General features: G+C 39.1%; 1 protein-coding gene across 3 annotated transcripts; it reads left to right on the top strand.

Annotated features, from left to right (window-relative positions):
• The first annotated feature begins 4,330 nt into the window (after positions 1–4,330).
• On the top strand, positions 4,331–60,166 carry GNPTAB (N-acetylglucosamine-1-phosphate transferase subunits alpha and beta). Of its 3 annotated transcripts, XM_086611168.1 has the most exons (22): positions 4,331–4,453; positions 9,415–9,500; positions 24,239–24,358; positions 26,334–26,375; positions 27,078–27,283; positions 27,976–28,040; positions 28,309–28,443; positions 36,559–36,720; positions 38,462–38,641; positions 39,711–39,881; positions 41,576–41,699; positions 42,443–42,646; positions 43,797–44,905; positions 45,951–46,150; positions 46,416–46,635; positions 47,681–47,794; positions 49,268–49,353; positions 50,851–50,949; positions 56,555–56,722; positions 58,040–58,130; positions 58,736–58,793; positions 59,293–59,327. In XM_086611168.1, the coding sequence occupies exons 1-21, from the start codon at positions 4,337–4,339 to the stop codon at positions 58,781–58,783; spliced, it is 3,747 nt and encodes a 1,248-aa protein (XP_086467294.1). In that variant the 5' UTR covers positions 4,331–4,336; the 3' UTR covers positions 58,784–58,793; positions 59,293–59,327. The 3 variants fall into 3 exon arrangements, with proteins under 3 accessions (XP_086467294.1, XP_086467293.1, XP_086467295.1); XM_086611167.1 differs by lacking the exon at positions 58,736–58,793 and having other exon boundaries at positions 59,293–60,166; XM_086611169.1 differs by lacking the exons at positions 56,555–56,722; positions 58,736–58,793 and having other exon boundaries at positions 59,293–60,166.
• Positions 60,167–60,948: the final 782 nt, after the last annotated feature.

Consider the following 60,948-nt stretch of genomic DNA (forward strand, 5'->3'; position numbering starts at 1 on the left):
AACTCTTCGATAATGATGGCCAAGTTGCTTCAAACAAACTTTCCACAAGTAAGTCATTACCTCTGTGCTCTTTACTTTTGCTTGCCTGACTTGAGACACCTCTGAATGCTCAGAAGTTCTGAGCATTCACAAATGCAACCAAAGTTCCTAACAGCGAACTGCTGAGCCTTCAGAGTACTACCAGTTAGCTCCTGTGCTGTGAAGAATCTTTCCTAAAGTGGAAGCAGGCATCAAACTTGCTAAATTTTGTCTTTGCCTTTGTGCTTGGTAATATTTGCTTCACAGAAGTGCTACAAGATTAATCCATGTTTGTGAAACAGACGGTACAGTGATGAACACTGGAAGCCTATGAGGACATTAATTCTCTTTGCTTTAGAGCAAGATTCAACGAGTACGCAGTGAATATTATTCTTGGCTAACAGCGAATCCGGAAATGCTAGGTTGATCATTTCTGGTCGTCTGCCTCAACAAAGACAATTACATTATTACCTTGGATATTTAGCTCTTATTCTTCTCCCTTCTCAGTAAATTAGAATGTGAAAGATTTGGAAAGAGTATTCCACAATACGTCAGGTTTTCTAAGGAAGCAACAGTGTGAGTGATCGCTGTTTTCCCAGGGTAGACATGAAGAAAAGTAGCAGCAACTCCTGCCTTCCTGAAGCCTTTGAACATTACAGGATATGTCGAGTCCTGTTTAAAAGAATTAGCTATTACTTTCCTATTGAAAGTAGCTTCTACTCCCTCTTAGAAAGAAAGTCTAACTGTAGTAAGAACAAAAATCTCAAATTCAAAGATCTTTCTGAGATCTAAGAGATAGAAAATGTTGTGAGGGCAAAGTGCAGAAATTCAGGATCGAGATAAAATGTGTTTATAATTATTTGATTGCTTATTTAGATTACTTAATGTTCCACAGAAGGCACACCTTTGCTTCAAGTGCTGCTATGTGCATCCTCAAGTTAATACAAATACAAGTGCAGTTAAGCAGATTATTCCAAGAGCCCAACAGTTTACATTGATAGTGATTTGGCAATGCCCTTAAGTACGTGTTTGATCGTAATGGCAGTGTCTAATTTTTAGATATCCTGACACCTAGTGGAATTTATTGCTACAAGCAGAATATCTGGGTTCATCTGCTTGTACAGTGAGGGGGGAACATGAAGAAAGTTAAGTATCCCATTCTCAGATACGATAGTACGATACTCATCCGGACAGCTGCCTAAGCAATGAGCTAGATAAAACTGCAAAAAAGAGAATTTGGCCTGAGCCATGCTCACAAAGCCAGTTGCAAAGTGACACAAGGTCCCTGATCTGGTTTTGGGTTTGGAGGTTGGAAAGAATTTTTAGTGACAGATGTGGAAGGATCCAAGCAACTTGGATTCAGATGGTCTCAAAAGGGATTTGAACCTGTATCTGTTATGTGTACCCTATAACTCGCAAAAAATTAGTGAGTTGAGAGTGGCCTTGTTTTCACCCATTTTCCATTATACCTTTCTGTGTTGCATGGAATAATTAAGCCTTTGATGGACTGAAGATGGCAACAGTGTACAAACCCATGCCAAAATGGGAATATAGGGAACTATTTGGAGTATAGACTCCTGTCTCCTGTCACAAGCTGGCTAAGCTGTCTCTGAAGGCTTGATAGGTATTCCTGCTATTCGTATTTCAAATATATTCCAGAACCTGTTTTTCTCTCCTTTTTTTTTTTTTTTTGTTTGTCATGCTTTTGTTTTGTTGTGTTTTGGTTTTTTTTTCGTGTGTTTTTTTTTCAGTTGTTGTTGTTTTAACCTGGTGTCAATATTGAATTTAGTTTAAATAAACTTCTGATCTTCATTCCTGTGATGCGAACAAGCCACAATCTTTTAGTCTTCTCAGAAGTCAGGATCCGGTTGTTCCATTTTGTGCATCTGTTTCAGTTTAAATATATATTCCTGGAACATGAGTATTCTACAAGGAAGGACAGATATAGTCCCATCATGATTTGTACAGTAGCTTTTTACATCTCTATATCTACTGGAATACTTTGGCTGATACCTTATAAACTCATAAAAAGATTTTGTGAATTTTGGTGGATTTATCACGTTGTTATTATATGGAAGTATTTATTAGTCTGTATAGATGTATCATCCCACACTTTGCACTAATTGTCAATCCAGTGCCTCAAGTAATTTGTTTTTCCCTGACTGATTTGCTGCTTTACTTCGGTGTTATGTGTCTCAGCTTCATACCTTTAGCACATTTTAGTCCATTTCTATATTTATGCTATATTGTTGACCAGAACCAATGTTTTTGATTTCACAATCTGCATACATGCTATACCTCAGTTCTCAATGAAAACTTGTGTGCTGACTTAGAATTTCACTAGTATTGCAGCCACAGTGCTGTAGGCAGTGGTAAAGAGATGCTGCCGTTCAGTGCTAATAACACAGTGCTCGAACAGGAGGTGCAGGTGAGGGAAGTACCAACAAGTATCTGAAGATCATATTCCCCCAGGGTAGTACCTTGCCGTGTTGGTGAGAACATGTGAAGGAAGAAGACTGCATATGTTAGCAGAAAGTGCTGGCTAACACACACACAAGTGATAAAAGCTTAGCTAGAGGCTTCTGTGTACCAAGGCTGGAGGGCTGGGTTATCATGAAGGGCCAAATAAGTGCTGATAACACATGATAGGGAGGTGGAACACAGCACTGTGTGTTGGGTTCTGGGACTCTGAAGGTAGCCTCTAGTGAATTTGCCATCCTATCCCATGGCCCATAAAGAAAGGAAAAACACTGTGGCACGGAAAAGGTAAATAGGAGTAGGGCTCCGTGGATTGGGAAAGCTGTGCCAAAGAGCCATGCACTCTTGGACACTTCTTAAAGAAGTACAGCCAAGTGCAGTCCTCTCACACCACAACTGTGTAAATACACTAGGACAAACTTCTGGAAGTGGTCAGGCATTGTTATTTTACACAGTGAAAAATAAGAACACGTGGGTGATGTTTGTTACTCAGAGAAGTCACTGCATCGATTTGTAATACTTAGAAGACGACCTTTTGATGCAGGGATAAAGGACGACAGAGACAGGTGCTACCATCCCTGGCCTCTTGAGGGCCTATGAGACCACTTTATGTTGCTTTGGTAACCAGAAGCGCCTTTGCCTGGAGAAACTTTTGACACTGGTGAAACCAGCAGTGTCCTATGCAGATGGCTGAACTTCACGGCAGAAACCAAACTGATGCAGATTATAGTCTTGCAGAGTCCGCTATCAGCTAGCGACCTCTAACTAGCTTCTTGTTATCATGTTTTTGCCTCAAGAGCTGTTCTTGAAGAACTCCATGAATAACCTCCTTTTACCCTGGTGGTTTCTCTTTTGTGAACCTATCCCTGCACTTTCTGTGCTGAAAAATACATGGAAGCGCTTAAATGAAATCTCAGCATGTAGCTCTACTGTATCCCTATGATATCCAAGAGTCTTCCTGATCCCTCTTAAACAGGGAAAGCAAATTTGCTTTGCAGTGTATCTAGAAGCATGACAAGATGGTGCAGCTCTGCTGGCCACAGCTGGAGTGTTTAATCGTGCAGAAAAATTGTCTTGCAGGTAAGTAATATCAAGATCGCCCAGGACATTACAGATCAAAACGTTTAAATTTTATTCTGCAGTCAGTAGGTAACAAGGGAAGAGCCAGAAGTACGATCATGACAACGAAATGAAACTGGTGTGATTTTTCTTTCCTGGGCGCCTATTTTCACGTGCATCAATTCACTTATCAAACATCTGGGGGAGCGTTGTTGTCAGCAAAGCACCGCAGATGCAGAGGACTCGCCACGTTTTGTGGCCCACCTGCTGCCAACACGGTGCTGGATCCGGATTTCTTTCACCCAGCCGACTTCTTAAAAAAACCGCAGGGACAATCCGCCACCTCCGACAGGTCCAGACCATCGACGTGCCTCGAAGCCTTCAGCACTCAGTGACGTGAGCGAGAAGCCAAAGAAGGAAAAAAATCCTACAGCCTGACCCCTTATGGCATTCTGGAGTCGGGCCCTTTGGGAAGACCGAGGAAAACTCCGAAGAAGCGGGAGGGGGGGGAGGGGGGGGGGAGCACGGCGGAGGCGGCCACCCTCCCGAGCCGCGCAGGCAGAAGCACCTCTCCGGGAAGCGGGAAGCGGATCGCACCGGGATTCGCTGAGGCCCGCCCCGCTTCCGGCGGTGCCGCGGCGCCAGGCGGCGCCGCGGCACCGCCGGAAGCGGGGCGGGCGCTGAGAGCGGCGGGACCCGCCCGCCCGCCCCGGCGCACGGCGAGGCGGGCCGGGCCGGGCCGCGCCGCGCAGGGCGAGGCGGTGGCGGCCGCCGGCGGGCCATGCTGCTAAAGCTCCTGCAGCGCCAGACCTATACGTGCCTGTCGCACAGGTACGGGCCCTGCCTCTGCCTCGGGGGCCTCGTCCTCATGATCGTCTCCGCCCTGCAGTTCGGGGAGGTCAGTACGGCGCCGCGCCGGCTTGGCGTGGCTGTTTTCCCCCACCCGCCCCATCTTCCTGTCCCCTTTTCCCGGGCTGCCCCCCCTTCCCCACCGAGCGGTGCCGGCGGGGAGAGGCGATGGCGCAGGCGGCTCCCGGCGCAGCGCCGCGGCTGCACGGCACGGGGAGGGGCGCGGGTGCCTTTCGGTTCGGGGCTTTTCTTTAACCTTTCGGGAGCCGGGGGGTTGTCATGTCCCGTGAGCCGCCAGTTCCTTCAGCGAGCGGCTTGGGCGTGAACGCTCGTTTTGTTAATTAATTGATTAATTAATTAAAGGTGTAAGGGAGAAAACGTGCGTTACGGTGACAGCGCTCCCGTTTTGTTTTGGGAGATGAACCGTCGCGGCTGAGGAAGGACACGGAGCCCCTCGCCCCCTCCCCATGCCGTGTGTGCGGGGTGCCGGGGATCGAGGTCTCGCATCCTGGGAAGCAGCTGCGTGGCCGCTCCCTCTCGCCGGGCGACCGGCTCCGCGCTCGTCGGTGCGGCCGGCGCGTAAAGCGCGCCCGTGGGGACCGGCGCGGCTCCCCTGCCGACGCCAGGTGTGACGCGAGCGTTACGTTGCCCCCCCAGGGGGTGGTGAGGTGGGTTCTGACAGCCCCTGCGGGCCCTGGCAGGGGGGAGCTGAGAAAAGTCTGCATGATCCAGGAGCTCGTGTTTTTGTTTTGGTGTTGTGTTTTGGTTTTGTCTTGTGCAATTTTTTCCCCTTCCCTTATCAGGTGATTTATTAGTGCTGTATTTATTTATTTTTTTAATTTGACTCTTCTAAAGCCTGCGTGGGATGTAACCTTCAATTGGCGTCCAGAAGTGACAGAATCTTTCTGTCTTCTGGAGTTTAAGGGGTTAAATGTAGCCTCCAAGCTGCCTGCAGCTCAGCAGTCTGTTTTGCTCAGTTTGCAAGCTATTTTGTAAGTGATGCAATATAACTTTTACTTTTTCTGTACATAATTTCGTACCGATATATATTTTAAAGCTTCGCTTCATATTACCCTACCTATTTTGAAAGTCATCAGTGAAAGAATCTGGAGCAGGGAAAAAACAATCCTGCTTCAGTGTAGTGTTTGAGAATATAGTAAGTATTCAGGGAACTAAAGAATGTATTTTTGTCAGTGTAAAAGGATGACAGTGTTAAATGCAAACAGACTGGAATTTCCTGATTCCTAAATTGTTCCTTCCCCCCCCCCTCCTTTTTTTTCCTTCTCTTTTTTATTTTGATGGGCTCTTTCAGATACAGAAAAAAAAAAAAAGAACTAGGAAGAGTAATACCTGAAACTCCTGATCAAGCATAACATAATCAGAACTCTATTTTGTGTATCTGTATGTCTTCTTTGCATAACGTACTTCATCCCTGCTGTCTTTCAGGGTTCACGGGTTCTCAGGTTCCTGAAACACTTGAAAGCCATCAGCAAATTATTTAGTTGTGTAGTACTCTTAGGTAGCTGTTTGTACACGATTATCAACTTGGGTTGGTGTATATACCTAGCAGTGAAACTTTTGAGTGTACTTTTGCCTTTCTTCAGAATGGGGACTTAAAGCCAACTTTAGGATTCCTTAGAACTTCGAAGTGTTTTTTTTTTTTTTTTTAAACGCTTCAGTGGGTGTCAAGGTTATGGCTGATTTTGCTGAGAATCTGTCAAAATCACTGCTCAGAATTATTTTCCTTCCAAATCTTAGTTTGCTCCTTCCAGCCCTTTTAGAGCTATTTGGAAAGCTTAGATACTATTTAGACAGTGAGCAAAGAACTGGCAGATTCATGTAAGAGTAAACTTTCAAAATTATACGTTAAGAAAAAAGAAAAGTGACCAGAAATGTTTTAAAAAAACCCAAACAAAACAAAACACCAAAAAACCCTCCACCCTTTATGAAATGACTGTACAGAAATACAGAAAAAAGTGTGGTGGTGTGTTTTTTTTTTACAAATATGGTAGATGAGCATGGTAAAAGATGTTTGCATGCATTTGCTCGTTACTTTTGTGATTTAAAGTGATGTGTTTTGGTAAACGATGGTAGCTTAAGGATTTAGATGTGACTAGGCTTGTGAGAGAACACTGTTAGACCTCTTCTGACAACTGTAGTGGGAACGGAAAACACTTCTCTTCTTGAGTGCAGAGTCTGCAAGGCAGCAACTAGTAAAAATATATAAGGCTGTTTCGAAAATCAAACCAGAAATCTTTCTAGTAATTATCAGGTCAACCGTTTTTAGCAATCTACAGGGAACTGTCAAACAATAAAAAGCAGTGTGAGGCAATGCTTATCAGACCCTGGTGTCTCAGCAGTGTTTGCAGTTCTGCTTTTCCCCACCCCCAGAGCCAGCTTTTTCGTCCTAGTAGGCAAAGTTAGGTCTGCTTGCTTAGGGTCGTGCTAATATCAATATTAATGCTGGCATAAAAAATGAATGGCTAGGGCAAATAATTTGAGATTGGTAATGATGTCCTCACAGCCTCAAGGTGAAAATGATTTCAAGAAAAAACCTGAGCTGAATGACGTGACAGTGCATTAAGAAAGATTCAGGAGCATTTCTGCAAAAACATACAGGGTAGCTGGGTCTAAGCCAATGCTGTAACCTAGTTGAGTTTTCGGACAGTTTGGTGTTAAACCTTTCTTGGCTGTCCTTCTGTAGGTTGCTCAGCCTTGTAAAATGTTTTATGACTGGAACATACTAGAGCCACTGTTGTCACCTGTCTGATACAGTATCTCCTAATAGAGGGTGTCTTTCCCCTTTTCTTTAATGTTGTTCCCTTAATGATTTTATAATATCAGTATGTAAAGTTGAAGCAAAGTGTCCTCCAGGCATTATTGCAACATAAATAATGGGACAGGAAGAAACAGTTACAGAAAAAAAAAAAAAGTATCAGGTGGGAAGAGCTTCACTTTTGTCATAAATGTGTTTCTAAAGAGAGCTGTCCTGGGTCTTTTTGGTTATAGCTGCACCAAGGCTAAGGTGAAATGCTTGAATGGTTAATGTTTTTCTTCCAGAGACCCATACTATTCATACAATAAATTACATTCTTATTCAAATACTTCTGTATTTCTTCTAGAAGCAGATCAGTGTGTGGCAATTCATCATTATCAGTAGCAGTGGGTATCTTTCAGAGTGTGCAGTATTAGCCTAGTGTATTTGGCAGAAGGACGTAATGACTTGCACATGAAAAAGTGTAGTAGTGTGTTTTTAAGATGCTTCCTGGGTTTGGTATTTAAAGGAGAAGATTTTATGCTTACCTGGGAAATCATGTGTCCTTTGTGTAAGGGGAATGAACCTGTATGAATGTGATCTTGGTTACGGAAAGACTCGTTCCAGCTTTGACAGACGTATGTGTGCGTGCTTGTCATCCAGCCACACGATGGGGCTTCCCTGCTCTCTAGGCTGTAATTTGCTTTAGCAGGCATGAGGGTATAGAGATGTGTAACCCCTTAAAAGGGAGGGAGGTAGTCTTTATGTGATGGCTTTGAATGCTATCTTAGAGAAATGGTATATTTCATAGCTCCCATAATACCAGAAATAAGCAATAGTAAAATTTAAATCTAGGAAGAACAGTGTAAAGTAAGTACTATCCTTTCCTGGTATTTTTTTTTTTCTTCCCCAGTACATATAAATACTTGCTAATCCAGGTAAAATAAGTCACTACGCCTTCATCTCTAAAGCAGCACAAGACACTCCTGTAGTTTTTAAGGCTGGAGTTTTGCTGTAAAAGGTACCGTACAAGTTTATCTCAGAGTAGAACCTGAATGTTTTATATTATTTTTATCTCAAATTACTTATGGGGTTTTTTGCTATATCAAAGCATATTAAGCATGTTTAGTGTTGAAAAGTCTGATTTTTTTTTTTTTCTATTTAGAACCATGATGTCAGATACTTTATTAGTACTGGAAACATAACTATGTGCCTTTGTTTTGTGTGTGTGTATATACATTTAAGAATGGAAATAGAATGTAGAGTTGCAGCTTACCAAAGTAAGAATGGGCTTGTGATTGGTTTCCGGTAAGGCTAATTTATGAAAATGCCTGGGAATGGGGACAGCTGGCAAAGGGCATTTAAGTGGTGTGCAGGTGACATTTAAGCTAAGCAACCTTGATGGCTGGGTCATCAAGCCCTGCCTTCAGCTGTGCTTTCCCACCATTTCTCATCTATTATTCCAACAACCAAGTAGAGGAAGATCAGGTGCTCTGCTTTTTGAAGGTTCATCTTGATGGTGAACCTCTTTTGAAGGTTTACCTTTGTGACTTGGCTCACGGCAGGATGTGATGAACTCGTGTCAAGCTAAAGTGGGGTGGCAGAAAACGCAGGGGGATGGAAGTGAGGCTGCAGCCTGCAGGAATACTTTGCTGTTGGCTTAGTCTGGCTGCAATGTCAGACATCACCTGGATTGGGAAAGAGCTATTGTGTTCTAAGTTTGTGGCCAGGTAAATTTGCATAATTTGATATGCCTTGGCCTGGCTGGTTGTTGGCAAAGCTCAGATTTCAGAGGTGTGTATACTTCAATTTGTCCTATATGAGAATAGAAAGGAAGACGAGCAAAATTATGCTGAGGGGTTGGTGTTTCCTGCTTGTATTGAAATATATTTGGTATAGATCTTAGTTTCGGGAAAACATTCCTGAATTTTTAAAGGCTAAGAGAGAAGGAGGATGTAATCTAAATGAATAGTAGCTTAAAAGGTGTGTCTGTAAAAACGTGAAATCCTTTCTTGCAGAGGAAAAAAAATGAAGTTTGTTTAAATCAAGTGTGCTCTTAAGTTCTGGGTCTGATTGCTGGCTCAGTGTAAGAACTTAGTTTGGATTAAGGTCTGATCAGTTGTGCATTAATGCATAGATCAATTTGAATGAAATTGATTGTGATTAAACATTTCGAAAAGAGAAATTTGAGTGTCTAATTTTAGAAGGTGATCACATCAAGTGTTTTCAGTTTTTTAATATTTTTTATTTTGCAGGTTGTCTTGGAGTGGAGTAGAGACCAGTATCATGTTATGTTTGATTCGTACAGAGACAACGTTGCTGGCAAATCATTTCAGAATCGGTGAGCTTTACTTGCAGTTGACAGTATTGCACGTTTTATTGTTCAATGAATTTTTAAATATTTAAATCATGTGTTCTAGATGAAGTAACATACTGTTAAGTAGGACCTTATTGCATGGGCTCTAAATCTGTAGCAAATTTTAAACTTGGTGGTTTTAAAATTGTGAGTTAGTGCTTAACGCCTCAGCTTGGAAAATGTTTGGCATTTGAAAGCTCTAGTCATATGAGACGGTTTACATTTTAAAAGCATTTAGTTCATCCAGTCTCTAATGAAACATCAAAATGGTGATAATTTTACCAATAAAGGGAGAACATGACATGTTTTCCATATTAAGATAGGAAAATAGAAGTACTGTTCCTGTGTGCTTAAAATTCTAATGTTCAGTGTTTTGAAAAGTTATTTTTATTTACCTTACGTTTTCTGTGACATTTCACGAGGGACATTATTTAGTACAGAAATCACAAAGCTAGTAAGAAGCTTTTTAAAGCTGAGTGCATGGGAGAAGTCACTCACAGTGAGTTGGAAACAGTCATATGGGTCATTTATTTCAGCTGTGTTAACTCCTACATGACTTCTTGTGGTTTCATCGTTTGTGTGTGAATAGTCGTGAGGTCTGTTGCTCAGGAAGTCAGTGGACTGTGAATTGGTAGGTGGAAGAAGCTACTAAGGAGATATCGTGTGACTTTTAAGTGTTGATACACTCAACTGGAAAAAAAATTTAAAAAACCAACCCAAACCAAAAAAACAACCCTGAAAGCGGATGCTTAATCTTGAGGTTTATTGAATCATGGGACAGCAGAAATGATCAGATCACTTTGTCATGCTTTAGCTGGTGCGAGAAAACTCTGTAAAAGTACGTTGCGTGGTGTCAGTGAATCCTATGCACTTTTTATAGTCTCATCTCTTACTCCCCTTCCCCGTTTTCCAAAGGATGGCAGATGAAAGCAGAGTGATACAGCTCATGTGGAAGATTAGCTTAATGTTTACATGTTTCTGCAGTGCTGAAGTGAAAGCGTGGTAATTTGTTCTTGTCAGTATCAAATGTCTGACTTTGTGGTAATTAAGTACAGTGCTTTTATAAAATGGTTGAGTTTGTCTGAGACAAAATTGCAAGTCTTACTGTTGTGATGTAGGTATAGTCAGTTCCCATTTCTGCGTTATCTTTTCATACTTCATTTTGATTGTGTAAAGCACTCCTTTAGTTAGTGTTGATTTCTGTGAATTGTGAGCAAAAAAAAATCGAGTGCTTGAAGAGGAACTATTGACTGCCTGAGCAGAAGCTTAAGGTTTTCATGATGGGTGCTTAAGTTATTCCAGTTCACCCATATGCCTTTAATATTCTTATATCAGGCCTGACAGAGAGGTTTGTTGTGATATTTGTGTGCAGATACCAAGAGCCCATAAAAATTCATATCAACAAAAAGTCTTTCTGGAAATATCCTTTTAGGCATGTGTTAACTTTTGGAAGACCCTTGTCAGAGGTTCAATTTGTTTTTATTATCTAACTTTACAAATGCGGTAATGGGCCTCTTCCTGCAGTATTGCACTGTATCAGTGGTGGTTTGATGGAGTTTTTCAGGCTGATATTGTTACCGAAAATCCGGAATAAGAAACTTATCAACACCAATGGGATGTAGATAAGCAGACACTTCTTTATTGCGGCGCCGGGTGCACGGGGGATATCTCCTCCTAACGTGCGCACCTTGCACTGAAATCAAACTTCTTATATAGAGCTGACATATGCAAATCCATTAGTAAATCATACATAAACATATAAATTCCTGAAAATCATTAGCATATTCTCCTCCCATTTCTGATTCTGTGCCATCAAAGTTAGAATCATCGAGAAATGAGTCTGGGGTGCAATATAGGTAGGTGGTCTGTGAGTTGGTGGTCGCGATCTCCCCCTGCCGGAATTACCTTTTGCTTAAGTTCACACTTTCTGGCAGGTACCCATAGACCATTATGAAACCGTTACGGTTGGCTTTCCTCATCTTCATTAATCTAGATCTCGATAGCTACATGCATTCTTCTAGTTCTATGTAGGTATCATAAATCAGTTTACAAATCAACTTGTGCTTTGTACTACATGTCCTTACTGGATGATTCTGACCGATCCCTTTGGTCCTGGTACAGGGCTATAGAAGTCTCATAGCAGCAGTTTCATAGCAGCATGTGTTTACTATATGAGCACACTTTTCATTAAAAGATTTCTTATAATTCTATATTATTAAAATCAACTACTAACTAGTTTATAATTAAAACTATTGATTAAACTTTAATTACCAAAAATTCTAAGTATCAGTAACATTTCCCCCCTTTGAAAGTGTTGAAATTGCTATTTCAATACTTTCACCACTTTTACTTTTATTGTTTGATACTCACTTATCATCATGTTCAAAGCTGAGATTCGTTTCAGCATACCTTGGCGATAAACCCTGGTCTGGTGGAATAGTAGGTAACTGTCTCATGATTCTGCGATTAATTGCAAGTCTATTAGCAAACTGTTTCTTTAAACAATTGTATATTAGCATGATCATGAGGAAGACAATTAGCAACAGAAACAGAGTTTTAATCAAAGATTGGATCCAAGAGCTTAGATTCCAGCCTAGTCCTTTGAAAATTTTCCCTATCCAATCTTCTGACATGTCCTCTCGGATTGATTCTGTTTCTTTCTCAACTTTTTCTAGCAAATCCAAGTCATGCTTCACATCCTGTGTAACGTTTGGGATGTGTATACAACAGTGGTCTAGTTTATCTTTGAGATATCCACATACTCCGTGTTCTTTGAGTAAAAGCGTGTCTAAGGCCATTCTATTTTGAAGTACCATTCGAGATGTTGCCTGCAACTGAATGTTCAATTCTTTGAATCCTTTCTTTGTAACATTCGCTAACTTTTCTACTTGACTTGTTAAATGATACAGCCATTCTCTGTTTCTATATGAGGCTATAGGATTTAAAAGAGACTCAAGAGCCCAGCTGATTTTTAATCCTGTTGATGGCTCGTTCCAAATATCATCTGTCTCGGACCTTTTAGTTCGTTTTAAATTTAGATTTTCTAAGGGTCCTTTAAATGGTGATTTTTTCCAAATTGGACACAATGTTGGCATGCCTAAGGTAATCTGTTTAACTTTACCATCTAATGGTAAGTGTGTTGTCCAGGTTCCATCACTTAGTGCCCAGACCAGGTGTCCAGGACTCTGGATTGTACTTTTCTTACAGCTTATAAATGTTCCCCTTTTAATTTGATAATCTGCAGTCACTTGAAGATCGTTTTTGAGTCCTCGACAGAAACACCCATATCTCACTGCAGCTGCTAAAGGGGGAATTTCTTGTATTGTTTTACTTACTGTACTACAATTGTAAACTTTGTCACATTTCCACCAAGATACTGGACTTTCCTCTTCTAGTGATGTAGTTCCTCTATCTGTTATTGTTGGCCAATATCCAGAAACTGACCCCACCCACGCAAAACACCAAGGGGTTTTTGCCATGTATTGAAATTGGGAGAATATAGTCATGGACCAAATTGATTCCCAAGTAAGTTGTTCTTTTTGTGAAGTTTGAACGCTTTCTTTGCATTTCCATTCCATTACCATACGGCTCACGTTTTTCTTTATTGGTTCATCATAAGAACACCATCCATAACCATATCCTGTATCTAGTCCTGTCCAGCCTCCACTGATGTCTACGAAATTTGAATTCAGTAATTTTGTACATTCATCTTTACTTCCCGGGGACTTCCATTGTTTTCTAATATATCTCACTTGTTCATACCATTGTGTCACTGGCTGTTGTTTACAATGAGCGGTCTCATTTTTATGTTCCTGATTTGTCAAATTCATAGTTAAGATTCCCCATGGAATGGATTCACCTACTGCTCTTGATATTGGTAAACAAGCAGTAATCTGTGTAACATTCTGCAAATTGGCAAATCCTTTGATTAATCCTAACATAAAATTTTCCTCAGAGGTTTGTTTGGGAATTTCAACCACTTGTTCTGTTTCTAATTGTCTTTTGTTCCTACTCACCAAGTCAGTCCATGGTTTTACCAGTACCATCCTCCAGCATAAAATCCAAAGAACAATTAAGAACAGATATGAGAAATTAGACATGTCTCAGAGTCAGTTCCAAAGTCTCTGGATCACGATTCACAATTTTCCAGGGTGCTGGTGCTTTCTTCACTCGGGTGTAATGTATCCAGGCTGTAGATTTTGCAATCTTGACTGCTGTGAAAGTTGTCAACAGTATCTGGAAAGGTCCCTTCCAGCGCTCTTGCCGAGGTTCAGAAGTCCACGTCTTTACGTAGACATAATCTCCTGGTTGGAAATCATGCACTGGAGTGTCTAAAGATAAAGGTCGATTCCAAATCACAGCACTCCGAATTGCAGCTAAGGTTTTCCCTAGAGAAAGCAAATAGTTATATACATCTTGTTTTCCTTTTACATGCATATTTGGATTTGGTTCCGGGGACTCATAAGGTTTTCCATACAACAATTCATAAGGACTGATAGAGGTTCCACTCTTTGGCTGTACTTTGACTCGAAGTAATGCCAAAGGTAATGCTTGAGGCCATTTTAAATTTGTTTTTTTTTAACAAATTTTACTTATTTGTCTTTTTAGAGTCTGATTCATTCGTTCTACTTTTCCACTGGATTGTGGCCTCCAAGATGCATGTAAATCCCAGGCAATGCCTAATACTTTGCTAATGCTTTGGACTACTTCAGTAACAAAGTGTGGACCTCTGTCAGATGAAATTCCAATTGGAACTCCAAATCTTGGAATTATTTCTTGTAGTAACCATTTTACTACTTCTTTTGCTTGTGTGGTGCTACAGGGAAGAGCTTCAGGCCATCCTGTAAAAGTATCAACCCCCACCATGATGTACCGGTACCCATTCTGTCTAGGTAATTCTGAGAAATCTACTTGCCAATAATCTCCAGGTTCTGTGCCAGATTTTAATTTACCCATTTGGACTTTTTCTTGAATACTGGATTATTTTTCAAACATATTTCACATTTTCAGTTATCATTTTAGCTAATCCTAGCATTTTAACCGATACTACTTGTTTCTGTAAGGAAGTTACCAAAGCTTCTACTCCCCAGTGACATTCCTGATGTTTTGTTTGAATTATTTCTCTCATCAGAATGGGCGGGACCACTACTTGTCCACTAGGGGTTACCCACCATCCAGCTAAGTTTTTCTTAGCATTTAATAACTGGCTTAATTTATCATCTTCCTCTGAATATTTTGGCTTTTCCCTAGGGAGGGTTACTGTTTTGGAGGGAATTAATGCCATTTGGAACGCTTGGTTCTTTGCTACTTTCTTTGCTGTCCTATCAGCTAAATTATTTCCAACAATTTCTTTTGTGTTTCCAATTTGGTGTGCTTTACAGTGCATGATTGCTACTTGTTCTGGTTTCTGAACTGCTTGCAGCAATTGTAAAATTTCATTTTGGTGCTTAATGTTTGATCCTTGAGAGGACAATAATCCTCTTTCTTTCCACAGAACCCCATGGACATGCACTACTCCAAAGGCATACTTGGAATCAGTCCAAATATTCACTTTCTTCTTTTCACTTAATTCTAGGGCTCGAATTAAGGCAATAAGTTCTGCCTTTTGGGCAGATGTGGTGCTTGCCAATGCTCTGGCTTCTATAACTGTGGTGTCTGTTGTTACCGCATATCCAGCGTATCGGACCCCTTGCTCCATAAAGCTGCTGCCATCTGTATACAATTCCCAGTCTGGTTGCTCCAGTGGTACATCTTTCAAATTTTCACGACTGGAATAAACATACTCGATAGTAGCCAAGCAATCATGTTCCAGTTGTCCTTCTTCCTGTGCAGAGCTTAAAAACACTGCAGGATTTACCAGGTTAGTTGTTTTTAGAATCACATCATCCTGTTCAGTTAGTACCACTTGGTATTTTATCATCCGGCTTGGGGATAACCAATGACCCCCCTTTTGTTCTAAAACAGTTATTAACCATGTGTGGGACATAGACCGTTATTGTCTTTCCCAAAGTCAATTTGCGAGCTTCCTGTATCAGCAGCACTGTTGCTGCCACCGCTCGCAGGCAACTTGGCCATCCTTTACTCACTGTGTCCAGTTGTTTGGAGAAGTATCCGACAGGTCGCTTCCAGCTGCCCATCTTCTGGGTCAACACTCCCAATGCAAGGTGTTGCCTCTCATGGACAAACAACTGAAAGTTCTTAGTTAAGTCTGGGAGTCCTAAAGCAGGTGCTGACATCAAAGCACGTTTTAATTCAATAAAAGCTTTTCGTTGATCTGGTCCCCACACAAAAGGAGAAATCTTCTGGGCTTCATACAAAGGTTTAGCAATCAGCCCGTAATTCATAATCCAAAGACGACACCACCCGGCCATTCCCAAAAATGCTCTGAGTTCATGAATATTTTCTGGTTCAGGTATATTGCAAATAGCTTCTTTTCGACCTTTTCCCAACTGTCGCTGCCCTTTAGAAATTTCAAAGCCCAGATATATCACAGTCTGGCAAGCTATCTGGGCCTTTTTCCTGGATACCTTGTACCCATTTAGTCCCAGAAAGTTCAAAAGGTCTATTGTTACCTGGATACAGGTCGACTTTTCCTCTGCAGCAATCAGTATATCATCCACATATTGTAGCAGTAGATGCCCAGGCCTTGGTTTCTCTTGTTTCCATATCTCGAGTTCTCTCGCCAACTGATTCCCGAAGATCGTTGGACTGTTTTTGAATCCTTGGGGTAGTCTTGTCCACGTTAACTGCATTTTTCGTCCAGTCTGTGGATTTTCCCACTCAAAAGCAAACAGTTTTCTACTTTCCTTTTCCAAGGGTATACAAAAGAAAGCATCTTTCAAATCAAGCACTGTAAACCACTGATAGGTCTCTCTTAACGAGGTCAGTAATGTATACGGGTTAGCTACTACTGGGTAAATATCTTTGACTATTTGATTCACTGCTCTTAAATCCTGTACCAGCCGGTATTCTCCGGGCGGTTTTCTGACTGGCAAGATAGGAGTATTGTATTCGGATTCACACTCCTCTAAAATCTTATACTTTAAGAATTTGTCAATTAATTTCTTCAATTCCTGTCTGATTTCTGGTTTAATTGGATATTGTTTCAATTTGACTGGTTTTGCTCCTTCTTTTAATTCTACTTTAACAGGCTCTGCCAGTTTTGATTTGCCAGGGATATCCGTTTCCCATACTGTGGGAATCACAGCCAAATCTACATCCGAAGGAATTTCTTGTCCCTCGGTTGTTTCTTGGATCATCAGAATTTCACTTGTTTTTGATTCTGGTATTTTTAAGAGAATCTCTCCTTCTTCAAAACTGATCTGAGCATTTAATTTAGACAATAAATCTCTTCCCAATAAGGGTACCGGACATTCAGGTACATACAAAAATTCATGAGTGATTACCTTTTTCCCAAATTTTAAATCCAGGGGTTTTAGGAATGGTCTGCTTTCCTCTTTCCCAGTGGCCCCTATAATATTTGCCGTTTTTGTTCCAATTTTTCCCTTACAGGTGTTTAATACCAAAAACGTTGCTCCAGTGTCCACTAAAAATTTAACTTCCTTTTCTCCCAGCTTAATTACAACCAGAGGCTCAGCTGGGTTCCCCTCCGGTCCCCTTCAATCATCCAGCATCATGATTTTAGCTATTTCTTGCTGAGCATTTCCCTTTCTGGGGCAGTCTCTTTTCCAATGTCCCTCTTCCTTGCACAAAGCACACTGATTGATTCCTAGGGGAGTGTTAAAATTCCTGCCACCACCGTTCACAAATCCTCCTCTTCCACCGAATCCTGAACCTCTTCCCCTGCCTCGTCCTCTATTCACTGTTCCTGTCATGACTGCTAGCAGCCTGTTTTCCTGAGATTTTCTTTCCTCCTGTTCTCTATTGTTATACACCTTCCAGGCTGCTTCCATCATTTTATTTAAACTCCTAGAGTCTTCTCCCTCTAATTTCTGAAGTTTCTTCCTATGTCTGGTGCTGATTGTCCCATAAAAATCAAAGCCAATTGTATTTGTGCTGCCTCAGTTTCCACCTTTAAATCAGTATATTTTCTGGCAGCTTCCTTCAGTCTTTCTAGAAACACTGAGGGAGATTCATTTTTGTCCTGCCTTACTTCATATAATTTAGACCAATTCAAAGACTTAGGCATGGCATGTTTAATTCCATACAAAATCCATTTTTGATACCGTCTCAATCTCTGTCTGTGCTCCACATGATTTGGATCCCACTGCGGATCCCCAGATGGAAAATTCTGTTCCAAAGTTCCAGTCATATTTTCATTCAGAACTGCCGCTTCAGCCTGTGCTCTACCTGCTTCCAACACCATTTGCTTTTCTGTATCATCCAGTAAATTATCTAAGACCACCTGCAAATCACTCCAGTCTGGGTCCTGTGTTCTAATTATAGTATCCACCACTCTTCCTACTCTTTCAGGATCCTCTCTGTAAAGCCCGGCTGCCTGTTCCCAAGCCATCAAATCGGTAACTGAAAAAGGCACCTTTCCATACACCGGCCCATCGCTGCCAGCTCCCTGCCGCAGGGGAGCTGCTGTGTGTGTCTGCTGCTGAGTTCTCTGAGAAACAGGGGTGTGAATTACAATCTCAGAGGGACCCTCCTCGGCACCCTCAGTCCCACTGCTTTCTGCTTCTTGCATCTGTTCCTGATATTCTCGACCCTGATTTCTTTCTCTCCTAGGAGGAGATATGTCTAATTCTGGTCCCTCATCAACTTCAGAAGTAATCCTCTTTTTCAAACAATCCTTCCCAATTTCACACACTGTACAACACTTTTTCTCCTTTTTATTCCCTGTAGCAACAGCCATTATCAAACCTTTTCCATCTGCTAGTTTACACTCTTTCTGCCAATCTTTTCTTTGTCTCAAATAGAAAAACAAATCTACATAAGGTAAATTCATCCCATTTCTCTTCCCTTCTACAAAACAGCATTAATTGAAAAATAGTATTATAATTCAAAGTACCATTCACAGGCCATACTTCTTGATCTTCTAACGTATACAACGGCCACCACTGATTACAATATTCAATCATTTTGTTCTTTCGCAAATCATCTCCTATGTCCCCCCAATGTACTAATAAGCATCCTAACGGAGAAGTTTTCGGAATTTTGTCATTTGCAGCTAAATTACTCATACTTTTACTTTTAAACAAATGAGTTAACTTAGATGCCATGATATAACTGTTAATACAATATATAATCACTCAAATCTGTCACACTGTTTTTCTTCAACTGCACCCCTTACGGGATAGCAGAGCCACAAATCCGGACCCCGCACTCACTTCGTGCTTAACTGCACGTCTCTCTCTCACGGTCACACTCACACAGTTCTGTAATTTATTACCTTGAGCACAAGTATGTAACACAATAAACACAAACTCGGCACCTTAGTACTCGGTCAAGATAAACGGTTCCACGATATAACACACAAGAAAACTTCTAACTTACGTTAGAGGCACAACTTATAGAACACTATAGCTGGCATATAGGTTCCAAGTCTCCGCTATGTCCAACCCTGCAATAGCTTTCGCTTATGGCTCACGGGCAGACGCCCAGGCTTCCACTCCACGAGGATCCTCTGCCCAACCCTGCGCAGCTTTCGCCGCGACTGACAGGCAGGTACAGCGAGGGGACTCGAACCCACTCGCAGTGGGACTCGAACCCACTTTCCAGAGGCGGGACTCGAACCCCCTCTATGTGGTGGGACTCAAACCCACTCACAACGGTGGGACTCAAACCCACTCGTTTGAAACAAAAGAAAGAAGTGTCTTACCCAAAATCCAGGGGACGTCGCGAAGAACCTTACGGATCGGGGATCGATGGGTGTCCCCGAGAAATCCTCGGTGCCGGCTGGAACCGATCAGGTCCCCGACTCCTCCGGTCTCCTTCAGCGAGGTCCCATCTGGGTCGCCAAAACTGTTACCGAAAATCCGGAATAAGAAACTTATCAACACCAATGGGATGTAGATAAGCAGACACTTCTTTATTGCGGCGCCGGGTGCACGGGGGATATCTCCTCCTAACGTGCGCACCTTGCACTGAAATCAAACTTCTTATATAGAGCTGACATATGCAAATCCATTAGTAAATCATACATAAACATATAAATTCCTGAAAATCATTAGCATATTCTCCTCCCATTTCTGATTCTGTGCCATCAAAGTTAGAATCATCGAGAAATGAGTCTGGGGTGCAATATAGGTAGGTGGTCTGTGAGTTGGTGGTCGCGATCTCCCCCTGCCGGAATTACCTTTTGCTTAAGTTCACACTTTCTGGCAGGTACCCATAGACCATTATGAAACCGTTACGGTTGGCTTTCCTCATCTTCATTAATCTAGATCTCGATAGCTACATGCATTCTTCTAGTTCTATGTAGGTATCATAAATCAGTTTACAAATCAACTTGTGCTTTGTACTACATGTCCTTACTGGATGATTCTGACCGATCCCTTTGGTCCTGGTACAGGGCTATAGAAGTCTCATAGCAGCAGTTTCATAGCAGCATGTGTTTACTATATGAGCACACTTTTCATTAAAAGATTTCTTATAATTCTATATTATTAAAATCAACTACTAACTAGTTTATAATTAAAACTATTGATTAAACTTTAATTACCAAAAATTCTAAGTATCAGTAACAATATCAATGCAACATGTAGGGTGTCACATGCTTTTTACATAAACTGAGGATTGTGGACTTCCGGTTTTGATCTTAGCTTATCGATTGATTTTGATCAGTTCTTATTTTAGTGTTAGAGAAAAATATTCAGAATTGGAGAACAGGAAGCTTGTTGGTTTGGAAGATCCACTGCTTATTGGAAATTAAAAGCTGCGCGGCCTTTAAGAAATATTAATGGGCCTTCAACTGAATTTAGCGTTATCTTCTAGGAGCTTTGCAGGAAAACATCTCTTTTCTTGTCGAACAGTTGTGTTATGAACTTCTATAAAGAAAATCTCAGTGTTCAGAATGTAGGCGAATTTGTGCATGTGGGCAAGCTCCCTCTGATTATAAACTCAAAAAGCTCTTCTTCCTGAGCAACTTAAAAACAGTGATGTTGCTAGCTTCGTTAGTTCCTGCTACTAATGCTGTTCTCTGACAGACCAAGGAAGTCGTCTTGTTTTACCTTGGAGTTTAGCAGTTGCTTTGACTTGCTTTTTCCCTCCTGTCTGTGTCCTTTGGCATCCTAGCTGTTGCACTTTCCCGGTTGGCACATCAACTGCTAAACTTCCTTCTTACATTGCCCAGGCTCTTACACAGCTTGAGACAGCAGAGTAGAAATTCCAGGGCTTTTTACCAAGCCACCTCATCCAAACCCATTTTTGAAGACTTAATTTTGGTATGAAAATAAAAGGGAAGGAAGGAAACTAAATAATGGAGTTGCATGCATGAGAGTCTTGGACAAGAACTCTCTTTCATTACTCTCCACCAGCAAATTCTACGTTTTGGCGAATGCCGAAGTGTAGTTTTGCTATTCCAGGACATGGCCAAGTCATGTTTAAAATTCCACAATATGTATGGATACAAAATGTGACGAAACAATCCTCAGCTTTTAAAGGGTACAGACTGATTTCAGTATGGTACAGGAAGCGAGAGCCACCAGTGGTTGCGGAGCCATTGATGAGCAGATTGAGGCTGGAGAGCAGAAAAGATGCACAAATTAGGGAGCCAGGAGGTACTGCGCTGGGAATAGCAATGGAACAGCTGAGTTGCAGTTGTTGGGTAATTACAGAGATGCAACAGGCAGGAGGGCTGGTAGGTTAACAGCAGGGAGCTTAAGGGCGTAATAGATTTATGCTCATTCCTAAAGAGGCTCAGCAAGGTTGAAGATCACCGTATGGTAGCTTGGGAGAGATCCAGAGGCTGCTGTACTCCTTCAGCAACTGTGGATGCTGAAACAATGAGGCTTTGTCTTCTGGCTGCAGTGCAGTCTTGGCTGTGAGCGCGGCTCTCATATGTAAACAAATGTCACAGGTACAGAAAATGCTTCCCAACTGGTGCATAGAAGAGGCAGCATGTGACAGGTCTCCTGTCCTGTCTGGGAGAGCTGGTGGCCCTGATTTTGTCTTCTAGCAGGATCCTATTGATGTTTTTAGGTTTGCAAGTAAAAAATGGGTAAGTTTTTGAAAGAGGAAAATGTAAAGGAGTATCTAAAACAAGCTTCAACTTATTTGTTGTCTGGGAGTCTCCAAGAAAGTTTCCAAAGTCCATGTTTGCTGATATTAAAATCAGTAGCAAATGGGAAAATAATTTTCTGTAGAAAGGTGTTACCTAATTCCCATTTAGGCAGCTTATCTTGGGCTTAATCTGTTTGCCAGGCTGGTATTTGTGATGAACACCAAAGGCATAAATCCATATGAAGGAGAAACACAGCTACAGAATTTGAGGGAGGAAGTTTTTGATCTTTTCTGTCCTTCAACAATTTGCAAAACAGCACTCTGCATATTAAAAATAGTGTTTGAGAAGGATAATGCAGAAATGACACTTCTGTTCCTTTCTAATTTTAAAGCAAAATGCCACTACATGCTTTTCAAAATATAAACTCTCAGTACTTTTTAAGAAGCTGTGAAACCAACCAGAAAGCTTTGACAAAGACCAAAAAAGGGATACCTTAACAGTGTTACTGATCCTAATTGGGAGCAACAAATTAATTTGTGTAAGATACCTGTTTTTTGTTACGATGTTTGATAATCACTACTTTCTCAATCAATGTGTGCTGTAAAAATGAGTTAAGAAAATTTATCCAAGTTATTTGGATAATTTTTAAGCAATTAGATTAGTGAATCTGCAAACAGTTTACTTGCTTTAATAGCCTTTTTTCTTGGTCTCTGTTGCCACTGGTAGTGACGAAAGAGCTTGCCATGCCAGGGTTAGTTCAGAGTTGACATACCCGCATCTGACCTAAAATGTTTTTCCTCTATGGAGTTTATTAGTGTTTGGCTGTATGTGACATAATTTCAATGCTAAAAATTAAGCGTGGCAAATCGCAGTTATATGTGCTATTACATGGAAACACACTTTTAGCAAATGAGAAACTGGGGAGAGGCTTCAAAGAAGTCAAAATTGCCTCTTACCCAAGAAAGAGCTGGATCTGAGGCTTTTTTTGTTTTGATATTTTATGTTGTCCAATGAAGCCTGGGCAAAGAAACTATGCTTTGCCCAGAAGACTGAGGGTTGGGCATTTTTGAAATCACCTAGCTTGAGTCAGATGGTTCCTCCTAAAACACTCTTGTACTAACTGATGACAACAAACGTGGAAAAGCTGGAAGAACTGCCATTGAATTTCTACTCCTGTGGAGGAGTTTTTAGTTCAAAACATGCCTTGAGTCGCACCTGTTAATGAACCAGAAGCCAGTGTCATCTCCTGAGAAAGAGGTGAAATAACTGATTAGAAGGGTAGTTGTATTTAGTAAATTAACTTTTTTTGCCTGTTGAGCGTGTAGCCTCCAGTAGTGGTGCATGTCAGAGGTGAGGGAGACTTTCTGGGTGGTGCTGCTGGGGAAGGCAGTGCTTCTTAGATGTTTGGACTGTCTGAGTGACCCACTGTTATCCTTTAAGCGTTGTAGCTCAGAAGCAGTGACAAAATGAGTATAAAATGTTCCTGTCTATTGTGCTGTGATCAGCTACTGGCTGCCCTTTTACCAAATTTTGTGCTTGTTATTGAATCTCAGCCAGTAGAAAATGATGCTGGGTGGAAGTTGTCTGCATGTCATGCTGTACAAAGGAAGGTGGAGGAGATACTCACCTATAAGCTCTGTCTCTTCGAATGCTTTTTGAAGGATGCAGTGGTGGTGGGGGGAAGGCAAAACACTTTCCTTGAAAACCTCATTGTGTGACTCCCTGGGTCTTAGTGTTAGAGAAGTGCTCAATGTTTGCAAGGCCATCTACAGTTCAGGAAGATATTGAGTAGCTTGACCTGGTACTTTTGAAAGTAATAGTTTAGGTATCCTCCTGTTGTCAGGGACTGAGGGATTCGCCTATGGCAGCAGCTTGCAGTACCCACTGAAACAAAGCTGTAGGCCTCAGAAAGGAGATTGTCACAAAAAAAAAGCAACCCAACCCTTTTTCTCTTCTTCTGCCTTATGTATGCTAGGAAATCTGTAACTGTCTAGAAACAGCTCCAGGATATTAAATTGTGTCAAGAATGAATTTGCTGTTTCTAGACTCTGAATTTATGTACCCTACTTAGGTTGTTGGTTTATGAAATGCCCTGTAATTAATATGTTACTAATATCTGAGAGGAACTCCTAAGGTAGAGACCTGGTCCTGCTGAGATCTTATTGGCCTGTGCAATTAAACAGCAAGTATGATTTAAGTCTTTATACTTCGTGCTGACCTGTCTAACGTAGTTGGTGAATTAAAGATGTGCCTGGATGGTGGTATGGATTTGAGAAATACTTTATGGGTTCAAAGGAGTTGGGTTACAGGTTAACGTCAGTGAAATTCAGAGCATGAAGTTCAGATTTCATTTAGTTACTGAACTGTTATAGCCACTTTATGTCCTTTTTGGTTTTGTGTCTGTGCTGTTTTGTCAAAAGGCTTGTGTATAGTTGAGAGATGAGATATATAGCTAAATAGAAGCTTTTTGCTTTGTCTTGTTTGCAGCGCAGACACCAAGTGTTTCTGTTGTTATACAGAAATTGCTATTGTAGGATGTCATAAGCATTTGTAATATTAAACAGCTCATGTAGCTTTCATTTGAATTATGTAGGCTTTGTTTACCCATGCCGATTGATGTGGTGTACACCTGGGTGAACGGCACAGATGTTGAACTGATCAAAGAATTGCAACAGGTGAGAGAACAGATGGAGGAAGAACAGAAAATAATGAGGTAATAAGATTATGTGTTTTTTTCCCTTTGACCAACAGCAGCAATCTAATGCAGTACTGGCCCTCTTTGTTTTTCTTGCATGTTACTCAACATGAAAATTCAAAGCGCACTTTATCACTTCATTTGATTATTCTCAAAACCGTGTTTCAGTTCTATATTTTGCTATGAAGTACTATCTAATCAGAAAACTGTTTAAGATACAAAGAATAAGAATTTAAAGTAATTAAGACTGTTCTGTCTTGAATTTTTAAAAAGCCATGCAGAAAATTATGCTTTTTGTATGTAATTTTGTACTGATTTCTATAACTCAATTTGTAAATAATAATAATAATAAAACTGTATCTCAAGTGTATAACCTGTCTTCAACCCCTTCCTCTTCACTGCCCCTGCCCCCTGTATTTATTTTTATAATGGGCCTAAAATCTTAAGCACGTATTTCTTAAAGACTCCTTTTTAAAGTTAGATTCGTAGTCTCCCCAACACTGAAACCGAGAAAGAGGGAAATAATTTATTCCTGTTATAAAGGTATGAGTCAGCCTTCTACCTAAGGAGGGAAGGACATGTATTGCTGCATTTCATGTTATAGATTGTGCTATACTCTTCTGCAAATTACTGATCTAAGGCTTCAGACACAGACTGCTGCAGATACCTTGGATTGTGTCTTGTAACCATTGGTTTAGTTCTTAATAGGCACTCTGTTGTCACATGATCTGTTTTGGCCAGAAAATATGCTAAATGGAAGAACAAGTCTGTATTTTAAGGGCAGTAATAGTTTCAGAATAACCTGAAATCCACAAGTGAGTGGATTGATCTGAGTTTTGGCATGTTATGACTTGCAATTTAGGTACCACTGACAATGCGATCACAATTGAAATTCTGGATCTTTATTTTGCTACATAAACAATGAAGGTATTAGTAGAACTTTAAATCCATCAAGTTTAAACATCTTAAACATAGGCACGATCTCTGCTCTGAAAAGCTTTCAAGTTTATGCTAATCTTTTCCTAGCAGTTCATATTGCAAATGTTAGTGGTTTTAGCTTTGTCACACTCATGCTGTGATTCCTGTTTTACAAAGGGAAAAAACACATATTGTTTTTTCCATAACGCTGATTTTGAAAGTTGATATCAAGTTTATGAGCAAGATTCATGTCCATGCCACGTTCATTATCTATAGGGGCACCTGATTCTCTCACTTGTAGATAACTTTTTTCATGTACTTTGAAATCAGTTAGCACTGTTACAAAAAGAGCTGTTTCACGGGATTAAGATTACTGCAGAAGACAAAGGCAAGGATGCTGTAAGTCTCTGCTAATGAGTGTGTATTTTGTATTGCATAGCAAAACTTTGTAAATTGTAACTTTCTTGTTGATATGCCTGAATTGAGCTAATCATGTTCCAGGTGCTTTATACTTCAGTGGCAGAGAGTAGCTCAAAGGATGGTGGTTATCTTTCTATTTGTGTGTGTAGAAGGGTGCCCTTCTGATATTATGATTATTATTTAGCATCGGCACTGCACTACCTTTGCATTAATCCTCATTAACTTCTATTTGCACATGACAAATGCATGATAGACCTTATCAGAATAGGTATCTTAGGCAAAACAATTAAGTCAGCCTAGTTTCAGGTCACTTCATCCTGGTTTCTTACTCGTGTTTTTCATATCAACATCAGTTTCGTTAAGTAATCTAATAATAACCCCTGAAAATCCTGTTAGCAGAAAGAGTCTTGCTGCCATAGCTGCCAGCACAACCAAGAATTTTTGAGCTACACTGCACAAGGGTGAGCAGTGAGGGGCACGTATGTCAGCCTGTGCTTGCCTTGGCAAGGCCAATGGCCAGGCCTTGGCAGTCTTAGAACTGGGTTGTCGGTGCTTTCACAATGCGTCTTTGACTCAGTTAACAATCTGAAATTAGACTAAATTCCCTACTGTCAACTCAGTATTATTTAATGTAGTCGTTTTGATTTTGTAATAGGGAAATCCTTGGAAAGAATGCAACAGAACCAACAAAGAGGAGGTGAGTTTTTGTGGTTTCGGGCATAAGTTGGAATAAATGCTATCCTACTCATTGTTAGCTGAAAGCAGATGCTGTCTGGGGACGTTGTTTTGTTTTCTATAGCCTGTTCATGCTTTCCTTCTGTGTCACTTCAAGAAAAGTTGGCGACATGGTAATATATGTGTTGAATAAAAGTAATGTTGCTGTGACGTTTATGAGTGAGCTTCTTAAAACATGACAATTTCTGAAGTTCAGAAAGCGTGTCCTTGTCACTGGTTAGGCATAGTTCCTATTCCAGGTGTGGATTTTTCAACGTTGTTTTCACTTGTCATTTGCATACGTGGCACTACAGGTAATTATTTGCGGAGGGGCCAAGCCTCTTGTGCCTCTGCTGCCAGGAAGCAGCAGGGCCTGGTCTGTTACATTCTTTATTTGGCTTTGTCATTCTGCTGTTTAAAGATCTCTATGAAGTCTCCTCTGTGGGCAAACTTTGAAATCTTGGAAACTTTTGAAAAAACAGTTATGGGAATGAACTAAACTGTAACAATGAGAGATTCCCCTTGTGCAACAAAATAAGCATGCTCTTAGTAATTTCTCCCTGCCCCAACAGATGTTAGAAATAATCGATCAGATTTTACAAAAACATCTTTCACTGCATCTAACATCGATTTTTGTCTTAAATTTTCTACTAGTGTTAAATATACCTTTGGTGTTTTGCTTTAGTGAGAAGCAACTGGAGTGTCTGCTGACACACTGCATCAAAGTGCCAATGCTTGTCCTGGATCCTGCGCTGCCTACCAATGTCACGCTGAAAGACCTGCTGTCCATTCATCCTGCTTTACAAGCTGCTAACAACATGTTCTTTGTAGCAAAACCAAAAAATCCTTCTACCAATGTGACAGTAATTGTTTTTGATAGCCCAAAGGATGGTAAGAACCTATTTGTCAGATTCCAGGTGGATTTTCTAGAGGAAGGTTTTCAGTAACCTGCTGTGAATTAAGTTTTATTTTCTTTCCAGTACTGACTCTGCTGCTAATTTTCTGTTTGACTTTAGCAAGTCATTCAGTGTCTCTCATCTCCAGTCTGTTCCTCTAGATGATGACATTGATGATACTGTTTGCTTACCTCCCAGACAACTGATTACAGGTTGTTAGGGTTCCATACTTTAGAAGACTATTGCAAAACAGGTTTGATGTCTGAGTATCTGTGTTGCACTGATAATCTCAAAAGACTGAGGTTTAGACTGAGGAAGATTAGTTTTAGAAATCCTCTTCTAATTGCTGTGAAATCTAGTTTGAATATTGTGCAGTAACTTCTGCCCTTTTTTAAAGGTTTGCATACCTTAAAACAAAAATATCCTTGTGTTCAGCATATACAAATAGGATCTTAGAGCAGATACGGTTGTCTTATTTTGTTTCATATGTAGCGCCCTACCACTGCGACCCACTAGCCCAACCACTGGTGTTTATTTTACCACCAAGAATTATTTTCCATTTACAAAAACAGCTCTTCACATCATAAATATCCAAATCTTGTTAACTTGCAAAACTATATCTTAGTTACTAGAATATACAAAAGTGACTTTCAGTTTTTGATTTGTAACACATTTTATTTGTTCTAGTTGAAACTGCCCACTCTGGAATGTTAAAAGACAACAGCAAACAGATAGTATGGAGGGGTTACTTGGTATGTACTTTTAAAATATCTTGATTAGCTTTTGTAGATGTTAAACTTCTTGTACATTTTTAGAAAGTGTTTCTGTACTATTATTTTTCCATAACACACATGTTGTAAGAAGTAAAAGCTTTTAAAATTATGCTTATTTCAATTTTGAAGTTTGGCTTAAGTGACAAAATATATACTATTAAATCTGTCACCTGATGAAGGATTGACAGATAAATGTGAATTGCTGTAAGTTTTAAAAAGTCTTTATACCCTGTTTTCCTGTTTTTAGACTACAGACAAAGAAGTTCCAGGTCTAGTATTAATGCAAGACTTGGCCTTCCTTAGTGGATTTCCACCTACGTTCAAAGAAACAAATCAGCTACGAACAAAACTACCAGAGAGCCTGGCCTCTAAAGTAAAACTGGTAAGAATCTGGAAGAAAGAGTAACTTGGTTGTATTGTTTTTTTGGAATGGTTCACATACGAGATCTCACTCGCCTAGGAGACTTAGGATGTTTCTGATACTAATCTGTTTTTCTGTGTGACTCTTTTCTTGAGTTGTAAAGAGTAGTAAACAGTGACTCAAAAGTTGCCTTCAAAAGACTAATTGTTTATTCTGTGACTGCAAGTTATTAGGCATTGGATTTGATAGCCTGCAACTGGTTAAAAAGTACCAGTGTTTTCAGTTTCTCTCAGCCATTTGCTGTAGGCTGTTGTCTTGCAGAAGTATACTATAGCACTGGCTCCTTTCATGTGACAGTATGTTGTTTACGTAGCTTCTTAGCTTTTTTCTTCCCTCATTGCTTTTAGAAGAATTATCTTAATACTAGCAGCACTGGATTTTTTCGTAGCTTAATGCTGTATTTTCTCTGCCAAGTACTCTGCATGATCTTGAGCAAGCTGCACTTCAACTTACCCACCTGCAAGGCAACAGTAGATCACAACTTGTGTGACTATTCCATCTGTTAAAGTTTTGTGCCTTCTATTCTCCCTTGCCATTTGGACGCCTTTTCCAGTTACAACTAGGTTTAACACGTAGGTAAAAGTCTCAAAAGTCTGTGAAAATCATTGGCTTATGTATTGGAGAAAGATGTGATTGGTGGTGTGAAAGGGCCTGAGGTCAGGGAGTTTGTGGAGGAGTTAGCAGGGATAAACGGATGTCAATCCACAGGTAGTCTGTCTTCCTTAGTCTGATGCCCACCAATAGGATTTGCTAATTCACTTAACGGCTTGTTCTTGGGGCTCCAATAAGCGTGACTTCCTTTCCTTTCCTTGTCATTTTTTTTTTTTTTTTGGCAGGCTGAGTTAACAAATCATGTATTCTGCTATTGCAGAAACTATATTGTGTAACCCCTTTCATACACTCGTCCCACTCCAACTTAATGCAAGTTGAATTTCTTGTCTTGGCTTGTTAACAGGCTGTCTCAATGATGATAGAAACCTTCCAAAGTAAACACATTTGTACCTCTCTTCCTACACAGGCTTAAGCAGCTTAACAGAGAGAGCTCTTAAACAGTTATTTAAGCTTAAATAGCTCTTTTCTTTTGCCTTTGTTTACATCTGTCTTGTATTCATAGAGAGTGGCTATGGCTTTCTTAGCCACTTTGCTGTATCAAGTTAATCAGGCAGTGCTCATCCCACAGTGTTGGCTCTCCCTTCCTCTTATCCTTCTGACAGCCCTTCCCTGCCACTTCCATTGTGGATTTGTCTGCCTTCAACACGATTGACTGCAATTTTGTACAGCACTTCAATGAGGCGTCACCAGAACTTTTCACGCAGTGAAAAACACGTAGTACGTAGCTAACCCAAGGCCAGCAGACAATCAGAGACTTGGTGTGTGCTAGATTTATGCTCGTTGCAAACAGTGCTGCCACCGTTTCTATGTAACCTCCCTTGTATCCTTCCACTGCTGTGTATCAGTGGTGTTGACAAAAATTGCTACTGTGAATCTGTCCCTGCTTTGGGTGAATGATGGCAGATGTGCTCTGGGGTGACGGAGGCATCCTTCCTTCTTTTTCCTTGGTGGCACATCGGTTAAATAGCAGTGGATATTTGTATGACCAGTCTGCCAGTCTCTGCTTGTTTTACGTGCCATGGGTACTTTTTTAATCACTTAAAAGAAGTGGTATTTACTGCAGAGAAATGAGATTGTTATCCAACAGGAGATGGTACTTCAGTTTTGCTGTCTGAGAAGCTAAGTTCTTCATTTCAAGTTTGCATGAGGAACATTGTTGGTTGAATTCTTCCTGACTTTGAGCTGTCTGAAGAATCTTCTTTGGGTGCAAGTTCATCCATTTGGATTTGGAGTCTTTTCTAGTTCCTCACCACAGCTTAAGTTACTGATTCTTGGTAGTTTTAACACATTTGACTTAATGGAGCAGAAAAGCTCAGAATACCAGCTCTTCTCATTTGTTAAACTTGCCCTTTAGCGTTTGAGAAATTTAGTAACAAGATGTTCCTCAAGTATTTTTTTTTGTTTCAATTTAAAATCAATTAGCTTATGTTTTCCTGACTTAGGGTTATTTTCTAGGAGCAGCTCTTCTGTAATGTTCTCATTAATTACCAAATTGGTGTCTGAAATAATATTGCCTCTATCAGTTGAGAGGTTATTTGGTGGAAAAGAAATCTATCTGCTTCCACATCTGGGAATATATTGGAGCACCATCCTAGGCAATATTTGTTCTCTGGTTGAACATCATAGATATAAGCTCTCATAGTAACGTAGTTCTTAGGAATGTTCCCCCCTCAAACAATATTTGGAGTTTTATATTTCATTCTGTGTCTCTTAAATGTTGCTTTATGTTCTTTTTCCAAAATTATTTTGACTTAGGTCAGTTCTTTTATCCATAGTACCCTACTCTTTTTTTTTTTTTTGAGTTCTGGTGCCTTGTGTTGTTTAACACCTGGTGTTCCTTACCAGTGTCTGGTGTCATGGCCCGTACTAATATTTTTGCTGCTAAAACATACTTTTTTTAGTATAAGAATACCTGTTTCTGTGAGGGTTTTTTTTTTTTTGGTTGTTTTTTCCCTTGTTCCCCAGTTCTCCCAAGGCACTTTCTAACTTTGTTAGTTGTGGTTATTTCTCTAATTGCATTATCTAACTGTAATTCAAGTCAACATTGATGCTTTTGCTCCTTAATGCTCCTGTATGGATTTTTCCTTCCAGCACTGAGAAGTTAATAATTCTCCCCAGGACTTCTGCTGTAAATCTGTCAAGCCACAGACCTTATTCTTAGACTAGCCCATGTCTCTTGTGCTGTATTAGAGACCTTCCCTCTTTTATGAACACCTTGGAAGAACGAAATATCCAGATTTCTTCTAATTACTTTAGAACCATCTGCTGATTTTATTATCTTGTGGTTTTAGGACTTGTGGAGTGATTCTACTTATATTGCAGTTATCTTTTTTCTGTTTCATCAGATGATCCCTTTCATCATATTTTTTCTGTGCCAGTAGGATCTCCTAGTAGTATTAGTCCAACAAAAAACATGACGGATGGATTCTTTGTGTGTGTTCTGCTTCTCATTTCCTATCAGCTGGCTAGTCTGTTGTCCATATCCAAGCTGATCACTAGCTTAACTCTGTAGCAAATTTTAAAAATGCTAGAGTTTCGCTGTGGTTTCACATTGCTGTCCAAATGAACATAAAGACTGCATCTCTGAAGTGTCTTAGATACGTCTCCCATCTCCTGGTCTGTTTTTATGGAAGCGACATCACATGCCTATTATCTTTCTACGTGATTTTTTTCTTATTTGTGTTTTTCTCTTTGTCGTCAGTCACGTGTCATATGGTTGATCACAAATCTTTCTGTTTGTGCTGGTTCTCTTTTCCCTGGTTCGTTCTTATCTTTGTGTGAACATTACCATTGTGATCTGCTCATTATCTGTTCCTAAGAGCTCCTTTTCTGCAATTTGGTTAGGTGCGTTTCTGTATAAACACAGTTTTTCTCAGGTATTCAAATCATTCTTCAGTTTCTCCATCTGGTCATTGTTGTTGTCTGTGTGTCTTTTTCTGGTGGTGGATGCTTTAGAACAGTTAAATTTGGATTATTGTACCCTGTGTGGTCATAGCAGCAGGTTCTTCCCCAGCGAGTTCTGTACTCTTGATAGCAGCAATTTGTTCGTTTTATACCTATATAAATCTAAGAAATGTTTTATTTGCAAGGGTAAAAATTTTTGCATACGAAGTGTGGATGAGGTTGTTTCTATAGAAGCATTTACTAAGATCATAGCTCAGAATCAGTTCTTCATCCATTGGAAGTTGTAGGTACATGGTTATGGTAAACATGACCAAGTGTGATTTTCTTCTTACTGAGAAGAGAGATGCTATGTTAATGCTACAGTTAAGAAGTAGAAAAGTTGGTTATTTACGGTCTCCACTGAAATTTGCAGCAATTCCTCTGCTGCTATCACTTCTGGAATCAAATGTCTGTGAAGTGGTGTGAGATCCCTGGTGTTGAGGAAGAAAGTTGCACCTGAGTTTAGGCTAGGCTTGTGTCTCTTAGCTGCCTCCTGATGCTCAATGGGTTTCTGCATGCTCTAAGTGACTGTTTTAATGCAATGCTGGAAGTCAAGAAATAATAATTAAAAATTTCAACAATGCTGCTATTAGAAGGGAAGAAAGGTGAGAAAGGGAGGAGTGTAGTTGTTGATGCGTTTGCGTTGAATGTTGGTAATGCTGCTTTGATTGGATTGCTTTGGTTTGTTTGATTGAAATATCCAAAGAGGACCAAAAATTGCTTGAACATCTGGGCCAGGTGTTTCTTGTTCTAAAAGTCTCTCTGAGAAAAGCAGCTGAGCTCAACTAGAGGGGGATAAATTGTGGAGATTTAATATATAATGAATCAATTTTCTAAGGTGAATTGTGTGTTATGGTCTACTGAAATTTTGTACTTATGGCCTGCACTATAGTGTAATGATATGGAAATTTATTTCCAGAAGAAAGGTAAGCAGCAGTGTGCCACCTAATCATGTTTGGTTTTCTATGTTGTATGTGTTGTGTTATGACACGTTATGTGTTGTATGTGCTATGACACGTGTGGTTGAAAATTATATTTGGCTGCTTTTTATTTTCCATGCTTCCTTAACGATGCATTAGTAATCCACTAGATGGAGGTGTTACTCTGGTTGTGCAGCTGTCTGTATTTCTTTAAAGATGTTCTGTGGTACCTGCCCATGAAGAAGAACAACTGAAAAAAAATTTCACATTTCCGTTCCCCCCTTTGCTGACATTTCTAAAGCAAACTATCATTGTTCTGCTTAAAAGAGACTCTTGTGACTTAAAAGCTAGATAGTGCTCTAAAGACTGACAGGGAAAGGATTAGAAGGGCAAGAGGAGTTGATATGGTTGGTATTGGTTTTTGAGGCTATCATGCTAACACCATTTCACAGAGATAATATACAATTTTTGGAGAAAGTTGATTTTCATTAATATCCTGATTGCTTCAGGGAAAGACAAGAGCTTGCAGATCTCCTTCCTTTGTGAATTATTGTTTCCTCTTTAATCTGCATGTGCACACATATATGGACAAGTTATGTTGGAAACTAAGGACTGGAATGTCTTAATGGCTTTGCCTTACTAATGGAAGAAAATCCACATAGGAATGTGTAGGCACAATGATGCTGGGTGTTTGTTGTCCTTACTGCCTTGAGGCTGGGGAATCTGAGATTCTTACTGCTCCTCTTGTCAGTGTTGATGGAGTGGGCAGGCAGCTTCAGGGGTTGGTGTTTTATGTTCACAGAGATGTAGTAAGTAAGCTTTGTAGAAAAAAAAAAACAACAAACAAAATAAAACCAACTAAAGCATTGCATTGGTTTGGCTGTGAGATGACCCTCCTACTTAGTTACCTTGTAAAAGGAACTTGATAAATTTGTAAATACGACAGTATTTCATATTTGTAAAACTTTTTGTATCTCTTTAACACAACATATGCCTCCCCCTTCCCTTGCTATGTGAGCATGTGAGTTTTTCAAATATCCATACTGGAGTGTGAAAAAAGGAACATCTCACTTCCTTAACAGTTGGCTTTGGCCATTAAAAAGATAAAGCGTAGTAATTTAAAGGCTGGTTAAGAGTTCCACCTCAGGAAAAAAAAAAGATCTGCTCTTGAGGTCTCTTAACTTTCATTTCCACATTCTCAAGTTTACTTCCACATGGAGTGAGTGGCTTAGCCCATCCGGCGTGCCTCCTAGTCTAGTAAGTCTAAGCATTGCCAAACATGCTGACTCCAAAGGAGAACCTACATTTACAGTTACCTGGTGTGGAGAATGCAGTTTTCCTGTCTCGTTTTCAAGTGCATGATATAAATGCACACAGGTGGTGGTCTGTGCATGTGCCTGCATGGTGTCTGTTCAGCCTGCTTGTGTTAGAAGCTGTGGCTCACCTGATCACGCTGACTCTGTGCATCTACCTGCTTGTTTTTCTGTTCTATTTTCACAATACCTTTTGATCTGCTGGCCTGTGTCAGGATGGAGATGACTTCTAGAAGATAGTATTTCAAGGGAATGGACAATTGCTGTCATACTCACTGAGAGGAGGATAATACCTGTGAGACATCGTAGAATCTGCCAGGGGAGAATTTCATTTTGAATATACCAGCAACAAAATGCTCTGAGCAGAGCTTGAGTTTATTACAATCTAGTTAGTTATGTCACCAGATGATGTTATTGATAGCTCTGCTTATAAAAAGACTTGTTTCTTAGAAAAAGTATTGGTGGAAAAAACCACTGATGTAATAAAAATAATTTGTTCAATGTAGGAGTTATCTTAATGCCGATGCTGAGTAGTGGAGCACGTTTTTTCACTACTTCTTTGTGCTTGGACTGTTATATTTAAAATCTAGTGCCTATATGCTGTGTTAGCAGTGGGAAGGGAGAACTATTTGTTCTCTAATAAATCTAGTTAGGAACCTGTAGTACAGGTACCTATTTTGTTGACTCTGGAAACAAATTAAAGAGAAACTAAACAATCTTAAATGCTTTCACAGCTCTAGAATGGTAATATTTTTGGTTTGTTATATGTATGCTTTAAATGACAGATTCTAAGGGACTGCGTGACACTGTTGTATTCCTAAATAAAGCACATACCCACTGATGGCAGCTTTGCAATCTGTAGCATTTTGATACCGATATTTTTGGAGGTTGCTAGCTGCAGTCCGTAACTATACCTCAGCCGTTTAGCTACTGAAGCCATCCTTTCCACCCATAGGTTCAGATGATTCCACCCATAGGTTCAGATGATTCCCTGGAAGGTCTGAGATTTATCAGATTTTTCTAATGGCAGGCCTCATAAGTCAGATTGAAAGATCTCAAATAGCATATGAGTCAAAGCATCAACAGCTTTAAAATGTCACAAGTGGGACAGCTGGTCTTGCTAAGGGAAGAGGTGCTAACTCTGGGACAAGAGTTGTTTTAAAATGAGCAGAAAGGGTCAGATTTAATAAATAAATAAATAAAAAACCCAACACAGGTATTATGAAATAAACTGTGGTGGTTTTGCTGTTTTTGAACATTACAGTATCAAATTTTGTTAAGTTATGAATTGCTTTTACAGATCTCATGCAACTGAAAATCTGGTAGATGTGCTTATTTGTCTTGTGTTGCATGAAGGAACAAAAATTAAGCATAGCATCTAATAAATATTGTTAATGATTAGCTGCATTTATTCTCAGACTGTTGAATGCGTGCACTTGGTGAATCAAAGTGCAGTTCTGCTTTTAGCTTGTTTGCGTCTGTCCATGCTGCTTCATATGGAAAACACAGCGTTTTATTGGATTATGCTGTATTTCTAGTGAAATGTTTTGGTGCCCTGCAATTTGTAAGCTGTACTAGCTGTTAGAGAGGATGCGTAGTGCAAGCTCCTTCTTATCCTGTGCATTATGAAATCTGATATGCAGACTTACTAGTGGCAAGAGATAAAAACAGCAAACAGATCAAACAGTCCCCAACTAAGAAATGACCTTAACAGCATATTGGCAACCATCATTAAGGACTTGGAGACCCACATGGATTAGTTCTGGAGCCCTTTGTATCTCAGATTTCTGAGCCGTAGGTTGATCTATGAACCATTCTGAAAATTTCACGCTTCTGACAGCAACGATGAGTTGGTGGCCTTAATTTTCTGAGGAAAACGTTGCTTGGTTAAGATGGAAAAAGAGTGTGATTCTGTCAGTCATACAATAGACTTGTAATAAAATATGATTTTTTTTTTTTAAGGGGGAATGGATGGGGCCTTTCTGTTCACTTACTCCAGAAATATTTGTAATATGGACAGCTTTGCTGTTGCTGGATCATTGTGTAAGAGAAATTTTGTTTGGAAAGTAAAAATCAAGCACTGAGCACTGTTCTGTATCTTTAATGTTTTTCATTTCCCATTTTACTACCTCTTTTTGTGTTATTACAGAATTGTAGTTCTTTAAAAGCAGTGTTTACCAGTTGTTCTTATTAGTAACTCTAGTGAGAAAAATACAACAAAAAGATGGAATTAGCAAAGGGGGAGTGCTGCTGTGGTGCATGCCAGAAATTGTTGTCTGCTTGTGTAGTTGCAGCTGTATTCAGAAGCCAGCGTGGCTCTCTTGCAACTGAATAACCCTAAAGGTTTCCAAGAACTGAGCAAACAAGCAAAGAAGAACATGACTATAGATGGAAAAGAACTGACGCTTAATCCTGCTTATTTGCTATGGGACCTCAGCTCTGTAAGTCAGGTAGGTAAATTCTGTTACGGCGTGTAAGGATTGTAGTATTTAAAAACTACAAGTAGAGGCTAACTAGTCAATGACAAGGAACATGAGATTTCTTCCAGAAGCTTGGAAGTGTTAAGAATCTGGTATTTAGTATGTTGTAAAAAAACATCACAAGAACACTGTCAAATTTCTGAAATGAAGGAGGAAGAAGGATCAAACAGAATGACTTTTAGTTGAGATTTTCATATTCTCCGTGAACTGAAAAAGTTTGCCTTCTGCACATATTCTGTTAAAGTTGTATGCAGTCAGTCCTGAAACGTTAACTGATACTGACTGACAGATCAGCAGGCTGCTTGTGTAGGGGAGAGGGTGGGCTTTATTAAAAAACATGATTATCTCCTTTCTGATATGTTTCTTAGACCTTTTTTGCTTTGCGGCATCGTATATGCTAAGCAAATGCTACTTACTTCACTTCCAAAAATTCTGAAGACCTGAAATACAGATGTCTGTAAGGAAAGGCGGTTTACTTCAAATGTTTTTCATACAAGCAGGGATGTTAAGTTTAGCAAAAGGAAATAAAATAACAAGATGTCTGTTTCAAGATAAGATCTTCTAAAATCTTTGTTTTCTTCCTGCTAGAGTTTACTTTTACAGTAAATGTCAAGTGTCATGGGTAAAGAAAATGTGCCCTCTCCAGTAAAGCTTGTAGTCTCTTTGTATCCTGTGAACCTGGCTTTTGGGGAACTTTTCCTTGTTAATATAAACCCTGAACTCAAACTTTATACTTCCTTTTGTTGAAATTATGCATTGTTTTGTAAATGAGTACCTAGCCAATGGATGCTGGTGTTGCTGAAATGTTTTCAGTTGTTATGTTTTTGAGAATGTGTAAGCTGTGTTACTGTATGTATTAAAAAAAGTAGACTTACTTAATGTGTGTAGAATCTGCGGAGAAAATGGTGATTGTTAAACGTTTACATTTTTCTTGTCTTCCCTGTTTTAGTTTGGCGTATTTCTTCTGAAAGTGTTTCTTTTAGGCAGCCTTAATTGTTTTTAGAAGAGTTGTTTAGGTTCTAATAGATGGGAAAAGAAACATATGTTACAATGTCATGTAACCTACTTTTGTTACTTACCTGAAGAGCTTCTAATTAAATTTTTTTCTTTTCAACAAAAACGTATGGAAACATTTAGCTATTTGATAGTGAATATTAGTCTCAGTTTTGTTAATTTTCTCCTGCTCAGGTTCTTTAAAATAAAAGAGCCAGGGGATAACTGAAGAGCTTCTACATCACGGCACTTCTAGTGTATCTATATTAGGTGACATTTATATACAGCTTATGATGCAATGTGCTTGGAAGGCCCCAGCCTCTTAAAACTGGATTTCTAAAGGTGATGTTACAGATTTGAAATGTGACTTGGCGTTTTATCAAGGTCAGGAAATAATTGAGACTAATAATTCAGGGAAATAGGAGGGTGTGTTTTTTCTGGGGTTCTTTTTTCAAGAGCCAGGATCACACAAGGCACTGTCATCTTGCAGCATGGTCAGCCATTGATATCAGAAAATTGTATTGTTCACCTTGATAATTCGGAAGAATATGACCCTTTAGAAGAATAATGGTGCTTAATCACTATACTTTTTATTTTTGAATGTCTAAGTCCTCAAATGCGTATGCACCCATATCCTAAAGCACACTGTTGTTGCTTAGCTGGATCAGAACTTGAATATTCTATTTAAAATCTAAGAAGGAATTTTTTCTTTTTTTAGTCTAAACAGGATGAAGATATTTCTGCCAGCCGTTTTGAAGATAATGAAGAGCTGAGATACTCCTTACGATCAATAGAGAGGCATGCCCCTTGGGTACGACATATTTTCATCGTTACTAATGGGCAGATTCCTTCCTGGCTTAACCTGGATAATCCTCGCGTAACCATAGTGACACATCAGGTAAAAGCCAAACGAAAGCCAAATAAAAAAACCACCAAACCCCCAAAACAAACATAAATACCAGCATGAAGGTGCCCCTAGTAAAGATTCTGTGTGTTTTGAAATGCACTTGTCCCCTTTCATCTAAAGGCTGAATTTATTTGAAAGGTAGAAGTGACCACCTTTTCCCTGTCTCATCCATGGTTTTATTCAACTCTAATATGTCTTTGTATTTTGGCTAAATGGATAACTGAATATCTTTCAAGCCTTCATTTTGTCCACTTTTGCCAGTGAGGCTTCAGTTAATGTATACCCATGTCTAATTTCCTTTATAGTCTATTAATAAAAAACCTGGAGAGAAGAAAATGTAAGCTAAATCCATAAACAGTCTTTCAGGACCAGTAATAACCTGATAAGCTTGTGTTGAGACAGGATGGGTTACAATTACTGGAACTAAGAAGATGGCTGCAAAAAAAGTAGTTACACATTCTAAAAAGCTTATTTAAAAAGAGAAAGGGAGTCTTTCAAGCTTCCTCAATAAGTTAAACAAAAATACTCTAGTAGCTTCTTATTACGAATTTGGGAGTAATTTTGGTATCTGGACATGCTATAGGAGCCCTGAGCAATCTAAGTTGGCAACAAGATACTAATTCAGCTTCTATTGCTGTCTGCTTGTGAAGTTACTTGAAAGAGATGGAAGAATCCTGAGTTTTTTGAATGGTGGAGCAGGTTCAATTGGCTTGAAATTTTGTGCAGCCTGTACTGCATGACAAGTATAAATATGTGTACACTGGGCCTGATTCAGTACCCAGTGAAAGAGAAGTTTGTGTGTTTGCATTAAACTGGTTTAAGCAGCAGACTTGAGAGTGGTTTTATGTGGAAAAACGAGATAGTGAAGTTGAGGTTTTTTCTAAGATATTTTCACTTTTTGTCTTTCGTCTCTCTTCTTGTTCTTGATAAAACTTTTTTTTTAAGTAGATAAGTATAAAATATTTGGTGTGCCTGACCTTTTATGGGTTTTGTTTTGTTATTTTAAATTTGATTTTGCCTTCTGAAACTGTTTTGGGTTTTGGGGGCTTTTTTGTTTTAGGAAATATTTCAGAATGTGAGTCACTTGCCTACCTTCAGTTCACCAGCTATTGAAAGTCACATTCACCGTATCAGTGGCCTCTCTCAGAAGTTTATCTATCTCAATGATGATGTTATGTTTGGGAAGGATGTTTGGCCTGATGATTTTTACAGTCACTCTAAAGGTCAAAAGGTAAGCCGTCATGAAAGGAGGTTTTACCAGAAGTAGATGTAAAACTTGTCTATGCTAATATAATAAAAATCAAAGAAATACTACTTTGAGAGGGAGAGCAAATATGATTTGTCTTCACTCCCTGCTCTCCCTTTTACCTCCAAAGGTTCACTATTCTTAGCTAGACAATTGTGAGCAGAGGTGCAGAGTGAGGAGAGCTCTGTGGGGTTTTTTTTTGGATGTAAGCCTGCTGTGTTGATGTTTGTTTGGGTTGCAGAATTACTTTTATTCATGTTCAGTCACAGGTTTCTGGTGGTATAATGGTTCCTCTGTCAGGCCTTATGCTTTAGTTTATCAGTGTTATTCCTTATTCTCTCACTTTCTGTTGGAGCACTGGTAAGACTGATGTGATGTTTGGCAGCTGTCAGTCTTCCCTCCCTTGTAAATCCTTTTTTATTTTGTGAGAAACATACAAAACAAACCAGAAGCGATTCTTCCCTGGGAACGCTGAGGTCAGATGATGTTCAAGCTGGTCTAATATTTAAATTTGCCGTTAATGACCTCTGTTCCAGACACCCATAATATCTTTGCCTAATCTATATATAATCACATGTGTAATTATTTACTAGAAGATATATTGTTGCTTATTTGTGAACATCAAGTAATTTAGTCTTTCAACACCTATTAACAACAACTGGGGTTAAACAAGGAAAGCGGGTGAGGAAACATTAGCAATAGTCACACATAAAGGCTTTGGTTGCCAGCAGAATTTTCATCCATGAGCTTGATCTGCAAGAGTGACATGGAGCTAAAAATTAAGATTTATATTTATTATTTGTATTAAAGCAGTAAGTACACAACTAGAGATCACTGAATTAAACACTTTATGTAGGCAGATGTGTACACAAGTTGTACAAAATTAGTTAAAGCTACCCCAAAATTACTCTTTCATTACTTGAGCATGTTAGGAGGCTTTTAGTTGTGTTAAATCTTCAAGGACGTAGGCATATAATTGCAAAATCATATTGTTAGTGTATTTCTGTTGATCTTCAGTTATTCTTCTCAGTTATGATGATAGTCAGCTTAGGTGCAGTGTTGTGATAACCTGATCAGTAAATTTTTTAGTAGGAAATATGCTGCTAAAATCTTGAAACAATAAGGCCTAGAGTAAAATGTATGTGGTTTTTAATGCCGCCCCAGTTGAGAATACACAGGCCCACACACTTTTTTTTTTTAATCTTGGAAGTTCTTTGAATTATTTAAATCATGGAGGATCAGATGCTTCAGGGATTATGTTCAGCATGTGCTGCTTATCTCATGACTGGTTCTCCTGACTCAGTGTTTCTTCATTGCTAACAAGTGAAGTGAAGAGCTATTTCAGAGCTTTAAGTTCCCCCTTCTTATCTGATGAAAGATAAAATACTAATTCTCATTGGAATACGGCTTGCAGAAGTGGATTTGGGAAGTCCTGCTTTCTATTTCTGGCCATTGCTGCCTTGCTGTATGGCCTGGGGAATTCTTCAGTTCTTCCTTCTGTTTGAAAGGGAGAATGTTAACTTCGCAAGTGATAGGGTTTAAATGCTGTTAGTGAAGCTTTGTGAATACTTAAGGCGCTATACACAGGGAGGCATTATTTTAAGTCTTTGTATTCCAAGAAGCAAGCTCAGTTGAATTCTGCTTACCAGTCCTGGTCTGAGACTGCAATGTTGTTCCAGGTTTACTTGACTTGGCCTGTGCCAAACTGTGCTGAGGGATGTCCTGGCTCATGGATTAAAGATGGTTACTGTGATAAAGCCTGTAATAACTCAGCATGTGATTGGGATGGAGGTGATTGCATTGGTAAGACAGCAATGTTAAACCTAGAAAAAGTGAACCGTTTGTTCGTTCTAATAAGAATAATTCTGTCATTTGTCATTATCTTGTAACTGCAAAATTTGCCTCCTTTAATAATAAAAAAAAGTTGGCTTACAGATGAAAACTTTATTTCCTGCAATTTACAAATTGCTATGGAAAATTACAGGAAATAGTAGAGCATAGAAAATCTTTCTTTGGCTACTAAATTTGACTAGCTGAAAGGAAAGTTTTTAAAATTCCTATTATTATTATTTTATATATTATTGTATAACATACAAAAATATTGGACTCAGAATCCAACTAATAACAGGAATGTGAAGCTGCACCACTAGTTCCTAGATTGAATTTTCAGGACTGCAGGGTAGGCAAATAAACAAGTACTTCTGGATTGAGCACTCTAGAGGGCTGTAAAATCAAGACTGCAAGCATGAAAAGAAGTAAATCAGTTTTCTGCCTGCCTTTTTGAATTTAAGACAAAATATGTTGGAGTTTTTATTGCAATTTTAAGTTGGTTCCTAAATTTCTACAGTGAGATTGTGCACACTATAGATTTTACACTAACTCGCAGAGGTCTAGTTAGCATTTGCCCCATTTTAATTTCACTGGTGATAAATAAGGTCGTCAACTCTTTAGTCTGGCTTTAACACTGTAGCTTAGAATGTGCTTTTCCTCAAAAATAAGTATTTCAAATGACTAGATTTTTTTATTTTTCTTTTTTCTCCCTGTAGGTAACAGTGGGGGTAGTCGCTACGTTGCTGGTGGAGGTGCAGTTGGAGGTATCGGGAATGGACCACCATGGCAATTTGGTGCAGGAATAAGTGGTGTTTCATACTGTAACCAAGGCTGTGCTAATTCTTGGCTAGCAGACAAATTCTGTGATCAAGCCTGCAATGTCCTCTCTTGTGGATTTGATGCTGGTGACTGTGGCCAGGGTATGTAAAACACATCGCTGATAAACTTTCTGTAAGCTTTCTCTTGAATTGCCTGACCTTTTTGGTTCATTGTTACCCTCAGATTGGGCTAAGATGCCTTGTACCATTGTGGAAAAGAGCTGCTAGCAGCTGAAGAAAAAAGTCAGATGATACTTGTATTCACTAGTCCAAACCCGAATCAATATTATATGCTGCTTTATTTAATAAAACCGTTACTGACTAAACATGGGTGAGATGTTTGATACTTTACGGAGCAGCAAGCATCAAACTCATTGCCCCAAGAGGCTTACATTTTAAATGGATAAATTACATTTCAGCTATGCAAACAGTCTTTACTCAAACAAGGACAGCTCACTTGATGATGCCCATATGGTTAAGAAATTTAAGGAACCTCTCTGATGCTGACAGAACCAGTTCAAGCCTGGCTCTGGGCTCTTGCCAAAGGCTACTTTCAGTCACCTGTGAAGTTGTCTGAAGTTTATTTTGATATGAAAGACTAGCAGGAGTGAATTAAGTGATTGAGAGTGCTGTCTGGTATAGGCAGGGAACAGAAATGGAAGAATTTGGCCTGTTTGGAAGAGTAGAGGCTCCCTTGCATCTCAGCTCAGACAAATGCGTTATTGGCAATTCTGTTGCTGGCAGCGAGGTTTTGCTCATGGGAGAGTTGATAGATAACCTGTCTTCTGCTGTGGGCGGCCGAAGTTCGATTCAGCCTATCTGATTTGGTAAGTCTCAAATCAAGATGTAATGTAGTAGTGAAATCCAACTGTTGTAACATTAATCTGCTAAAATGTGGCAAAAATATAGTATGGTCATGTTACTTATGACTGATACATAATTTTAAGTGACATGATAACGAGCCACGTAAGCTTTTCAAGTAGAGACTGAAAGAGTGATAAATTATACTGGCTTTTAGAATCATCACTGGAATGTCTGTCAACATTATATATCTGGGTACGTTTTAGTCATTCAGTATTAAAGATAGGTGAGCAAGAAACTGGAAGCTACAGTAAATGTTCTTTCACAAAGTTGTCTCCCTGCTAATGTAGTGAATCTAGCTGGGCATATTACAGTTAAAAGACTGAAAGATTTGTCACACTGCAAACTGACAGAAATTTGTTTTGTTTCTTGTTGTGTTTTTTTTTGCCAGATCACTTTGAAGAGATGTACAAGGTGACGCTTCAGCTTAATCAGACCTACTATGTTATTCCCAAAGGTGAATGTCTACCCTACTTCAGCTTCAGTGAAATAGCCAAGAAAGGAATTGAGGGTTCATATAGTGATAATCCAATTATCCGACATGCTTCAGTTGCTAACAAATGGAAGACTATTCACCTCATAATGCACAGTGGAATGAATGCAACTGTGATCTATTTTAACCTTACATTTCTAAATAAAAATGATGAAGAGTTTAAAATGCAGGTAGCTGTTGAAGCTGATACTAGAGAGGAACCAAAACTGAACACAACTTCCATGCAAATATCCAACTCTGATTTTAAAACTATAACTTCAGTACCAGAAGCTGAAATGATATTTGAGGATATTCCTGAAGAAAAACGCTTTCCAAGAGTCAGGAGACATCGAAATGGCACAAAAGAGAGTCTGCATGAAGAAGTGATAATACCATCAGTAAATGTGTCTCTCCTTCCTGAAGATGTTCAGCTAGCGCTGCAGAACCTGGACTTAAAACTACAAAATGGTGATATCACTCAGAAAGGATTTAACTTATCCAAGGCTGCTCTCCTGAGACCTTTCTGGTTCTTAACTACAGTAAAGAGTATTATAGATCTGGAAAAGAAGGGCATGCATAATCATTCAGAAGATCAGAAGAATCATACCAGCTGGCAGAAGCCTTACAAAGATGTAGACAATGACAAAATAAAAACAATAAAAGCAAGTGAAGAAGTTCCTGCAAGGCTTAGAGGAACAAAGGGGACTGTTGTGACAATGAGCACAAATAAGCCTATTTATAAAGTGAAGCCTAAATACACACTTCCCTCCCAGAGCATAGGAAATAAAAATGAAACTCGAGAAAAAGTATTGAATGCACTCATGTTAAGGGAAACACAGAAATCAAAACATACTGGGAATTTAGATACTGGAGAAGACACACAGGGAATGGAAGGAGGAAAAGGGCATGTGCAGGTGGATACAAACGTAAGGGAGGGACTAGTGGGAAGAAAATTACAGTCTTATGCTGGAAGTTACCAAGGCTTTTTGCCATGGGAGAAAAAGAAGTATTTCCAAGATCTTCTTGATGTGAGTATTTTAACATCGTCACTTATTGGAATAGTTGCATCTTTCTGTGTTTAGTGGAATACTGTTGTTATGATCTATAAATTCGGAATGTGTCTTGCCTTTGAGGCAAATACTGAGATTTTTTGGAAAGCTTCTTTTGACTTTTCACATGAAATCTAATTTATTTATGATCTTGGCATCTCTTAGCTAGGTGGTAAAAGCTGAATAGCCATTTCTGTTCCCTTTTACTGCTTTTTTTCAGTCAGATTCACTTTTTATTCATTGTGTGTTGGCACAGTGCTATTGTTCAGACCTGTATAGCACTACAACAGAAAGCTTAAATTTTGTTTTGATCGCATTTATGCAAATATGGATCCAGTCTATTAAAAAAAGGTAAAAAAAAAATAAATCTGTAATGGTAATTACTTGGGCTCTAAAAGTTAAATTGAAAGTCTGCCAACAAAACTGAATATCCAGACCATGTCAAGAAAACATGTAGAAAACTTCCTCTGCTTCCAGCCAAAGCATTTTGCCAGAGTTTTGAAATGCTCAAGAAGAGAAGGTAGAGACTATGGTTCAGTTGGTAGCAACTGCTTTGCGCTACTCCAAATGGCAAATGAGCTGCTTTTAAAAGGCTACCTCTTTTTGTTCATGTGAGATTGGGTTTTGCATGAGGAATCTTTATATTCATAGCATTTCAGTTTATCAAATGTAGATGGATAGCCAGCAAAAAAAGACAATATGACAAATAAATCTGATAGCAAACAGTGACTTTAGCTTGTGTGTGGGTGAGATGTCAGAGCACAAGTATTAAGGAAGTTTTTTTTATAGACAACTTTTCCTCAAAGCATAAAAATTTTAAGGAAAAGGTTACCTTTTTTTCTTTCTAAAGAGAGAACTAAGGAATATGAAGAAAAATATTCAAAACGTCTCTTGCCAGAGAATAACTAGATCCAGATATTGGAAAGAGTTGGCACCTGGCTGAAATGTCTTTTTTCTCATGTGTTTAATGTTTTCAGTCTTTTGTGGTGATACAACCTTGATTTATGCCTGTTCTGCTGTTTAGGAAGAAGAGTCGTTACTCAAACAAATGTCATACTTTACTGATGGTAAACATTTTGGAAGGCAGCTGAAAGATACATTTGCGGATTCCCTTCGATATGTAAATAAGCTTTTAAACAGCAAATTTGGATTTACATCTCGGAAAGTCCCCGCTCATATGCCTCACATGATTGACCGTACTGTTATGCAAGAGCTGCAGGATATGTGAGTGTGTCTTTGTTTGGAATAAGGTAGAACTATAGTTAATTCTACCTTTCTGTTGAAGCTTTGCTATAGCTGTGTTGATGGCTATTCATTAAAACTATATTTTGAAAAGGGAAGTAGAGAATTTATTAGTACATGATAGTTGTGCTCAAATAAGGAGACTTTTGAGGACCTTTTTAAAATTCTAGATGAGAATTTGTTTTTAGGTAAGGAACATTTTACTGTAAGAAACCGGAGTACTAAATGAGTTTACATTTTTATGTAGGTTTCCTGAGGAGTTTGACAAGACATCATTTCACAAAGTGCGGCACTCAGAAGATATGCAGTTTGCTTTTTCGTATTTCTACTATCTTATGAGTGCAGTCCAGCCACTGAACATTTCTCAGATCTTTGATGAGGTTGATACAGACCAGTCAGGCATTTTGTCTGACCGAGAGATTCGCACGTTGGCCACGAGAATCCATGAACTGCCATTAAGTTTGCAGGTACTCTTTCCTTACCAATAATTTTTAGAGTAACTTCAGTTTTAAAGTCCAAAACTGTTAAAATAAAATGAGTCAAATCTTTATTTATCCTTGCTTATAACATCTGTGACATTTGACAATTCTTAAGTTTTACCTGGAGAATATAACAGTATGTTCTACTTTATCATTGTTGTATGGAGTCAACAATTAAATTAAGTTCTAGCAACATCAGAAAAATGGATCATTGGTGTCCAAGTTCGAGAAAGCAGTTAGTGTTTGTCAGAAAAGATGTTCACTGGTAAAAGCCACTGTGAAGAGTGGGATCCTGCTGTGCTTACTCTTGTTCTTGCACATAGTAAAAGACGGTCCTTGTCCTAAGGAACTTGTGACCTAAAGAAAGAAGTGAGAAAAAGGGTAGCAAAGAAGTCATAGTAGTAAATATTATGACCTTGTACAAAGATTCACATTTCTGTGAGTCTAGGAACCTGATAAACAGAGAGACATGGCCTTTGTAGCACTTACGGTCTTAGTAGAGAACGAAGTGTACTGTTTCTGCTTTACAGAGAGGAATTGGTACAAGCCAATAAATAATCTGTTCTTAAAATAGCACATAAAATCATTGACATAGCTGGAACTCAGCCCTGCTTTAGTGTATTCCTGACCTGTACCTTAGAAAAACTTCTTCCTGTCCTTTCAGTTCACTTTTCTGTTTCCTTGGTTTGGGATTTAATATGCCACTGCAGGTTTGGGAATTCTGTACTGTCCTGACATGATCAGTAAAGGTGTGTTTTCCATTTTTAAAGGAAAATGACCAAGTCATGCTTTATCTGCTCTCAATTCAACTATGCACTAAGCATTTGCTTCACTTTAGGTGTATGAGGAGTCCCACTGACTCCAGCAGTTACTGAATTGCATCTGCTGAATATTAAGTCGTCTTTTTCTGACAGTAGCATGGAAATTTGTTATGTAGATAACATTAAATATGTCTGTGCACCCTGGATTTTTAGAACTATGTCAGGGAGAAAACAGAATTATCTTTTCTTTTTTAATCTTCTCTTTCTGTTAGGATTTGACAGGTCTAGAACAAATGCTAATAAATTGCTCTAAAGCTCTTCCTGCCAACATCACTCAGATCCATGTCATTCCGCCAACTCAGGAAGCATATTATGATCCCAATCTGGTAAGAAACATTGCTTTTAAGAGATGCCTGGCTTCTTTCCTGACCATGTATTTACTGTGGTTGAAAATCTGTTTTGAATTCTATAAGGGAAGTATTTACAAAATTTTCTACTTGTGTGTACATGAAGTGTTATAAAATGAAAATTTTACAAGCTACTTCCTATCTTATAAAGCCATTAATTTCCTTCAAAAAGTGAGAAAAGCTGAGCTTTAGAATGTTATTATATATGGGATTTAAAAAGTCATCCTTGTTAGGAAAATTCATTGTTGTGAATGAAAAAGGCAGTAAGCCCAATACCTCTCTAACTAGAGCTTTCTGATAAGTCTTTATCTGAATTATAACCCATGTATATGAAAACAAAACAGAGTCCAAAAAACCATCAAAACCATCAGATGAACATCTTCAGAATAATTTTTTCTAATATGAAGGTTTCAGACTAACTCCATTTAAGATCCGAAGATGGACTGACTTTTTTTCTTTTTGTTTTTCTCCCCACTGGACACCTGTCCTGCTGTGTATTATTAGCAGGCTATGTTACAAGGTTTTAAAAATATTTTCTCCCGAGTCTGAATTCCAGCAAAGTTATGTATACCAAATAAAACCATTCTGTCAGCCTGATTTGAAGAAATTAAAGTGCGGATTTGAGTATCCTGCACAGTCTGAAAACATTACATCCTGTATAGCCTTACTTTATTTTGCCTCTTTTTGACTCTCAATTCAGTTTAGAAAAATTCTGTGAAGTGAAAACTTTGAAGAGTAGTCATAAAGGATGGCTGCCATGAATATGTTTTAAGATGGGGTTAAAAATAAGTCTCAGTGGTTGGGAATGATGTCAAATCTCTTTAATCTTTCTGGAGAGTTAGTAAAATATTACTAATCTAAGCAGTAATGCGTAATGTACTCATGTTATCAGTCAGCTCAAATAGTGACACAATGGTGTTTGTGTTTAGCACAGAGGCCTGATTTATTTTTACCTCTGTTGTCTGCAACAGCTAAATTTCTTGGAATGAGTCTACCACCATAAAAATATCCCTTGAGAATAGGGATTTTATTTCCCGGAATTGTTTCAACATAGCTTGTGATAGAAGTAAGGCCTAACGTGTATCAGCTGTTCCGCGGAGCTTGCCTGCCCAGTGTTACTGGTGGCCTCTACCAGAGGAATGTCAAAGGCAGCTGTCAAATGAGCTAAATTTCTGAATATTTTATTGAAGATGAAATCTAGACGTTGCAATGCTTTTGCCAAAAATAATATGTATTATTATATAATATTTGTATGCATGGGAAATTGTGATGTTATACGCCAGTATCTTTTTTTTTTGGTTGTTTTTCCCCTCAACGGTTGATCGGGAAACTAGTGCTTTTCATTCCAGGAGAGTAAAGCATATGCAGGCATTTCTAGCTGTAATATAAGCTTTCTACAAAGTACATCTTCGTAATAGGCTCTATAATAAATGAAGCAATGTTTTCTTCCAGCCTCCAGTAACAAAAAACCTAGTGACTAATTGCAAACCTGTGACTGACAGAATTCGTAAGGCATACAAGGACAAAAACAAATACAGGTATGTTTTTACAGTCCTGTGAAAAGCCATGCTAAGCTTTGTAAAGCAATAAGAAGAGGTACAAATATGTACATGACCAAAGGTTGTATGTATGTGTGTTAACAAATCTGAGCTCAATTTATTTTAACAGTGGAACTGAAGAAACATACGGATACCTACTTACGTATGCTTCATTGTGCAGAATGATGTGATCTCTTTCATAGTTTCTTATTTAGTAAACTAAATATTTCGTCGCTGTTTGTGTCATCTTTGGCCAGATCCTAATTTGTGTTGTACAACAGTAAGGCAGAGTATCTTTAAATAGCTGTATAAATTGACTACATGTAGTGAGTGAGGGCAGTTAAAGTAGCATAAAAAGGAGGAAAGAGCTTGTCCTGTACCTGGAAGTTGTAAATCTGCTTCATCCTTTCTTCTACTGAAGCTTAAAAGAAGAAAAGACAAAACATTTTAGCCCTAGCTACCTTGAAGTTTTCCAGCAAGAAGGAGGAGGAAGAGGGACAGACAGGTAGGGAGGGAGAGGGACAAGAAATAAGTTTCCATCCCCTTTTGGAAAGGGCAGGACAAACCATGATCATGACTATGGGATTGTCTGAATAATTGTATTTACGTAGATCTGCCTGAGATCAGGTTCTCTCAGATCTTTCTTCTCTGAAACCTGCAAGCCAACTGCATGCCAATGAGGCTTAATGAGGCTGTGCTTAATGATATAAATACGTTATTATAAGTCAGTTTAAGATATAAGCTGCTGTTTGGTTCTGTTTAACTTCAATACTGAATAACTATGGTATTAATTTTATGAGCTTAATAAATGGAGTATGTTCTCAGGTGAGAGACTTCAAGGAGCAGGCAGGGTCTTGTCTTATATCAGGATCAGAAAGGTGAAAAATATAATTGTGATGCCTCTAGCAAGACTGTTGAAAGAGCATTTGACTCCCTTTTAAACTCAAGATATCCTTTAGAAATTATATACTTCTGCATTTCATATACTTGTTTTGTCTGCAAGTTATTGATTAGATGGGTGAGGAAGGTTTTATTTGTGTTTAAGGCTGTAGTTTTAGACCCTCTTCTGTAATTTTATTTTAAGATTTTTCTGGGATTAGTGATTGGATAATAAGAACATGTTTTCTCATGTCTGAAGTGTAATTATAAATTACAATTGTAAATTGTGTGTGCTTAAAAAAAAAGCATAGTAAATGTTATGTCTACTTTCAGACTCATTGTTACTCCTTTGCCAAAAACTTATAGTTCACATAATTTGTATTAGAATTCAGTTCTTCAGTTTGTGGGTGGCTACTAATAAATCTACAGGAAAGTGGTTCTGTACAAGACCATTAGCTGAAAAATGTAAGTATACTGATAGAAATCAAATTATAAATTCTAATGAAGGTTGGACAGTCAGATTAGAAATAAGTTATTAAATGAAATATTAAATTAATATTTATTGAACCTGACTTTAGGTGATTCTATTAATGTATAATTTTTTTTTTCACCAATAAGGTTTGAAATCATGGGAGAAGAGGAAATTGCCTTCAAAATGATTCGCACAAATGTTTCTCATGTGGTAGGTCAGCTGGATGACATAAGAAAAAATCCCAGGTATCTTGTTTCTTGATTTGTATGAAGTTTTGAGGTGGTTTAAATTTTCTGCTTTGACTGTTTAAGCTGTCTGTACATTCAAAAAAAAAAGAATTTATTGCAATATATTTCTATGCTGTGTGTTACAGGGCAAGAACAATTTTAACCAAGAGTACTTCTAATTTTTAACTGAAGCTAAGTGAATACTTTCTTCGTTATGCCAGGGATTATCTCATTAACTTGTAACATTTTTACATATCTATAACCTTTGCAAACTTATAGATAAACTTCAGCTATTTTTGAGACTTTCTTTTTTGCCATTCTAGAGGGTATACAGTTTATATTGCAGGTAATTTTATTTTAAAGGAAAAGCATTTTGATCTGCTTTTTGTAGGAATTTTAAAATAAAACTTAGGTGTGGATTATTTTGTTACAAAATCAGTTTTGCATATTCATTATGCTTTCATGCTCTGTTACAACATAACAAGAATCATAGAATGGCATAGGCTGGAAGGGACCTTAGAGATCATCTAATCCAACCTCCCTGTCATGGGCAGGGACGCCTCTCAACTAGATCAGACTACTCAAGGCTCTGTCCAACCTGGCCTTGAACACCTCCAGGGAGGGGGCATCCACAACTTCTCTGGGCAATTTATTCCAAAGTCTTACCACCCTCGTACTGAAGAATTTCTTCCGAAGATCTAATCTAAATCTGTTCTCCTTCAACTTAAACCCATTTCCCCTTGTCCTATCAGTGGACACTCTTGTAAAAAGTGCCTCCCCAGCCTTCCTGTAAGTTCCCTTCAGGTATTGGAAGGCAGCTGTTAGGTCCCCCCAAAGTCTTCTCTTTTCGAGGGTGAACAATCCCAGCTCCCACAACCTGTCCTTGTAGCAGAGGTGCTCCAGCCCCTGGATCATCTTTGTGGCCCTCCTCTGAACATGCTCCAACAGATCTATGTCTCTTTTATGGTGGGGACACCAGAACTGGACGCAGTATTCGAGGTGGGGTCTCACAAGAGCAGAGTAGAGGGGGAGAATCGCCTCTCTTGACCTGCTGACCACGCTTCTCTTGATACATCCCAGGATGCCGTTGGCCTTCTGGGCTGCATGAGCGCACTGCCAGCTCATGTTCACCTTCTCGTCTATAAACACCCCCAAATCCTTCTCTTCAGGGCTACTCTCAACCCACTCTGTGCCCAGTTTGTATTTGTGCCTAGGATTGGCCCGACCCAGGTGAAGGACCTTGCATTTTGACTTGTTGAAGCTCATGCAGTTTGCACTGGACCAATTCTCAAGCCTATCAAGGTCCCTCTGGATGGCATCTCTTCCCTCAAGTGAGTCCATGGCACCACACAACTTGTTGTCATCGGCAAACTTACTGAGGGAACACTCAATGCCGTCATCCATGTTGCTGACAAAGATGTTGAACAGCACTGGACCCAGAACAGACCCCTGAGAGACACCGCTTGACACTGGTCTCCATGTAGACATCGCACCATTGACCACAACTCTTTGAGTGCGACCATCCAGCCAGTTCTTTATCCACCGAGTGGTCTATCGGTCAAATCCGTGTCTCTCCATTTTAGAGACAAGGATGTCATGTGGGACAGTGTCATACGCCTTGCACAAGTCCAGGAAAACGACATCCATTGCTTTACCCACGTCAACCAGCGCTGTAGCTTTGTCGTAGAAGGCCACTAAATTAGTCAGGCACGACTTGCCCCTAGTGAAGCCAAGTTGGCTGTCACCAACCACTTGGTTATTTTTTATGTGCCTTAGTACAGCTACCAGGAGAATCTGTTCCATGATTTTACCTGGCACAGAGGTAAGGCTGACTAGTCTGTAGTTTAGTGATTTGGGTGGTGTGGTTCGAGTGGTTGCCAGTGAAGACTGAGGCAAAAAAGTTGTTGAAAATTTCAGCCTTCTCCATGTCCTCAGCAACCAGGTCACCCGTATCCTTCCAGAGGGGCCCCACATTCTCTCTCGTTTTTCCTTTTTCTCTCACATACCTATAAAATCCTTTTCTCTTATTTCTAATATCACTGGCCAGGTTTGACTCTGTCAGGGCCTTAGCTTTTCTAATCTGGTTTCTGAGTACACGAGCAACTTCCTTGTACTCATCCCAGGTTACCAGTCCCTGCTTCCATGCTTTGTGTAATCCCCTTTTGTATTTGATTTTAGCCAGGAGTTCTTTGTTTATCCATATAGGTCTCCTGGTGTTTTTGCCTGATTTCTTCCTTTTAGGGATGCAATGCCTTTGAACTTGGAGGAGATGATCCTTGAAAGTCAACCAGCAATCTTGGGCTCCCAGTCCTTCTAGGGCTTTATCCCATGGCACGCTACCAAGAATGTTCCAAGAAGTATTAATTTTATATTTTTTTTAAGTATTTGGTGAGAAACCATCCAAAGCCAGAACATAGTCCTCTGTTTCTCCATGCCGTAGTGGTGAAAGGTTTAGATACCCAAATCTGAGAGTAGGCTCTGTAGTGTTGAATTAGGTTCCTCAAATGACTGAGATAAATGAGGAAAATAAATGTCCTGGAAAACGTTTCACAGCAACCACCTTGCAAAGCAAAGGGTGCTGTAATTGCGACTCTAGTCTGAGTTTGCTTTGCAGAAGCATTTAACTGTAGTCCTGAGACCCATTGCATAAGACTTGGGGTTCAGCAAGACATGGTGAGATAATTAATAGCCATCTGTCTTAAAAGTGAAACGGTGCCTCCACCTGTCTCTTCTCCTTCCTTCCTCTCAGTTGCACACTCTTGTCTTGCATCTTGCTTCTGTCTTCAGAAAACTAGAGAGTTCTTTGCCAGTGAGTGAGTTTGGCCTCAAGGAGGGGTCTGACAAGTGTCAAAAAAACAGAGTAAGGAGCAAAGTAGAACCAGGAGCCTTGGGCCAGGGAAAACGAAACCTCCTCTTGCACATCACAGCAAGGTGTTGAGTAATCTCAGCTGCCTGTGAAGCTACACCATTATTTGCATTTGTAGATAAAGAGCAGGTTTTCGCTTGCCTCTTACACTACACTGCTTGCTAGGTCGTTCATTCAGAAAGGGGAATGCTAGTCTTGAGATGTTTTGCAGTTGAAGGTGGTTTGTATCTATTGCTCCTTATTAGAAGGGTGCCTTCTGGCCATGTAACTCTTGCCTTCCAGTTCCCACAAGGACCTCCTTCAAAAGAAAAGTCGGTAGTGCCTAACTCATCCTGCCACTTCCTCTTCCTCCTCCATTTCTTTGTAGCTGCTGGCTAAAACTTTATCTTGAAATGTAGGTGTGATTTCAAGCCTTCTCTTAGGCCCAAGGAGGGCACATAACATGAGTTTCTTATTTTCAGTGTTCAAGTTTGTGCTTGCTATCACTGGCTTCTTATTTTGAAGGGTGGTTGCTGATGTCAGGCTTGATCCTGACACTGGGTCAGTTGTGGTATGAGCATGCCTAATGGATTGACGACTTCTAGCAACTTGAAATGGAGCTGCCTGTTCTGTGGAGTGGTTGCATCCTTAGCTGAGGATGTGTTTGAGTAAGGGTGTGTCTAGTCTGTTGTCTCAGGAACCTCAGCAGGCAAGATGAGGCAGATGAGCTGATCTGTCTTGATTCCTCCCTGATTTTCATACGATGCACTGACATGCTGTTATGGACTGAGCCTGAGACTCCATAAATGTATACCCTTTTGGTTGCTTTTTTTTTCTCTGAAGGAACAATAGTGTATTGTAGTCCCAAATTGTTGGCTGGTTCATGAAGTGAGGTTGACTCAATTGTTTGGGCTGCATTCCTGCAAAGTATAGTGCAGTACTGTAGTCATGTCTTGTTAGCAAAGGACAGCTGGCGTGGTTGTGTTGGCCTGCCATTTCCTTTTCTTTGCTATACTTTCCCTGCATATAAACCAACAGTTATACACAGCCTCTAAAAACGTATTCAGGTATTCAAGAGGTATTCATTTCCTCCCTTGGGATGGATTAAAAGTATTTTTCACTTACTGATCTGCCTAAAATGTTTGGTTTGCATCCTTAAGGAAAAGTGAACCTTTATTGTCTGAGCATTAATTCTGGAATATCCAAAGGAATATCAGATTTGTTTTCTTCTAAATGGATTGAAACAGTCTTTCCATTTGAAAGAGGTTAATATCCTCATTGCTCCCACTTACCGTGCTTTGGTTTGCTCTCTGTAGCAGCATCTCAGTCTGTAAACTGCATCTCTTTCACTTGAAGCTAAACAGGGATGTATGCTCCAGGAATGCAGCTACTGCATTCCCAGGGCTAATGAGCTGCCAGTCCAAGGGACAAGGTCAGGGATAGTCCAGAGTGAACTCCCAAAATGCTTATAGTGTAGATATATGATTGCCATAACCAGCTTCTTTGCATAGTATTACTTGATAGTGTAGACATAGCCTGCTCATCTTTGAAGGGGAGGGGCGTGTTTTGTTCTTCACAGACATAGCAATTTGAGTGACTGTTTATCCTCAGCTTGTAATTGTCAAGAGCAAGGTTACCAATTATGCCAGATTCAGTACAGACTAAGGAGAAGTGGTAATGCCCTGCGTAGGCTGATTCATGTGCTCTAGAGTTCTGCTTGTTTCCAGCTTCATGGAGGAATCTGAACTTTGCTCTTTGAAAGCGCACACACCATACTATAAAGAATACAGCTGACCAGAACTAGTTATTTACAGAGGTTAGCAATTACAAGGCATATGTCAGCAGATATCATTTCTCCCTCTGGGGAAAATGTAAGGGTCTTGTATCTCACAATATAAATAAAGCACACAACCTTGGCCGTATATGGGAAAGGGAATTTTTCTTGTCAAGCACCAGGTCAGAGTGGCCAAGGGTACATAGCAGTCTAGCACACTAGCTGCTGCTTTAGTTTCAGTAATTTGGCAGTAACTTGGATAGCTGTGTGCTTCTTGTATGAGGAATAACTCTCTGCAGGAGACATTATTTGGAGCATGCAAATAACATCACAGTGATTTCCACATAAATTCTGACCAGGTTGTTGTTGCTTGTATTTCGATTGATTATACAAGTTCAGCTTTGGGTCTGTGATTCAAGTCATGTTCTTACCAGTTGATGTAGTGTTCTCAGTAACTCAAAGCCTGGGGACCAAGCTTTGCCTTTTCTTGTACAATCTTATGTAGCATTTATGTAGACTTTCTCTAAAGAGTGCAGCACGCACAGTAAAATATTCAGAATTTAGTATGTTTACCTCCTACAGTGTAGCTCATTTTGTTATTTAAGATACTCATGATAATTTATTTAAAACTGTAAAAACCCTTACTCAAATCATAATGCTGGCCTTCTACCCTGCTGTCTCTATCCAGTGGTGGACTCTGGGATGACGCATACTAGTGCCCATTAGATGGCAGTGTTATATAAATAGAAGGGTGAAATGTTGCTTGTCATTTGATTCCTCAGAGATTTTGACTCCGTCAGCCTTGGTGCTCTCAGAATTAAAATCAAATTAATTTAAAATAACGCAACAATAAAACTGATTGCTGGTGTCAAATATATCAATTTGGTTTTAAGAGTATATTGTGTCAATTTTGTTTACAAGGATTCTGTTTGCGTTCTTGGTTTGCCAATACTTTTGCCATATTAATAAAAGAAATATTCTAACAAAGACTTCTTGTTTTCTAGAAAATTTGTTTGCCTAAATGACAACATTGATCACAATCATAAGGATGCACAGACAGTGAAAGCAGTGCTTAGGGATTTTTATGAATCAATGTTTCCCATACCTTCCCAATTTGAACTGCCAAGAGAATATCGGAATCGTTTCCTTCACATGCATGAACTTCAAGAATGGTATGTTACATAGATATCCTCTTCAAGTTATTGTAGTATGATAGCATGTAACTATAGAACATGTTGCTACAAGTCATTTTTTTCCCTAGAATTGTTATGAAGGCATTAACAGTGGAAAATAACGTGAAAAGATTTGGTTGGACTAAAACTTCAGGTTTGCAGGATTTGTGTTTTTCTGGTGCTCATAGTTATTAACATTTTATTGATTGGCCCTTACCCAACTCTTTCTTTGAAGTAGGTATTTTTTAAGAAGTAATTCAGGACTTTCTGGCTTTCTTTAAATGTAAAAATACCACATTCTTTGTCCCTGTGCAACAGGTATTCCAATAAGCTGTATGTTTCTTACTAAGTGATGTTTTTTTATCTATCAGACAGCAATAATCAACTGGATAATCATCAGAATACATGTCTTATTTTTACATAATGTGTGAAATTTTTATGTGTGTTTACCTCTTGCCATTTTATAATTAATAACTTCAGAAATTGGGGTAGTTGACTTAAGAATACAAGCAAAAGGTTTGCAGATACAGTGATAAAAATGAGACAAGAAGATCAGGATAGTAATTTTGTTGCTAATCAGCAAATTATGAGAAATAACTGTTAGTAAAGAAAGAAAAAATATTAGAGGAACTGCAGAATGAATCAAAAGGATTGTAGGTGACAAGAATAGGTCTAGATTGTAGTGCTACTAGCCCTGCTGTGGCAGAGGGAGGTGGGGGCAAACCCATTTCAGCAGTTAACTGTAGAAATTTGGACTGAAGAAGTAGACGTATTGTTTCCCTTGTCATTAGCTTCAAAAGAATACTCTATTTTGACTTGTTTGTAACCGAAGCAGATTTCTACAGAGTAGGTTAAAGCATACTGAAATGCTGGTGGAAATTCATGTTGATCAAAATGTTTTACAGAATCATAGGACAGCTGAGGTTGGAAGGGACTGAGAAAGATCATCTAGTTCAACATTTTGTGGGAAAGGGAGCCTAGATGAGGTTATCACCCTGTCCAGTTGTGTCTTGAAAGCGTCCAGTGGTGGCAACTCCACCACATCCCTGGGGAGGTTGTTCCAGTGAATGATTGTTCTCACTCTAAAAAAACCAACTTATATCAAGATAATATCTCGCAGTCCAACTTGTACCTGTTGCCCTTTGTCCTCTCCAAGTGGCTTTTTGTGAAGGGAGAGCCTCCGGCCTCTTTCTAGCCACCCTTTAAGTACTGGAAGAAAATTCCTTTGCCTGTTTTCATGGAAACTCTTCAAAGTTTATATATTTGCATTTGTAATATATTAAGCTGTTTTTTCTGTTTCTTTCTTTCTTTGTGCAGGAGGGCATATAGAGACAAGCTGAAATTCTGGACTCATTGTGTTCTAGTAACACTTATTGTATTTACAGTCATCTCATTTTTTGCTGAACAGGTAAAATTAATATCTTCTTATCAAATCTATAACAATAGATTGCTGTATCTTCAGGATAACATAAGATGGATTTCTTTTTATATAGGTTTGAAGAGTAGCTAGGATTTTTCCTTCAGATAGGAAGAAAAGATGTTACATGACTAATGATTAGGTTGCTTCAATTTTTAAGTCGTCACGTTGAGATTCCTTGAAAAGAGTCATATGCGGAAAAGGAGAGTGGTATTCCCTTTTCAGGCACCTTGTGACTGTCAAGTCCATCATCAGTGTGCTAAATTTAGATATTAAAAATCAGTAATTGTTTTTGGAATTCTTGGTCTGTTAACACACACATTGGTAAAAGTGCGAAGTAAATGAAGAGGAAGAAAATTTAAGTAATAGCAATACTCTAGTCCTGATGGGAATCTTAAGGTATTTAGGGGCCTTATCTAAATCTCATCCCTAAGTAATTGCAAAGAATCCTCTTGAATTCAAAAGGTATTGAATCCAACTTGAAGGGAAAAAAAGGCTCCACTTCTGCAAGCATAAAGTGGCTTTCTTGAACGTGATTAATCCTGCTAAACTTAGAGGGAGTCAATTGAACAAATCATATGGGTAATTCTTTGCAGGTTGGGGCCTTAAGTAACCCTTTCCGTGGTCTGATGAAGAGGGTGTAATTCTTGAAAGGTTGGCATTTGATTATTATTTTTTCCCACCTGTAACTTTTGCATGAATCTTTCCCTTGATTTTCAGCCTTTTGTATATAATGGAAAACTTGCCTTCCATTAGTAACTTGGATTTGGAAGGGGGTACTCAACTCAGTAGTTTAGCTAGATATATAAATACTGTTTTAAGATGACAGCTTTGTGTTGATGTTTTAGAAACTGAATGTAGCCTGATGTTATATTAATTTAAATACACAAATTAACTTTAAAATAATCAGAATATAGGCATGTTGTATTTTTCACTTTCTGCTTGTATTCTGGTTATTGAGAAGTTCAGTGAAAATGTGCACACCTAGTAGATGAATTCTGGTAAATCACTTTCTTCTTGTGCAGTGGGAAAAAAAAAAAGTATTAATTACCATGGATGGTACAGATGTTATAGTTTCTAGGATGAAAGCCAGACCATCTGTGAACCTCTAGCCCAGCAGAGAACTAAATATTGTGTTTTTTTCTCCCCTCAGCTAATTGCACTTAAACGAAAGATTTTTCCAAGGAGAAGGATCCAAAAGGAAGTTGGTCATGAGCGAATTAAAGTGTAGAAGAGCTTTATTTTGGAGATCAGTCTACCTCAAGATGTGATAAGCATTTAAAATCTGTATCTCAGAAGTGTCTTTTATGGTTTGACATTTAACTACATTGACATGAAGAAAAAAATAATCATGCATCTACAGTTAGAATCTCCACAGTACTCTTCATGATACACAAGCTGCTGTAGCTGTGACAATGCAAAACAACAACAAAAAGAAAATGACAGGAAACCTGTACATAGGCAGTTTTCAACAGGTATTACTTTACAGCTGTTAGTTCATGGCCATGTTATCCTTTTTTATAAAAAGGGTTACCTAAAGAAATGTAGCTGCATTTATTGCAGTGGATGTTGCCAACTAGATAAAATGTTGGAAGGCAAAGTTGTTTGGGATCAGCTTAACAGGTCCTTCATCTTGCATTCCAAAACATTTTGCAAATTTCTGTCGTTGCTGCTTTTTTTTTTTAGCCCTATGGCAAAATTGAGAATTATGTAAATTGTCATTTAGATTTAGTGTACATTTATTGATGTTGACATTCTTTAAAGCACAGTGACAATTCATCCCCCTATTTGTAGTAATTAATTGGGATTTGGAAGAAATGTATGCTACTAAAAAAACACACAGTAAAAGAACAACTGATTGTTATTTGAAAGAGACTTTATATCTGATGTATTATATTCCAAAGAATACAATGGTGTTATTTCTTGACTTGATTACAAAGAGAGGGTTGTAATCAAATGAAAATTATCAAGGTATAGTATTTTACAAGCACTGTAAATATAAAAGCAAAAGTGCCTCTCTATTGAATGAGTAACAAACTGTTTTAATGTAGCAATGTATGGGAGCAGTGTTTCACTTCAGAAAACAATATTTGTACTGACATATGAAGCTTTGGTGATTTTAAATTTAACAGGGTTTGGCCCTGTATTTTGCTGAGACATCAGAGTAGTGTGGTTTTATGTGGGAAAGGATACTGAATCTTTTCAAGCAGAAATTTTTGGTGGTGTATCTTCAGTTAATTGTATTGGCAGTATTCATAAAAGCATTAATTTTTGTAATCGGATGATGTACAAAATGTATGTGCATATATGTATTGTAAGATACTTGGTTTGCTTTGAAATTAACTAACGTGATAAAAGCTGTGTCTGTTGTTTCTGTTTTAAAGTAAACCGAAACTCGCCCGTTTTGATAAACCATCCATTAATGCGTATGAATCCTTATGTTAAAAGTTGGTGGTGTTTTCTGCAGCTTCAGCAATAATAGCCAAAAGATGTAGCATCCATTGAAAATCACTGCCAAAATTTGTGAGCAAGGAAGGGAAGCAAGATAACATAACAGTATTGTGGTGGCAGCTGTGCACCCACCCGGCCCCTCACTCCCTCCTGCAGCGGGATGAGGGAGGGAAGTGGGAAAGCAAAAAGTGCTGTGCTGCCGTACGGTCGCTGCCAGCACTGCTTGGGTCACCAGTCTAAACTGCAGCACCTCTGGGGCGACTGGGAGGAAAGTTAACTCCACTTAAACACCAAACTTGGTGTTTCCTTAACTAAGTAAAATCTCTCAAATGGTTGAGGTTAATGAGAAGACTGAAAA

This window comes from Tauraco erythrolophus, chromosome 4, assembly GCF_009769465.1.
Source record: "Tauraco erythrolophus isolate bTauEry1 chromosome 4, bTauEry1.pri, whole genome shotgun sequence".
NCBI classification, from domain to species: Eukaryota; Metazoa; Chordata; class Aves; order Musophagiformes; family Musophagidae; genus Tauraco; species Tauraco erythrolophus.

Coding starts and splice junctions, on each gene's coding strand:
- GNPTAB (XM_086611167.1), top strand. CDS start 4,337: ATGCTGCTAAAGCTCCTGCAGCGCCAGACCTATACGTGCCTGTCGCAC. Junction 41,700..42,442: donor GGATGGAGGTGATTGCATTG/GTAAGACAGCAA, acceptor TTCTCCCTGTAG/GTAACAGTGGGGGTAGTCGC. Junction 56,723..58,039: donor ATGCATGAACTTCAAGAATG/GTATGTTACATA, acceptor TTCTTTGTGCAG/GAGGGCATATAGAGACAAGC.